The following is a 65,164-nucleotide window of genomic DNA, read 5'->3' on the forward strand; positions in this document are numbered from 1 at the left end:
GAATATAGCTACTGAAAAGCACCATCTAATGCATGACATACCTCAACCCTGTGTGTGCTCTGCCAAATTCCTTATGCATACAGAATATCTGATGCCTTTTCTTAAACTGCAATTTATATCTCAATAACCATTGAACTTTTACCAGTAAGGAAGCAGGACTTATTGTGGTGCAACCAGAGGTCAGAGAGGGGAAGTGGGTGAAGGTTATCAAAAGGTACAAGCATCCAGTTATAAAATAAGTCATGTAGATATAACGTGCACCAAAGCAACAATAGCTAACAATATTGTATTGCAAAGTTTCTAACAAAGTAAACCTTTTTTTTCAATGTTCCACTCAGAAGTTAATGATTCTTCTAAATCAGTCTTATCCATTGACAGTAATCACAGTGAGAGGCGCTCTCTCTCTCCCTCTCTCCTTCCTCCCTCTCTCTCTCTCTCTCTCTCTCTCTCTCTCTCTCTCTCTTTCTCTCTCTCCATACTCCCCAGATTAAGCAATCAGGAAATTTATTATATTACATATTGGGAACTTCTGAGGTCAAACAAACTTCAGCATTGGGCAATTCAGCTGATCAACAATGTCATCAAGGTCCATTTTTCTGCTCTGCCTTTCTGACTGGACTGGTGCCCCTTTTCAGGCTGCTGGATGGAGCCATTCCAACATTGCATCCAGAAATTGCAATGCCCAAAAAGAAAAGGGATGTCAGGGTTTTTTTCTTAGGAAGGAGGAATCTTACTAGAAGCCCCACAGCTTTTGGTCCTCATTGCAAGAATGGAGTCACCAATCCATTCTGAAACCAATCTCTGACTGGGGATGGGGCACCATAGCTGTTTATGGTCAAAGAGAATGTACCTTAGCAATGGGGGGAGGGGTGGTCATCATTCTGCATAACTGGAGCTCATGGACCTTGAGGACTAAGAAAATAAATGTGAGGGACATCAAAGAACACCTGCATGTGAGTTAATTTGCCTAATCCAGTTGAATTTTTTTGTTGAGTTAATATTAAATTGGCCAAAAAGTTGAAAGTTCCCATCACAAGCAAAAACAATTGGCAACTGTGTGGTGATGGATGTTAATGACTTATTTCGGTAATCATTTGGCAATATATACAAATATCAAATAATCCCGTTTCACATTTGAAACTAATATCGTGTTGTGTGCCCATTATAACACAATTTTTAAATGTCCACTAATAAGTAATAAATACATAATTCTGCTTACTCTGACCTAAGGGCCTCATAGGGGTAAAAAGTCCAGTATGATTATTCATGTTGGGGAGGTTTTCTTATACATAGTATCACACCTTCAGAGAGTGAAAAAGTTAGCTTAAAGCTCAGCATTCAGGAAACTAAGATCATGGCATCCGGTCCCATCACTTCATGGCACATAGATGGGGAAACAGTGGAAACAGTGGTTGACTTTATTTTTCTGGGCTCCAAAATCACTACAGATGGTGATTGCAGCCATGAAATTAAAAGACACTTGCTCCTTGGAAGGAAAGTTATGACCAACCTCGACAGCATGTTTAAAAGCAGAGACATTCCTTTGCCAAGAAAGGTCTGTCTAGTCAAGGTTATGGTTTTTCCAGTGGTCATGTATGAATGTGAGAGCTGGACTGTAAAAAAAAGCTGAGTGCAGAAGAATTGATGCTTTTGAACTGTGGTGTTGGAGAAGACTCTTGAGAGTCCCTTGGACTGCAAGGAGATCCAACCAGCCTATCCTAAAGGAGATCAATCCTGGGTATTCATTGGAAGGACTGATTTTGAAGCTGAAACCCCAATACTTTGGTCACCTGATGCGAAGAGCTGATTCATTGGACAAGACCCTGATGCTGGGAAAGATTGAGGGCAAGAGGAGAAGGGGACAACAGAGAATGAGATGGTTGGATGGCATCATCGACTCGCTGGACATGGGTTTGCGTGGACTCCAGGAGTTGGTGATGGACAGGGAGGCCTGGCGTGCTGCAGTTCGTGAGGTCGCAGAGAGTTGGACACTACTGAGTGACTGAACTGAACTGAACTGATACCAAAAATTTCAAAAACCACCTTCAGTGAGTATTTCAGTACAAATACTATGTGAAAGTTGCTCAGTCGTGTCCCACTCTTTGCGACCCCATGGACTATGCAGTTCATGGAATTCTCCAGGCCAGAAAACTGGAGTAGGTAGGCTTTCCCTTCTCCAGTGGATCTTCCCAACCCAAGAATCGAACCAGGGTCTCCTACATTGCAGGCAGATTCTTTACCAGCTGAACCACACTCAGTTCAGTTCAGTTCAGTCGCTCAGTTCAGTCGCTGAACCACAAGGGAAGCCCAAATACCAATTCAGTATAAATACCATGCACATAGTTTAAAAATAGAACTGCAGTTTCTAAGAAGTTAACTCAAGTGGGTTGCCATTTCCTTCTCCAGGGGATCTTCCCAACTCATGGATCGAACTGGGGTCTCCCATATTCCAGGCAGATGCTGTAACTTCTGAGCCACCAGGGAAGTCCCCAAAGTTAACCATAGGGCAGATTAAAAGGGAAGAAAGAATCCAGATCAGCATTTTCCTCAGTCAGCTTCTTCAAAGTGCAAGTGACACTTAAAACAAGAAGTCTTTTCAACACACACAGACCAAGATCAGATGTCTTCCGTGGCTGGGCTTGCTGGTCTCTACATCATGAAAAACGGCTATCTAAGGTTGCTTCCAGGTGTGTAGAATTATAACATGGGATATAGACAAATAAAGCTGTTTGGGGACTCTATCCAGTCTGTGAATATTCTCTTCTTTCTTTCATCCTTGATATTTAACTTGCTTTCCTGCTATCTCTATAAGGGATAGAGAAGTAGAAATTTTAAGGATATTAGCACATTGATAGTAAGTTCCAAAGGAGAAAACTGGTGAAACTTACTTTGAGGCAAATTGGGGACTTAAAGATTTCTCATTTTGCCACCTGTATTAGTCCAGGTTTTCCTGAGAAACAGAATTCACTGGAATGTTTATAGAGAAGGAAAGAGAAAGGGATTTATTGAAGGAACTGGTTCGTGGGACTGCGGAGGTTGGAAAGTTCAGAATCTACAGGACAGGGAGGCAGGCTGGAAACCCTGGGAAGACCTAATGCTGCTTCTCAAGTCCAAATGCAATTCCGGAAGAATTCTCTCTTCCTCAGTGAGGTCAGTCTTTCTACTCTAAGGTTTTCAACTGTATGAAAAAGGATCACATATATAATGGGGAGTAATCTGCTTTACTCAAAGTCTGTTGATTTAAATGGGTGTGTGCATGCATGTTTAGTCGCAAAGTCATCTCAGATTCTTTAGGACCCAATGGACTGTAATCCACCAGGCTTCTCTGTACATGGGATTTCCCAGACAAAAATACTGGAGCAAGTTGCTAATTTCTTCTCCAGGGGATCTTCCCAGCCCAGGGATTGAGCCTGCATCTCCTGCTAGGCAGGCAGATTCTTTATCACTAAGTGACCTGGGAAGCCCTGATTTAAATGTTAATCTCATTTTTAAAAAGCAAAACAAAACTCCACAGCAGCATCTAGACTAGTGTCTGACAAAATATATGGGTACTATGGCTGAGACAAGCCTGATAAACTTTCTTTTTCTGTTTCAGAAGAGTAGAAAACCAACCTATTTGAAAGTTCTAATGGCATAAGAAAAACACCATTACTTATTCTATAGGCTTTATGTGGGATGGAATGATTTGAAGGAAACCACTCCAGTATTCTTGCCTGGAAAATTCCATGGACAGAGGAGCCTAATGGGCTGCAGCCTATGGGGAGGCAAAGAATGAGACACAACTGAGCAACTAACACTTTCAATAGTGAATTGGTGAAAAATCAGTATCAGGAAGGTCAGCTTAATTCTGATGAATCTTTATTGTCTTCACTGTTTAGAATAATACCTGTTACCTAGTAAGTCAAGTGTTCCTTATATGTTGTCCTCATTGTTTGTAAATTGTTTCCTGGTGTTTATGAGAATGGCCATAGTTCTTATCTTCTGACATGTGGAACATGACTTTCTTAATGCTGGGCACATTTGGGGAAAATTCTGTGCAGACTCACAGATCATAAAAAATATTCATAGGGTTCACTGGCTCACATGGATAAGATGACAGACTCTAATACGTGGTCCATATACTGCCTATAAGAGTAAATTTTATCTTTGCACCCATAGTTATTTTCTTTTTTATTCATTTTTTAAAAACTTTTATTTTGTATTGGTGTGTAGCCAATTAGGGGCTTCCCAGGTAGCACAGATGGTAAAGAACCTGCCTACCAATGCAGGAGACATAATGAGATGTGGCTTCGATCTCTGGGTCAAGAAAATCCTCTGGAGAAGGTAATGGCAACCCACTCCTGTATCTTTGTCTGGAGAATTTCATGGACAAAGAAGCCTGGCAGGCTTCAGTCCATGGGGTTGCAAATAGTAAGACAGGACTGAGCAATGAACACACACACACACACACACATGTCCAATTAATAATGTTGTGATAGCTTCAGGTGAACACTGAAGGGACTCGGCCATGCATGCACATGTATCCATTCTCCCCCAAACTCCCTCCCATCCAGATTGCCACATAACATTGAGCAGAGTTCCCTGTGCTGTGCAGTAGGTCCTTGTTAATTATACATTTTAAATATAGCAGTGTGTACAGGTCCATCCCCAGCTCCCTAACTATCCCCTCCCTCCATTCTTCCCCCCTGGCAACCATAAGTTCATTCTCTATGTCTATGAGACTCTTTCTGTTTTGCAAGTAAGTTAATTTGTATTATTTCTGTTCAGATTCCACATATAAGGGTTCTTTTCATAACAGAAAACTTGATCAGTAACTCATTTTCTCAGGCCAAACTGGGAGATCAAGAAAAAAGGCTGTGCTCTTGATACACTATAGCAGGACCAGGAGTTCACTTGGAAGGAACCATAGAAGTCATTGGACTTCTCTCGTGGCTCAGATGGTAAAGAATCTGCTGAAATGCAGGAGACCCAGATTTGATCCCTGGGTGGGGAAGATCCCCTGGAGAAAGGAATGGCTACCTACTCCAGTCTTCTTGCCTGGAGAATTCCATGGACAGAAGAGTCACCTGGTGGGCTAAAGTCCTTGGGATCAAAAAGAGTCAGACATGACTGAGCCACTAACTCTTTCAGTTTCATAGAATTTATTGGTGCTATATGTGGAGAGGCCATTTAACAAGGTGATAGTGAGTCCACCTTAGTTCTTCTACCTTAGAAGTTGCCTTAGTTCTTACTTCTCACATGCTCTAAACTCCCTGTCTCCTGATTCAAGGGCTCCATGCCCTTCTGATGTAATTGTGAGCTAGGGTACCAACTCAGGGCTGTTTCACTTCTACTACCCAAACTCATCTGTGTCAGGTATGTTAAATGTGAAGACAGATCCTGAAAGAGAAATCTTCAGAGCAGATTTCTGCCATTATCAGAGAACCAAGAATCTAGGTACACCAATCTAAAGAACTTTCTCCTCCACAATTTAACACTTCCACTGGAAGAGGTTGGAATTTCAAAGATGTGTTGCTGACATCAGCTCTCAGTCTACGTATTGCCTGTCCTTTAACTGTAGCACCTGATTCTCCATGAGGACTGTGTCCATTGCTGACTGACTCCTCAGGGAGATCCAAGACTCGGAGGTGAAAGGCTGAGTTCTCAATTCTGAGTACAATAGCAGAGAATATGAGATGCCACTGGAAAGCTGAAGGATACAGGGCCCAGAAGCACATCCCCAGGAGGCAAAGGCTATGGGGACAGGGGGTGAAATTGAGTGTGACTCTACTCGGTCATCTTCCTGTTTCTCTGCCCCAGGATTCTTGATTCTGCTGTTTTTGCCATCAGAAGCCACATCCTTGAACAAGAAACGTAAGTGTGCTCAGCCAGCCCCATTAGTGACATAAGCTGTGGAGCACCTGCTGGGGTCTGTGTCCTCTTACCAACAAAGGAACAAGAAAGTAGGCTTACCCTGAATGTAAGGTTCAGACACAGTTTTCTGAATGTAAGAGAAGCTATTCCTCCCCACTCCAACATGCCCAGAAGTTTTTGTCTCTTCCTATTCCAAGAGAGGGCTTCCCAGGTGACTCAGTGGTAAAGAATGTGCCTGCCAAATCAAGAGACACAGGTTTAGTTCCTGGATCATGAAGATCCCCTGGAGGAGGAAAATGGCAATTCACTCCAGCATTCTTGCCTGGAGAATCCCCTGGAGCTTGGTGGGCTAAAGTCCACGGGGTCACAAATCGTCAGACATGACTTAGTGACTAAACAACAATAACTTCTAATGGAAGCCATCCCATCCATTCCTTCCCTTCCTCTACTCCTAGACCACCAGCTTGAAGCAGGCTTTGTTCCTCCTTGACCTTCTGACTGAGTCTCCATCCCCACTGCTTCTTCCCTCACAGCCTGTGCTTGGTGGTGCGATCCAAACCCCCCATGCATCAACATCGATGCCTGCCGCTGCATTCCTGGATTCAGTTCTGCAACTGAGGACAGCTCCACCAGCCCCTTGAAGAGTTGCCATGGTACAGAGCCTTGGGGTGGTGGAAATGCTCAGACAGATTTGGGGAGACACTGTGGTACATCTATAGCATTCAGCTCTGAATGCAGCTCAGAAGCACTTTGTTGAGAATAAGAAAGGAGACACTTTAAGAAAGCATGAAGGAAGTGGGCAGTCCCAGAGGGGCTGCAAATTTAATTGATACCAACATTGGAAAAAAGTCCTTTCCTCCACATCATCACTAACTCTTGTTCTTTCTTGTCTTTTTGATAATAGTTATTCTAACAAGTGTGAGGTGATATCTGATTCTGGTTTTGATTTCCATTTCATTGATTGGTGATGTTGAACACCTTTTAATGTACCTGTTGGCCATTTGGTAGTCTTCTATGGAAAAATGTCTATTCAGGTCATCTTCCCATTTTTTACTTAATCACTTTGTTTGGTTCTTTTTTTGCTATTGAGTCATATGAGTTCTTTATATATTTTGGATATTAACCCCTTATGTATGTATGATTTGTAAATATTATCTGATGTTGTAGATTTTCTTTTCATTTTTTTTTGATAGATTCCTTTGCTATACAGTCTTCCCTGTTAGCTCAGTTGGTAAAGAATCTGCCTGCAAATCAAGAGGCCCTGGTTCAGTTCCTGAATTGGGAAGATCCTCTGGAGAAGGGATAGGCTACCCACTCCAAAATTCTTGTGCTTCCCTTGTGACTCAGCTGGTAAAGAATCTGCCTGCAATGTGGGAGACCTGGATTCGATCCTTGGGTGGGGAACAGCTACCCACTCCAGTATTCTGGCCTGGAGATTTCCATGGGTTGTATAGTCCTGGGGGTGGGACACGACTGAGTGATTTCACCTCATTTTGCTGTACAGAGCTGTGTAGTTTGATGGAGTCCCACCTCTCTAGTCTGCTTTTGTTGCTTTGTTTTTGCTGTCAAATCCAAAAAAAAAAAAAAAGTTATTGCCAAGACCAATGTCAAGGAGCTTATACAGTATGGTTTTTTCTATGAATTTTATGATTTCAAGGTAGCCTGATTTTTGTAATTAGCAAATTCAGGCTCAAAGAGATTGAGTGATGTCCAAAGTTATATAAAGTAGTAGAAACAGACCATATCTAAAGTCAAGGAGTTTTTAGTCTTCAACAAAATAGAACCACAAAAGGAAATTATTAAACATAAAGTTAAGATGAAAACTTTTGTTATGGGCATTTTACTGCAATTTTTTTAAAATGAGAGGAAAGAAAATTATATGATTTTTCATCAAGAAATACTCTTCATCTACTCAAAATAGTCTGAGTTATTGGTAATAAAATAAATTATTCCTAGCATATTTGAAACAAGGAGTAAAAAATTTTAAAAACCCTACAATATTCTAGGATACTAGACTTCTGGATGATTCCCCCCCCCCCTTTTTTTTTAACTTTTTCTCTGTTTTCTATGTATCCATGTATTATTTAAAATTTGGGAGAAAGTAAATTTTATCAAAGAGAGGAAAAGATGCTGAGATTACTGCACAGCCCTTGCTTGACCCTGGAAGTATACAAAAGATTCCTTTGTGCACTTGCATATGTCTGTCTCAGGGAGATATGCAGACTCTTAAATGTAGAAAGGAAATCTGGCTGTTGTTGTAACTGGATTTCAGCTGCTTCCTTGGACCACACTAGTCAGGTTGAGGAATCTCCCATCCTCATGTCTTCCCCTTCCAGTACTCATTCCCACATGCACCCACTCCACACTTTCCTATCCCTCAGCCTTTAATATGGGTCTCCAGCTATTGCTGTCATCTGAGAGAAGGAAATCTCAGTGACCAGATAGGGGCTGAACAAGAATTCCTCAGCTGTGCATCCCTCCCCCTTCCATTCATATCCTTATGTTAATACTACTCACAGCCTGGACCTGGGGCCTTAGAAGGGAACATCAATAGTCTAGATGAGAAACTCTGACCTGGGAAAGACCAGTTGTCTACCCTGACTGATCATGACCCTGTGAGTCCTTCCAGGCTCTAAACATCTTTGGCCCCTGACTGGAAGGATCTCATACACGTGAAAGGGCCAAACATTCTATTCCTGCATTTTTACTAAGTTGCTGTTGTTCTTAGCATTGGTGTCCAGAACTTGCTCTATGGTTCCCTGACCTATTCTAAGGGGACCTAGCTCATGGGCAACTTCCTTCCTAAGTTTAGGAACAGGGAGAGGTAAAATGCCAGAGAACACCTGCAGTGACTCAGCTGTGAGCTGCTTCCTCTTTCCCATGCATAACAGACTCTGATAAAATGGGATTTCTACAGAAGTGGAGAGAGAAAATCTCCCCTAGAGACATCCTGGGGCATCTCGAGAAGTCTTAACATTGAGAGCTGGGGGAGTGCCTGATAAAGATTGTGGGGTGTACTAGGGCTGCTGTGACTAAAGTGGAGGTGGAGGGGATCAATGGGTAGGAGCCTGATCACCTAGCCCTAACCTCAGCTGTAAATGATGGATATCACTCTGGACAATCCTCCAGCCATGACTGCCTCCATTTCCTCAGCATCGTGGGAAGCCTTCAGTGTCACTGTCACTCACAGTTGGGAATGACTGGAGCTCACATGCATGTCTCTGATGATGCAAACAGCAACAAAGAGAATTGTCTGGAACCAAGTCATTTTTTCTGTCCACCCCAAAAGGCCTGCAGTGGGGATGCAGACCTCCTTCCAGTCCCCATATGACACAGCAGAGTGTTTTAATCAAGGTACGTGCAGATCCAGTCAGAGAGCAGGGGTGAGCAGAACACTAAGCCAGCTTTCGGGAGCAACTGGTGCTCGTTCGGCCTAACCCTACAAGAGCTAATGAGGAGCTGAGTCAGTTCAGTCCTTGTGTCAAGATCAGGATGGAGGTGAGGGCCATGTGAATTCACAATGGAATTCATACATTTCAGAGGTGACCTTTTGTCCTGTTGTATTCCAGACATCAACAAGTGTGAATCATCATGGAACGAGTCCTATGAAATATACGAAGACTGCCAGAACAACACAGTCCAATGCATAGGAATCACAACTCTTTCTCAAAAAGAATTTGAGAATGAGTGTACTAAGAAAATGACTGGTAAGAAGGAACCCATTTCTTTGATTTCCTCATTCATTAAGTTTGGCCACTTATTCCAGGCCACACAGGTCTGTTCTTAGCACCTACTGGTATCCCCTCTCTCTCCAAACCCCAAGGGTCAGAACCCCACACAGAGTGTCATTTCTGCAATATTTGATGCCCCCTTGACACTTGGCATCTTATCTTATTAAAGTAAAGAGAGGAGTGGTATTCAAGACATTTCAGGAGTTGACATCCAGTGCAAGGAGTCCCAGGGCACTATCTGTATTCTTCATCATTAATTGCCAAGATGAGACCTTTCTCACCTGGATCCCATACAGGTTTGGGCAAGCTAGGGGTCCTTTCAGACTCTCCTGAAATGATGGACCTGAGAACTCTGTCTAGAAATGTAGGAAGGGGGATATTCAAGGGTGGTCCCATCTTCCCCAGCCAGCCCTGCCCCTGGATAACCTTACCCAGTTCCTTGGCTACTCAGTCTTTGTCTGTTTCACTATGCAAGTATCCACCATGCCCCTAACCAATAATTTCGATTAACGAGCCTATGGGAAACTCAAATGCCTGGGACCTGGGAGGATGTTATGTCAGAATGGGTGGGTGACATGAACCACACCACATATACTCAAAGTGGCTCCCGTCTAGCACAGATGGAAAGGGAGAGTGTCACTGGACTTCATTGTCGTAGCCCGACTCTCTACTTAGGAAGTCAACAAAGGCCCCACATTGACTCAGACCACTTGAGCCTTGTGCAGAAGGAGCCCACAAGTTTGCATCCTTCATTGGATGCCCAGGGCCAAGAAGACAGAAACACCAGCAACTCCTCATCCATCACCACCTGCTTCCTTCTTCAGCCACCCAGCCCTCACACAAAGCTGGCCTCACTCAGATGATGAGTCTTATCATTTCATTTCAGTTTGGAAAATGCCTTCCAGGGGTACAGGAAATGGATCCTCACAGCACCAAGCCTGCATGGCTGGAAGTAGACCCCCGTTGTACCCCCAGTCTGGTCCGCAATGTCCAGGAGCCTCTGGCCTGTCTGGCATCATCTTTATACTCCTCACCCCTTCCTGAAAGCTTATTGTGGGTCCTGACTCAGGGATGGGTCTTGGACCAGCTTCATGGAGCTAGAGTATGAGCTAACATGGATGGGAGAGCACTATTCTTTCTACTAACATATAGTACATGAGGTTCCACAGGGGCTGTGTCTATCAGTGACTGATCCCTCGAGAGGCCTGAGAAATGGAGAGAATGTGTTGATTCCTTGATTCCAAGTAAAGTACAGGAGCCTCAGGAATGTTGCTGAGAGTGATGGGCTATAGAGCCAGAGCCATCCAATAAGAAGGCAAAGGCCGTGGGGATAGCGGTTGCAATTAGAGCTCAACTCTCCCCTCTTTGTCATCTCTGTCTTTCTGCCACAGAACTCGAACTACTACTGCTGGAGACAATAAACACTGCAGCCCAGAAGCTTAGAAGTGAGTCTCTGCCCCCAGCTCCATTGGTGACATAAGCTGGAGAGTGTTTGCCGTGGTCTGGGTCCTCTCACCAATAAAATGGGGAAAGGAGGTTTATTCTGCAAAAGTATCCTCTAAGGATACTAACAGCTGTTACTCTTCCCCACTATGTCCAGAGTTTTCTGAGGCTTTTCACTTCAGATGGCAGCCATTCAACATTTTCCTCCCCTCCTCTACTTATCGGGTCTCTAGCATGCAGCTGAGTTTCTCGGTTTCTTGGGTCTTCTGACCATGATCTTCATCCGCACAGCCTCTATCACAACAAGTTGTGCTCAGTGGTGCCCTCCAAACTCCAAATGTGTTGATGCCAACACCTGTCGCTGCATTCCAGGATTCACGTCTTCAACTGGGGAAGTCATCACCAGCCACTCAGAGACTTGTGATGGTACAGAGGCTTGGGGGTGGCATTAACTTGCGGGTGGCATATGCTGGGGGATGGTATATAGAGATTGTGGGAGGACACAATGGGACCTCCAGAGCCCTCAGCCATGCGAGCAGCACAGAAGTATTTTAACAAGCATAACATAGAAGTGACAGCACAGGAAAGTATGAGGGGAGTGGGTTATCTTGTTTTCATGATTAGTTGGGAGAGGGCTGAGAGCCGACACAGCAGAGCTAGGCTACCTGGTGCAAAGTGTAGCTCGGACACAGGCTCTTTGATATTTAGGAAGTTGTTTTTCCTCTCTGTGCATTATTTGCTTGTCTGTAAACCAGAAGTAGTCATCATACCTATCCCATATAAATGAACTTAGATTTAATATTTACCTTAGTGAAGAAAAGCTAAAGTTTCAGTTCAGTTCCGTTCAGTCACTCAGTTGTGTCCAACTCTTTGTGACCCCATGAACCGCAGCACACCAGGCCTCCCTGTCCATCACCAACTCCCAAAGTCCACCCAAACCCATGTCCACTGAGTCAGTGATGCCATCCAACCACCTCATCCTCTGTCATCCCCTTCTCTTCCTACCCTCAATCTTTCCCAGAATCAGGGTCTTTTCCAATGAGTCAGTTCTTCACATCAAGTGGCCAAAGTATTGGAGTTTCAGCTTCAGCATCAGTCCTTCCAATGAACACCCAGGACTGATCTCCTTTAGGATGGACTGGTTGGATCTCCTCACAGTCCAAGGGACTCAAGAGTCTTCTCCAACACCACAGTTCAAAAGCATCAATTCTGCACTCAACTTCCTTTATAGTCCAACTCTCACATCAATACATGACTACTGGAAAAACCATAACCTTGACTAGACGGACCTTAGTGCAGAGAAAATTGTCAACATGTGAGAGCTATTATCGTCATTCACAATGTTACACTATTGTTATTTTTATGGCAAAAAGAAAGGTGGGAAATGAATGAACCAACAGAAGGAAAGAAACTCCCAGGAGGAAGCTCAGGCTCTCTCACTATCTCAAGCTCACCAGGAACTCCTCCTCATTGACCATTGTGGTTTCCCACATCAATCCTCACAGCAGACCCAGGATGCTAGCACACTTAGATTTTTTTTCCCCACCTTCTCCCAGTTTGCCCAACTATCATATTTTATTCTAGGAGTTTTACTTTTTCAGGGCAGAATCTATTTTTCAATAATCATATTTGGGCCCAAAGAGCTTAAGTTATGTATCCAAAGTCACACATTTAGTAGGGTCATAGAACCAAGATACAGATCTAAAACTTAGAGTTTATTTTCAACAATATAAGATCTTGAGGGAAGTTACATTGCTTAAAAAGTTAATAAGATGGTAAATTTTATGTTTTATGAATTTTACCACAATACTAAAAAGTAGGGGAGAATTATATGGTTTTTACAAGAAATAGTCCTTGTCTACTGATAAAAGATTTGATGGACATTTATTGCTACTAAAGAAAAGTATCCCTAATATGTGCAATATGATGAGAAAAAAAATTTGAAGAAATTTCCAGGGATCTGTGTAATGTCCATATGAGTTTTTTTCTTTCTTTCTTTTTGTTTTTCATGTTTTAAATTATCTTGTTTTCCAAGTATCCATGGGTTACTTAATATTGTTTATAAAAGTAGATTTTATCAGATTTTGTCATCAAGGAAGGTCTTTGACTGACATTTAGTCTTTCTGTCACTCTAGAGGTATTCCCAGAGTTTCCTTCATGCATTTGTATGTGTGTCTCATGAAGATTTGTAAACTGCTGAACACAGGGAAGAGATCAGGCTTCTAGTCCCAGCTCCTTCCTAGGAGCACACTTGTCAGGTTGAGGAATTCCCAACCCTCATATCCTCCCCTCCTCACACCCCATTTCCACTATCCTGCACTCAATTCCATCTCATCTCATCAACCTTTAAGACAGGTCTCCAGTGACTGCCACCATCTAAGAAGGCAGGAAGATGTCTCAATGCCCAGTTAGAGGTTGAACTTGAATCCCTCAGTTGTGCATCCCTCCTACATCTTATTCTGTCTTACTACAGACCCTCCACCTGGGTCTGAGGCCTTAGAAAGGAAACTCTTAGGTCCAGAGATGAGGACCCTTATCTGGAGGGACTAGATGGCTGCCCTGACTCATCATGATGTCATGAGTCCTCTGAAGCCATAAAGTCTTTGGTTCCCTACTTGGAATATACAGATCAAGCATTCTGTTCCTTCTTTTTGATTCATTCTTATGTTCATGGTTCTTCTCAAACTGTTACTCTGAGTAACCAAATATCCAAGGATTAATGTCTGGGATGGTACCTGGCCTGACCTGACCCCAGATCCTACTCACAACACACACACACACACAAATGCTGTCACCCCTAATGATCCATTGTACTCTTCCCTGCAGAGATCTCCATCCACACCTGGACCGCACCCTCAAGTATCAACAGCTCGGTGAGTGGCCCAGCAGACAACACATGAAAACCCTCCATATAGCCCACCTATCTCCCCCAAGTTCTAACCTCCTCATATTCCTCCTCCCAGACGCTCTCCTGCTTCTTCGACAGAGTCCAGAATCTTCTTGAAAGCATGGAGTCAGTCCCTGTCCAGGACACTATCCAGGTAAGGGTAGGACCCAGGGAGGCAGGTGGAGGCTTCCCACAGGTGCTGTGGGAAAATCTGGTCTGGGAGGAGATACCTCAACATAAGGGTGCACTGCTCTGAGGCCCTGCCTCTCCCAGGGTGGGTGGGAAGTGTAGACATATGTAGTCACTGTTAGACTCCCACGTGCACCTTCTAAAAACCTTTAATCTTGCAGCCCCTGAATATTGGGTTCATGTCATCCTTGGCATTCATGTACACGTTTGACCTCTGAATGGCTGGATTCCAGGGGCAAAGACCACCCAAAGGATCCCACCTGGCCCTGCCTTTATCACTCAAACAGTTTCCAAGCTCTGTTCTCTGTGAGTGAGTGGGTAATGTCTTCATACAACCTCTCAGGTGTGTGAGCTACTGGCTCTGTGTCCTTATCTCTGCAGAACCTCATACAGGGGGTGGATGAAATGCTGGAGGCCCCCCGGGACCTGGAAACCCTGCCCAGCTCAGAGCAGCACCTTGTGGCCTCTAACCTGCTCACTGGACTGGAAACGGTCTTGAGAGGACTGAGCAGGTCCCTGGACAATGAGTCACTGCACTTCAGTTCACCTTCAGGCACAGGTAATTACCTGGAACAGCCTCCAGGCTCCTGCTCTGCTCATTTCTGGTTCATTTCTTTTCCAACCTCACTAGAGCCCAGTGACCAGGGTTGTATTTCATGTTGATCTCATAAATAAAAACAAATTTTAAAAAATAAATAAATTATTGTGCTAAGCAAAACAATAAGACAGAGGAAGACAAATACCCTGGCTTCAGGTTCAGGTTGTGGAGTAGGCAATGGTAGGCAATGTAGGCAATGGTTCAGATGGTAGAGTCAGCCTGCAATGCAGGAGACCTGGGCTCAATCACTGAGTCAGGAAGATCCCCTGGAGAAGGGAATGGCAACCCACTCCAGTACTGTCGTCTGGAGAATCCCATGGATAGAGGAGCCTCACAGTCTACAGTCCATGGGTTGCAGAGTCAGACATGACTGAGCCACTAACACTTTCAAAAAACAATACAAACACCAAGGTCATCAACATAGAGAACAGATTGGTGATTGCCAGAGACCAGGATAGCAGTACAGAAAATGGTGCAAAGAAGTCAAAAGGTATAAGCTTCCAGTTAAAAATAAATAATGGGAATGTACAACATGGTAACTATAGTTAATAGTACTGTACTGTGTATTTTAAATTGCTATGATAGTACATCTTAAAAGGACTTACCACAGAAAAATTTGGAACTCGGTATGATGACAGATTTTAGCTAGCTTTTGTGGTGATCATTTTGCAATATATTCAAGTATGGAGTCACTATACCTGTCAATTATACCTCAATAAGAAAAACATAAATGAATAAAATTATATATAATATACACTTTCATTGTAAATAAATTATGAGCATAAAAACAATGCTAATGAAAAGTTTAAGACAAAATACAAATGTTTACAAAACAGAAATGTTTTAATTTGGAATAACATAATTTTCTCATGTTATCTGTCATGTAGGTATGATCTGTTTCAATTGAGTATTTGTTTTGCTTAGCACAATTATTTATTTATTTTTAAATTTTTATTCTTATTTATAGTAGTTTCAGGAGTAGAGCATAGTAATTTGGTATTTTTACAGAATACACTCCATTACAAGTTCTTACAGGACAATGGCTATATTCCTTATTCTAAACAATATATCCCTGTTGCTTATCTATTTTAAACATAGCGGTTTGCACTTATTAATCCCATAACTCTAACTTGCCCTTCCACCCTACCATCTTCCTTTTGGTAACCACTAGTTTCTTTTCAATATCAATAAATCTGTTTCTGTTTTGCATATCTTGGTTTATATTATTTTTATATTTCACATAGAAATTATATACAGTGTTTGTCTTTCTCTATCTGGCTTATTTCACTCAGCATAATACTCTCTAGGTCCATCTACAATGTTGCAAATGGCAGAATTTCATTCTTTGCTGTGGTAGATTAATATTCTATTCTACTTAATCACCACATCTTTTTATCCCATTCCTCCACTGACTGACACTAAGGTTCACAATTTTAATCAAAGTGTAAAATCTAGTAGCATTCAGTTCATCATAAGGTTGTGATCATCACCTCTATTTATAAAATAACTTCAAAATAAAATAAAATAAAATAAAAATAATAAAATAACTTCACCTCTCCAAAAGTAAAAACTGTAGCCACTGAACAAACACTCCTCAATCCTCTGTTCCCCTGGTCCCTGGCAACCACTGATTTGTTTTCTGTCTCTATGAATTTGCCCTGCTGGAAATTTTGTATAAATAGAATTAAAAGTATATGACCTGAATGTCTAGCTTCTCTCACCTAGCATAATGTTTCCAAGGTTTATCGATGTTGTAGCATGTATCAGTATTTCATTCTTTTATGGCTGAATAATAATGTATTGTACATGGATGTACCTCCTTTTGTTTATCCATTCATCCATTGGACATTTGGCTGGCTGCCACCTTTTGACTCTTGTGAACAATGCTACTATGAATGTGGTGTTTCGTTTCTGCCTGCACCTCACAGCATATGGGAAGTAGGATCTTAATTCCTTGACCAGAGACCAAAACTGTGTCTCTTGCATTGGAAGCACGGAGTTTTGGAAACACTGTACCCCCCGCGAAGTCCCTGTAGCACAAGTTTTGGTTTGAATAACTGTTGAATAAAGTTCTTTTGGGCACATAATAGGGTGTAAAATTGCTTGGTGATGTGGTAGTTCTATTTTCAATTTTTTGAGGAACCACCAAACTAGTTTTCCAAAGTGGCTATATCTTCATTTTACATTATCAACAGCAATGTGTGAGGGTTCCAATTTCCTCACCTTCAGCAACACAGTACTTCCATTTTGCTTTCTTTTTCTTGTAGCCATTCTAGTGTGTGTCAAGTGATATCTCATCATGGTTCTATCCGCATTTCCCTAGTGACTAAGATGTTGAACATCTATCTGTTCATGTCATTGTTGAATTTGTTGATATTTTATTGGAGAAACATCTACTTGAGTATTTTTCTTTCTTTTCAATTTCAATTTTTTACATTTGGTTGTTAAGCTGTAAGAGATCTTCATAGATCTTAATTTAGATCCTATGAGATATGTCTTTTCAAATATATTCTCCCATTCTGTAAATTACCTTTTCACATTTTTGTTGTCTTTTCACTTTAATGAATAAATATTTCCATTTTGATGAAGTCCATATAATCTTTTGGCACCATTTTGAATACTGTAGGTTGGCAGTAAGTTTTGAAATCAGAAATTGTAATGCCTCCAAATTTGTTTTTCACCTTTAAGATTGCTTTGTTTATCCAGGTCACTTGCAATCCATTATGGATTTTAGGATGAGCTTTCCATTTCTGCTGAAAATTAATTTAATGATGTCAGAATTTTGATACAGATTGCATTGAATCCATAGATCATTTTGGGGACTATAGAGATCTTAATAAGATGGTTCTTATCCATGGGCACAGGATGTCTTTTTTTTTTTTTTTTAATTGTTTATTCTCCTGCAAGGCTGTTGCTTCACTGTATAAAAATAGCACCAGCAAACACAGTATATTGCAAAATTAAGACAGTAATATTCTTCACTGGACACTATACAACTAACAAACTCTTCTCCACTGGCAGTTATTTCTAGTGGGAAGATTATTTTGACCCAAATCCAAGGATAGCTGTAAGCAAGTTACAATGTCATATAAGGTATAAGATAACCATGTTATCCTTGAATTACATAATTTTTATAATTAGTTTTATCAGAGATAATTTCAGGAATTCTGAATATTATAACTGGAGCCTAGCCTAAAAATCACAGGATGCTATGGAAAAGATACACAGTGTTTATCTGAAGGCATTAGAAAGTTAAGGGGTATTTACTTCAGGAAACATTGTTACAAGTAGTTTCTTTTGCTAAAAGTTGCTTTTTAAATATCTATCCACCACTAATTTAAGACAACTATGCTAGATTAAGTTGTTTCAAAGTAGTTTATTTAGGGGTTCCATTTTCATTCCTCAATAGATTTTATGTATTTTTCATATGCTTCTTCACTCATTAGTTCATCTAGTTCTGAAGGGTTACTGAATGTCATCTTGATCAGCCAACCATCTTCATAACAAGACTTGTTGACAAGTCCTGGATTTTCTGCTAGAGCTGTATTAATTTCAGTTACTTCTCCTGATAGAGGGGAATAGAGTTCACTAGCAGCTTTCACACTTTCCAAAGCACCAAATTCCTATTGTTTGTTCAACTTTGTCCCAACTTCAGGCAGACTACAGTAAACAACATCTCCCAAAGCTTCCTGTGCAAAATTGCTGATTCCCACTGTTCCAACACCGTTTTCTGTTGTTACCCACTCGTGTTTTTCTGTGAATTTCCGCACCGACAGCAGGGCAGGGCCGGTGCGCAGTGCCCGACGGCACCTGCCCGCAGTCCCCTCGGCCGCGGCGAGCAGGGCGCGCAGGCTGCCGACCGAGGCCCGCACGCTCCGCACCGCTTGCAGCGCCAGGTTCGCCCGGGTGCAGAGGGTCTCGGCGCGGCACCTAGGGCACCCCACACAGGATGTCTTATGATTTATTTAGAGTTTCTAATTTCTTTCAACAGTCTTTTGTAGTGTTCAATATACAAATCTTGAGTTTCCTTGGATAAAATTTTTCCTTGTATCTTGCTGACTATTTGTGTATCTATGTTCAAATTGACATTGGTTTATTGGGATTGCTATGCTGCATTATCTTGTTTTGTTCTTGGGATAATGATGGTCTCATAGAACTATTTAGGTAGAGCTATTTCTCTTCTATTCTATAGAAAAGTTTACAAGGGATTAGTGTTAATTCTTCCAGAATGCCTGGGAGCATTCACTGTAGAAGCCATCTGTTCTGGTCTTTTCATTTTGGAAAGTTTTGGATACTGATTCAATCTACTTATCTGTTAATGGATTGCTCTGATATTCCATTTTCTTAAGTCAATTTTTTGTATTTTGTGTCTCTAGGAATTTCTCCATTTTATTTAGGTTGCACTTCATGTTGTTGAATAATTGCTCTTATATTCTCTTACAATCCTTTGTAAATTTAAATGATATATGCATATACCACTATTATGTGTACCAAATGATATTGCTTATAATAATAATATCATTATTTATAATATACATTATTATAAAATTGTTATTTATATATCATTGATAAAATGATATATGATCATTTATGTGATTATGCAATCACATAAATATTGCACATATGATTGCATAATCACATAAATGATTATACATATAAACCATATGATATGTCATATGATTTAGATATTTTGACATCATATTTAGATAGCATGTAAATCAATGATAAAAATATATCATTATTTTCTGATCTACCATGGAAGCCCATATAATATACATTATGTAATATATAAAGTACATATTTATGTGATATATTAAGGGGCTTCTCTGCTAGCTCAGCTGGTAAAGAATCTTCCTGCAATACAGGAGACCCTGGTTTGATTCCTGCATCAGGAAGATCCTTTGGAGAAGGGTTGGGCTACCAAGACTAGTATTATTGAGTTTCCCTGGGGGATCAACAGTAAAGGTTCCAATATTAATCCAAAGTTTACAATGCAGGATACCTGGGCTCAATCCCTGGATTGGGAAGATCTCCTAGAGGAGGGCATGGTATCCCACTCCAGTATTCTGTCTGGAGAATCCCCATGGACAGAGGAGCTTGCAACCCCTGGAATTGCAGAGATTTGGACATGATTGACCAAATAAGGGCAGCACACAGCACATAATATATTAAAATATTTATTTTTGTGCATGCAAATAATGGTAGTATGTGTACCATGATAGGCACAATTACTAATCTAACTCCCTTCTATAACCCTCACAACTCTTAGAAATGTCACTGAAGGCACTGGATAAAGAAGATAAGAATGTCACCTTGATTCAGAATAACATAAAGATGATACTGATCTGGGATACAGTGCATGAATCTAATGACTCAGGTAATGGTTGTGGCAGGGTACAGGTCCCTAGGGATCCAAAGTGAGATGCGATACTCAAAGGGGCAATAAACAGAAATGTATACTTTCAAGGAAACTATGGGTAATGGTGGGGCCACAGGGACATAGTTCATTAAAGGAGGAGTCATGTTGGATACCCCAAGATATCAACCTTGCCCTTGTCCTGCAGGTCCCATGGTGGTGGGCCTTGTCTCCATGCCTGGGATTGAAAAGTTGCTGGATAGAGTCTCCCTGATTGTGGATACTGAGGAACAGGCAGTTCCACATGAGACACACAGGGAATTGCTGCAGGAAAAGCCCCCTATCCTGCTGTCAGATGTCATATCCGTTTTCATCAGCAACAGTAACACACAGAACCTCAGTTCTTCAGTCAAATTTGTCTTCAAACATGTGAGTCCTGGGGGGATGAAGCTGTGGTTGTGAGAAAGACCTTAGTCCTGGGCACAGCCTTTGTGCTTCAGGGATGTCCATCACGGGTGCATCATATCCCAAGGAAAGTCCATCATGAGCTAGATTTGGGTCAGCATTTCTAAGCAACAGAACCACCAGCTCAAACCTACTTCCTGTTTCTACAGTCAAGGACCCCTGAAACAAAGGGGGAGGTGCACTGTGTCTTCTGGGAGCAGGGCCAGAATGGAAGTGGCCACTGGGCAACCAGAGGCTGCAGGACGATGGACAGCAGAGACGACAGCACCACCTGCCAATGCACCCACTTCAGCAGCTTTGCTGTCCTCATGGCCTACTACAATGAGCAGGTGACACCCCTCAGAGGGGCTACATTCAATATCTTGATGTGGAACAAATTCTCACACATGTAAAACCTGAAAAAAGTACTGTCTCCCAGTTATCGCAGGTCAGTGATCTGGCATGGTATAGCGGGGATGTCTGCTCAGGTTCTTCCAAGGCTGAGTCATTCTGTCAGCCTAGACTGCATTCTGATCTGAGGTTTGCTGTCCTCCTCTAACCCTCTAATTTTTGCCACAATTCAGTTCCTTGTGATAGTAGGACTGAGGTCTCCTTGACTTTCCATCTGTCAGCAGGTGTCCATGTTTAGCTCTTAGGGGCTACCTGCATTTCTTCCCATGTGGACCTCTCTTGGGAACTTTAATACAGTACAAAAATTAGTTTTATGCAATAAGCCAAATAGTCTCAAAAGTTAAAGTGTGTCAGAATCATCTGGAGGGTGGGTTATTTATTTTTAAACATTTCATTCCTAAACAAAATCATATGTAGAAACATGCTGCAAAAATAAATTTGGTGCTATCATACTCAATTGCTTTTTATCAAAAAGCACCTAATTTGCATGTTTTACAATTCATTTTCTTCATCCTTTGTGCACCTCCCTCTTTCTTATTCCCTCTCTCTCTTCACCCAGACTTATACTAAAAGGAAATTGGCAGATATTTTTTCCTTGTCCTCAGGTATTCAGGATGATTTCCAAAAAGAGGCAAGCTTCCCAGGTGGCTCGGTAGTAAAGAATCCACTTGCCAGTTCAGAAAAGGCAGGAGACTAAGGTTCAATGCCTGGGTTGGGAAGACCCCCTGGAGAAGGAAATAGCAACCCAGTCCTCTATTTTTGCCTGGAAAATTCCAGGGACAGAGGTGCTTCACGGGTTACAGTCCTTGAGGTCACAAAGAGTCAGACACACCTGAGTGACTGAGAACACATGCACACCAAAAAAGAGGCAGACATTATCAATTTTAAGCTACAGCCAACATCCAAGTATAGTAGTGTTTCTCTTTTACCCAAGAATTTAGTTCTAAATCTGTAAGGAGTAGTGGCCATCATGAAGAAATAGTACAGGGATAAACTGTGCAGAATTCAGAGTTGGAAGTTGATACCTGGACATCATGAAAATGGGTAGAGATTTTGTCATACATCATTACATTATGGGGATGGACGATGGTGCTCAAAATGTAGCTTCTCACCTCTGTGAACTTATCGTGGTAACTGGGAAGCTTAGTCATGCTCAAAAGTCTAGCGGGAAATAAACCCTTGTGATAATCAGGGCTTGGTATTCATTCAGTTCAGTTCAGTTCGGTTGCTCAGTCGTGTCCGACTCCTTCAGACCCCGTGAACCGCAGCACGCCAGGCCTCCCTGTCCATCACCAACTCTCGGAGTCCACCCAAACCTATGTCCAACCAGTCTGTGATGCCATCCAGCCATCTCATTCTCTGTCGTCCCCTTCTCCTCCTGCCCCCAAACCTTCCCAGCATTAGGGTCTTTTCCAGTGAGTCAACTCTTCACACGAGGTGGCCAAGTATTGGAGTTTCAGCTTCAACATCAGTCCTTCCAATGAACACCCAGGACTGACCTCCTTTAGGATGAACTGGTTGGATCTTCTTGCAGTCCAAGGGACTCTCAAGAGTCTTCTCCAACACCACAGTTCAAAAGCATCAATTCTTCGGCGCTCAGCATTCTTCACAGTCCAACTCTCACATCCATACATGACCACTGGAAAAACCATAGCCTTGACTAGATGGACCTTTGTTGGAAAAGTAATGTCTCTGCTTTTAAATATGCTATCTAGGTTGGTCACAACTTTCCATCCAAGGAGTAAGTTTCTTTTAATTTTATGGCTGAAATCACCATCTGCAGTGATTTTGGAGCCCAGAAAAATAAAGTCTGACACTGTTTCCACTGTTTCCCCATCTATTTGCCATGAAGTGATGGAATCGGATGCCATGATCTTAGTTTTCTGAATGTTAAGCTTTAAGCCAACTTTTTCACTCTCCTCCTTCACTTTCATCAAGAGGCTTTTTAGTTCCTCTTCACTTTCTGCCATAAGGGTGGTGACATCTGCATATCTGAGGTTATTGATATTTCTCCCAACAATCTTGAATCCAGCTTCTGCTTCTTTCTCTTGATGTACTCCAGCCCAACATTTCTCTTGATGTACTCCTCATATAAGTTAAATAAGCAGGGTGACAGTATACAGCCTTAATGTACTCCTTTTCCTATTTGGAACCAGTCTGTTGTTCCATGTCCAGTTCTAACTTGCTTCTTGATGTGCATACAGGTTTCTCAAGAGACAGGTCAGATAGTCTAGAATTCCCATCTTTTAAAAATTTTCCACACTTTATTGTGATCCACACAGTCAAAGGTTTTGGCATAGTCAATAAAGCAGAAATAGATGTTTTTCTGGAACTCTCTTGCTTTTTCGATGATCCAGTGGATATTGGCAATTTGATCTCTCATTCCTCTGCCTTTTCTAAAACCAGCTTGAACATCTAAAATCAGCTTGAACAGCTGAAGTCTGGCTTGGAGAATCTCACACTAGCGTGTGAGATGAGTGCAATTGTGCAGTAGTTTGAGCATTCTTTGGCATTGCCTTTCTTTGGGGTTGGAATGAAAACTGACCTTTTCCAGTCCTGTGGCCACTGCTGAGTTTTCCAAATTTGCTGGCATAGTAAGTGCAATACTTTCACAGCATCATCTTTCAGGATTTGAAATAGCTCCACTGGAATTCCATAACCTTCACTAGCATTTTTCATAGTGATGTTTCTAAGGCCCACTTAACTTCACATTCCAGGATGTTTGGCTCAGGTGAGTGATTATACCATTATGATTATCTCGGTCATGAAGACGTTTCTTGTACAGTTCTTCTGTGTATTCTTGCCACCTCTTCTTAAGATCTTCTGCTTCTCTTAGGTCCATATCATTTCCGTCCTTTATTGAGCCCATCTTTGCATGAAATGTTGCCTTGGGGTCTGTAATTTTCTTGAAGAGATCTCTAGTCTTTCCCATTCTGTTGTTTTCCTCTATTTCTTTGCATTAATCACTGAGGAAGGTTGTTGTTTTGTTTTGTTTTGTTTTTAATCTCTCCTTGTTATTCTTTGGAACTCTGCATTCAAATCTCCTTTGCTTTTCACTTCTCTTCTTTTCACAGCTATTTGTAAGACCTCTTCAGACAGCCATTTTGCTTTTTTGCATTTCTTTTCCATGGGGATGGTCTTAATCCCTGTTTCCTGTACAATGTCACAAACCTCTGTCCATAGTTCATTAAGCACTCTGTCTATCAGATCTAGCCCCTTAAATCTATTTCTCACTTCCACTGTATAATCATCAGTTCAGTTCAGTTCACTTGAGTCGCTCAGTCGTGTCCGACTCTGCGACCCCATGAATCGCAGCACACCAGGCCTCCCTGTCCATCACCAACTCCCAGAGTTTACTCAAACTCATGTCCATAGAGTCGGTGGTTCCATCCAGCCACCGCATCCTCTGTCATCCCTTTCTCCTCCTGCCCCCAATCCCTCCCAGGATCAGGGTCTTTTCCAATGAGTCAACTCTTCGCATGAGGTGGCCAAAGTATTGGAATTTCAGCTTCAGCATCAGTCCTTCCAATGAACACCCAGGACTGATCTCCTTTAGAATGGACTGGTTGGATCTCCTTGCAGTCCAAGGGACTCTCAAGAGTCTTCTCCAACACCACAGTTCAAAAGCATCAATGTTTTGGTGCTCAGCTTTCTTCACAGTCCAACTCTCACATCCATACATGACCACTGGAAAATCCATAGCCTTGACTAGGCGGACCTTTGTTGGCAAAGTAATGTCTCTGCTTTTAAATATGCTATCTAGGTTGGTCATAAATTTCCTTCCAAGGAGTAAGAGTCTTTTAATTTCATGGCTGCAGTCACCATCTGCAGTTATTTTGGAGCCCAAAAAAATAAAGACTGACACTATTTCTACTGTCTCCCCATCTATGTATAATCATAAGGGATTTGAATATAGGCCATACCTGAATGGTCTAGTGGTTTTCCCTACTTTCTTCAATTTAAGTCTGAATTTTGCAATAAGGAGTTCATGATCTGAGCCACAGTCAGCTCCTGGTCTTGTTTTTGCTGACTGTATAGAGCTTCTGTATCTTTGGCTGCAAAGAATATAATCAATCTGATTTCAGTGTTGACCATCTGGTGATGTCCATGTGTAGAGTCTTCTCTTGTGTTGTTGGAAGAGGGTGTTTGCTATGACCAGTGTGTTCTCTTCGGAAAACTCTATTAGCCTTTGCCCTTCTTCATTCTGTACTCCAAGACCAAGTTTGCCTGTTACTCCAGGTGTTTCCTGACTTCCTAGTTTTACATTCCAGTCCTCTATAATGAAAAGGACATCTTTTTTGAGTGTTAGTTCTAAAAGGACTTGTAGGTCTTCATAGAACCGTTCATCTTCAGCTTCTTCAGCGTTACTGGTTGGGGCATAAACTTGGATTACCGTGATATTGAATGGTTTGCCTTGGAAAAGAACAGAGATCATTCTGTCATTTTTGAGATTACCTCCAAGTGCTGCATTTTGGGCTGTTTTGTTGACCATGATGGCTACTCCATTTCTTCTAAGGGATTCCTGCCCACAGTAGTAGATATAATGGTCATCTGCATTAAATTCACCTTTTTCAGTCCATCTTAGTTCACTGATTCCTGGAATGTCAACGTTCACTCTTGCCGTCTCCTGTTTGACCACTTCCAATTTGCCTTGATTCTTGGACCTAACATTCCAGGTTCCTATGCAATATTGCTCTTTACAGCATCAGACCTTGCTTCTATCACCAGTCATATCCACAACCGGGTATTGTTTTTGCTCTGTCTTCATCCCTTCATTCTTTCTAGAGTTATTTCTCCACTGGTCTCCAGTAGCATATTGGGCACCTACCGATCTGGTGAGTTCATCTTTCAGTGTCCTATCTTTTTGCCTTCTCATACTGTTCATGGGATTCTCAAAGCAAGAATACTGAAGTGGTTTGCCATTCCCTTCTCCAGTGGACCACGTTCTGTCAGACCTCTCCACCATGACCCGCCCATCTTGGGTGGCCCCACACGGCATGGCTTAGTTTCACTGAGTTAGACAAGCTGTGGCCCGTGTGATCAGATTGGCTAGTTTTCTGTGATTATGGTTTCAGTGTGTCTTCACTCTGATGTCCTCTCGCAACACCTACTGTCTTATTTGGGTTTCTCTTACCTTGGACGTGGGATATCTCATCACGGCCGCCTCTCCTGACCTTGAATGTGCAGTAACTCCTCTCGGCCCTCCTGCGCCCATGCAGCCACTGCTCCTTGGACGTGGGGTTGCTCCTCTCGGCTGCCGCCCCTGGCCTCGGAGTTGGGGTAACTCCTAATGGTCTTCATTAGGACTCTCTTATTCCTCAGTCCTTCCATGCACAGATTTTATCATTCAGATCCCATAAATTTCTAAATTTCTGAACCGGGAGAAAGTTATCCATTAACATAACATAAACATAACATATCCATAAACATATCCATAACATAATCTACTCAGCACCTCCATTCCTGATTTCTCTATGTCTAAAAATAAAATTGGCGGAAGGGTCATTACCCCACAGCAGGAAAGCATGACTGATCTTCTCTCTTCCGGGTCCCAGGAGGAGGATCCCACACTGACTGTGATCACCTACGTGGGACTGAGCCTTTCTCTGCTGTGCCTCCTCCTGGCGGCCCTCACCTTCCTGCTATGCAAAGCCATCCAGAACACCAGCACCTCGCTACACTTGCAACTCTCACTCTGCCTCTTCCTGGCCCACCTGCTCTTCCTGACAGCCATCGACAGAACTGAGAACAAGGTACATATACTGTCCCAGAATACCACTGCCCCAGGGATGCTGAGTTCATGGGGCCATACTGCATTGGACTCCTTAATATAATGGGATTCCAGGTAATGTTAGATGGATAAGTAGCCAATTCACATGGACTGACACAACTAGAAAGCAAACATTCAATTGATAATTCATTCATTTACATCAGAGTTATCCCCAGTGGCAAGTCATAGAAGCCCTGGGGCCATGCTCCATCCTGACAAACCATCCTGGTGACATCTTCCTCTTCCTCCAGGTGCTGTGTACCATCATCGCAGGTGCCTTACACTATCTCTACCTGGCCTCCTTCACCTGGATGCTGCTGGAGGGTCTGCAGCTCTTCCTCACTGCCCGCAACCTGACGGTGGTCAACTACTCCAGTGTCAACAGGTTCATGAAGAAACTCACGTTCCCAGTGGGCTACGGAGTCCCGGCTGTGATTGTGGCCATTTCTTCTGCATCCAGGCCTCATCTTTACGGAACACCCAAACGGTGAAAGCAAATTCGCGCCATCCTAATTTCTAATGCATGACTATGGCTATCATAGAACCAACATAGCACTTTCATTTTATCTTTCTCAATTTATTCATTTTAATTTAAGGATAATTACTTTACAATATTGTGGTGGCTTTGCCATACATCAACCTGAATCAGCCACAGGTGTACATGTGTACCCCCATCCTTAACACCCCTGCTTCATCCCTCCCCACCCTATCCCTCTGGGTTGTACCAGAGCATCGGCTTTGTGTGCCTTGCTCTTTGCATTGAACTTGCCCTGGTCATCTATTTTACATGTAGTAATATACATATTTCAATGCTATTCCTTCAAGTCATTCCACTGTCCCCTTCTCCTGCAGAGTCCAAAAAATCTATTCTTTACACCTGTGTCTCTTTTGCTGCCCTGCATATAAGATCTTCATTACCATCTTTCTAAATTTCATATTTAGGCATTAATACACAGTATTTGTCTTTCTCTTTCTGACTTCTTCACTCTGTATAATAGGCTCCAGTTTCATCCACCTCACTAGAATTGACTCAAATGAGTTTTTTTTACAGCTGAGTGATATTCCACTCTGTATATGTACCACACCTTCCTTATCTATTCATCTGCTGGTGGACATCTAAGTTGCTTCCATGTGCGGGCAATTGTAAATAATGCTGCAGTGAACATCGGGGTATATGAGTCTCTTTCAATTCTGGTTTCCTTGGGGAGTATACCCAACAGTGGGATTGCTGGGTCATATGACAGGTCTATTCCCAGTTTTAAAGGAATCTCCACACTGTTCTCCTTAATGGTTGTACCAGTTTGCATTTCCACCAACAGTGTAAAAGTGTTCACTTTTCTCTACACACTCTCCAGCATTTATTGTTTCCAGACTTTTTGATAATGGCCATTCTGACCAGGGTGAAATCATACCTCATAGTGATTTGATTTGCATTTCTCTAATAATGAGATGTTCAGCATCTTTTCATGTGTTTGTTAGCCATCTGTATGTCTTCTATGGAGAAATGTCTGTTTAGTTCTTTGGCCTACTTTTTGATTGAGTTGTTCATTTTTCTGGTACTGAGCTGCATGAACTGCTTATATATTTTGGAGATTAATTCTTTGTAAATTGTTTTATTTGCTATTATTTTCTCCCATTCTGAAAGCTGTCTTTTCACCTTGCTTATAGCTTCCTTCATAGGGCACAAGCTTTTAAGTTTAATCAGGTGACATTGGTTTATTTCTGCTTTATCTCCATTATGCTGGGAGGTGGGTCTTAGAGGATCTTGCTGTGATTTATGTCAGAGACTGTTATGCCTATGCTTTCCTCTAATAGTTTTATAGTCTCTGATCTTAACATTTAGTTCGTTAATCCATTTTGAGTTTATTTTTGTGTATGGTGTTAGAGAGTGTTCTAGTTTCATTTTTTTTTACAGGTGGCTGACCAGTTTTCCCAGCACCACTTGTTGAAGAGACTATCTTTCCTCCATTGTATATATCTGCTTCCTTTGTCAAAAATAAGGTGTCTATATGTGCATGGATTTATCTCCAGATTTTCAATTTTGTTCCAGTGATCTATATTTCTTTATTCCAGTACCATACTGTCTCGATGACTGTAGCTTTGTAGTATAGTCTGAAGTCAGGAATGTTGTTTCCTCCAGTTCCATTCTTCTTTCTCAAGGTTCCTTTGGCTATTTGAGGTTTTTTGTGTTTCCATGCAAATTGTGAAATTATTTGTTCTAGTTCTGTGAAAAATAGCATTGGACTTTCATAGGGATTGCACTGAATCTATAGATTGCTTTGGGTAGTATACTCATTTTCACTGTATTGATTCTTCCAATCCATGAACATGGTATATTTCTCCAACTATTTGTGTCATCTTTGATTTCTTTCATAAGTGTTTTATAGTTTTCTATATACAGGTCTTCTGTTTCTTTAGGTAAGTTTTTTCCTAAGTATTTTGTTCTTAATGTTGCAATAGTGTATAGGATTGTTTCCTTGATTTCTCTTTCTGATTTTTCATTGTTTGTGTATAGGAATGCAAGGTATTTCTGTGTATTAATTTTATATCCTGCAACATTTCTATATTCATTGATTAACTCTAGTAATTTTCTTGTGGTATCTTTATGGTTTTCTATGTAGAGTATCATGTCATCTGCAAACAGTGACAGTTTTACTTCTTTTCCAATCTGGATTCCTTTTATTTCTTTTTCCTCTCTGATTGCTGTGGCTAGGGCTTCCAAAATTATGTTGAATAGTAGTGGTAAGAGTGAGCATCCTTGCCTTGTTCCTGATTTAGAGGAAATGTTTTCAATTTTTTGCCATTGAGAATAATGTTTGCTGTGAATTTGTCATATATAGTTTTTGTTATGTTGAGGTATATTCCTTCTATGCCTACTTTCTTGAGTTTTTATCATAAATTGTTGTTGAATTTTGTCAAAGGCATTATCTCCATCTATTGAAATAATCATACCATTTTTATCTTTCAATTTGTTAAGATGGTGTATCACATTGTTTGATTTGAGAATATCTTGCATCCCTGGAATAAAATCCACTTGATCATGATCTATGATCTCTTTAATATTCTGTTGGATTCTGTTTGCTAGAATTTTGTTGAGTATTTTTACATCTATGTTCATCAGTGATATTGCCCTGCAGTTTTCTTTTTTGTGGTTTTCGTCTGGTTTTGGTATCAGGATGATGGTGGTCTCCATAAGGTTCTGACCCAGGTGTGCTGTGCATTTTGTGCCCTTCCCAGATCCAAGCAACGCAGGCGACCAGATGCTTGGCGAGTGCACTGTCCTAGGTGGGCCATGCATCTTATGCACCTCCCCAGTCCAAGCTGCTCAATTTATCTGTTGCACATCTATGCCAGGTGTGCTGTGTGTCTCCTTTGGGGAGCTGGTCTCAGGCTGTGACACTCCTGGCCAATGTGAACTGTCCAGGATCCAAGGAAGATGTGGTTATCGACTGACGGCCTGCTCACAGTTTGGTGGGAAATGCAGTCTTGGGGCCAAGATTGCAGCAGCCCCTTGCATTCCAGCTCTGGCTGTCACACCATTACCTCTCTGCCTCCAGGGAAGGAGGGTCGTAAATGGCAGCAGCTTAGTCTCCTTTGGTTTTCACTAGGGCACAATATTTGTTCTGTGAGCTCACTAGGTGTCACCATGGAGCACTTGAGCCTACCTGCAGGAAAGGTCCTTTGGCTTTCTTTGTCTCTCTGGTGTTCACATGGTTTGGGTTACTGTGTTACATTAGCCCCCTCTGATTGTCCACAGGGCATTCAAACCCGGTCCTTACCCTAAGAACCAGCCATGCAGCCCAAACCTCTGTACCCAGCCCCCACTAGCTGCCAGTGGACTTGAGCATCTGAGCTGCTTCTCCACTAGTAATTGAGGCTCAGCACGTATTCTGTGGTGATTTTTTGTTGTTGTTGTTATGTTGCCCCGTGAGATTCCTCTATCTCCCAGAGTTTGCTTAAGTTTATATCAGTTGCGTCAGTGATGCTATCTAACCATTTCATCGTCTGCCACTCCCTCCTCCTTTTGCCTTCAATCTTTCCCAGCATCAGGATATTTTCCAATGAGTCAGCTTTTCACATCAGGTAGTCAAGGTAATGGAGCTTCAGCCTTAGTCCTTCCAGTTAATATTCAGGGTTGATTTCCTTTAGGATTGATCAGTTTGATCTCCTTGCAATTCAAGGGACTCTCAAGAGTCTTCTCCTGCACCACAGTTTGAAAGTATCAATTCTTTGGCACTCAGCCTTCTTTATGATCCAACTCTCATACCCATGCATGACTACTGGAAAAACTATAGCTTTAACTATATGAACCTTTGACAGCAAAATGCTGTTTCTGTTTTTCAATATGCTGTCTAGGTTTGCCACAGCTTTCCTTCCAAGGAGCAAGCGCCTTTTAATTTCATGGCTGTAGTCACCATCCACAGTGGTTTGGGAGCCCAAGAAAATCTGTCACTGAAAATCTGTTTCTGCTTCTATTTGCCACCACGTGATGGGACAGGATGCCATGGTGTTAGTATTTTTTAATGTTGAGTTTCAAGCCAGCTTTTTCACTCTCCTCTTTCACTCTCATCAAGAGACTCTTTAGTTTCTCTTCACTTTCTGCCATTAGAGTGGTGTCATCTGCATATCTGAGGTTGTTGATATTTCTCCCTGCAGGCTTGATTCCAGCTTATGATTCATCCAGCCTGGTATCTTGCATGATGTATTCTCAGCCTTAATGTAGTCGTTCCCCAATTTTGAACCATTCAGTTGTTCCATGTCCAGTTCTATCTATTGCTTCTTACCTATATACACATGTCTCAGGAGACAGGTATGGTATAGGTGTGGTGGTCTGGTACCCCCATCTCATTAAGAATTTTCCACAATATGTTGTGATGTACACAGACAAAGGCTTCAGTGTAGTCAATGAAGCAGGAGTAGATGTTATTCTGGAATTCCCTTGCTTCCCCATGATCCAGCGGGTGTTGGCAATTTGATCTCTGGTTCCTCTACTTCTTTGAAACCCAGTTTGTACATCTGGAACTTCTTGGTTCACATACTGCTGAAGCCTAGCTTGAAGGATTTTGAGCATAACATTGCTAGCTTGTGAAATGAGCACAATTGTACAGTAGTTTGAACACTCTTTGGCATTTCCCTTCTTTGGGATTGGAATGAAATATATTATGCTATCTGTCTTTCTCTGTCTGCCTTACTTCATTCAGTATGACAATCTCTAGATCCATCCATGTTGTCACAAATGGCACTGATTCACTCTTCTCTAGCTGAATAGCATTCCATTGTATACATGTACCACTTCTTCTTTATCCATTCCTCTATTGATGGAGATTTAGATTGCTTCCATGTTCTGGCTATTACAAATAGTACTGCAAAGAACATTGGGGTGCAATTATCTTTTTAAGCCATGTGTTTCTCCAGATATATGCCAGAGTGGGAGTCCTAGATTATATGGTAGCTCTATTTGTTTTTTAAGGAATGTCCATATTGTTCTCCATAGTGACTGTACCAATGTACATTCCCAGGATTAGTGTGGCAGGATTACCTTTTCTCCACTCCCTCCCCAACATTTATTTTCTGCAGACTTTTTGATGATGGCCATTCTGGCTGGTGTGAGGTGGTACCTCATTGTGGTTTTTATATCCATTTCTCTAATAATTAGTGATGTTGAGCATCTTTTCATGTGTGTTTTTCACTATGTATTTTTTTTTTGAAGAAATGTCTCTTTAGGTCTTTCTCCCATTTGTTACTGGTTTATATATATATATATATATATATATATATATATATATATATATGGAGAGAGAGCAGGAGAGAGAGAGCTGTGTACATGAACCCTGTACACTTTGGAGATTAGTCCTTTGTCAGTTGTTTCATTTGCATCATTTGCAAATATCTCCTCCCATTATGAGGGCTGTCTTTTCATCTTGTTTATGGTTTCCTTTGCTATGCAAAAGCTTTTAAGTTTAATTAGGTCCCATTTTTTATTTTAATTTTATTTTCATTACTCTAGGAGAAGAATGGGATAAAAAGATCTTGCTGTAATTTATGTGAAAGAGAGTTCTACTTATGTTTTCCTCTAAGAGTTTTATAATGTCTGGCCTTACATTTAGGTCTTTAATACATTTTGAGTTTATTTTTGTATATGATGTTAGGGAGTGTTTAATATCATTCCTTTACAAGTAGCTGTCTAGTTTTCCCAGAATCACTTACTGAAAAGATTGTCTTTTCTCCATTGATATATTCCTTCAATTGTGTCAATATTGTTCTGCAATGCTCTACATGTTTTACGTGTATGACACATTTCTATGTTTTATACTCTACAATCTGTTTACCACTGATAATTGGATTTCCATCCATCACCATACAGTCGAACCACTTTGCCCATTTCACCTCTCCCCAAGCTCATCTTTTCTCCTCTGTCAGGACTCTATTATCTTCATCTATGGGGAGAGGGCATTTGTTTGGTTTAGGTAGTTCATTTATTTTTGTTTGTTTATTGGTTTGTTATATTCCACATGCGAATGAAATCAGACTGTATTTGTCTTTCTCCATCTGACTTCTTTCACTTAGCATGATAAACCCAGCATCCATTCATGTTGTAACAAATAGCAAGATTTCCTCATTTTTACGGCTAGGTAGTACTGCATGGCTGGTGTGTATGTGTGTGTATCACATCCTCTTTATCCTTTGATAGGCACTTAGTATCCCTCCATATCTTTGCCGTTGCAAATAATGCTGCAGTGAACATAAAAGTCTGCACATCATTTTGAGTTAGTGTTTTTGTAGTCTTTATAATTACCCAGGCACGGGATAGCTGGATCACATAGTAGCTCTATTCTTAATGTTTCTGAAGGTCTCAATACTGTCTTCCATAGTGATTGCATCAGTTTACATTCCTAGCAACAGTGTATAAGAGTTCCTTTTTCTCCACGTTCTCACTGACAGTGATTATTACATGTGTGTTTGATAAGAGCCATTCTAACAAGTGTGCTGGAATGTCTCGCTGTGGTTTTGATTTACATTTCCCTAACTTTAAAGATATTGAACATTTTTCATGTGCCTGCTGATCATCTCAATGATTTCTTTAGAGAATGTCTGTTTAGTCCTGTGCCATTTTAAAATTAGGCTGTTGGTGGCAGAGATGTGATCAAATGCACACTGGTACTCACAATAAATTCCTATGCTGGACCATAAAAAAATCTGAATGCCAAAAATTGATGCTTTCGAATTGTGGTGCTGTAGAAGACTCTTGAGACTGCCTTGGATAGCAAGGAGATCAAACCAGTCAATCTTAAAGGAAACCAACCCTGAACATTCACTGGGAGGATGATGCTGAAGCTCCAATACTTTGGCCACCTGGTGCAAAGAGCTGACTCCTTGGAAAAGACTGTTTCTGGGAAAGATTGAGGGCAGGAGAAGTGGGTGACAAGGGCAAAATGGTTGGATAGCATCACCAACTAGGTGACATGAGTTTGAGCAAACTCAGGGAGATAGTGAAGGACTGGGAACCCTGGCACACTGCAGTTCTAGGGGTCACAAGTAGTTTGATACGACTTAGCAACTGAACAACTCACAACAAATTCTTATGCTGGTTAAAATTGATGTCAACCTGCATCAGATGGTTTCTGGATCACTGGCCTTTCTAGATAGTTTAGCCAAAAAGTCAGAAAACTTTCCCTATAAAATGCAAGATAGTAGATACTTTGGTTTTGTGGGTCAAACAGTCTCAGTTGCAGTTTTTCACCTCTGTCCTTGTAGTTCAAAAGCAGCCACAGAAAAGATATAAGAAAATGAGTGTAACTCTGACCCGGTAAAACACATTTCCAAAATCAGACAGCAGCCCAGTGTGGACCACAGGCTGCAGTAAACCAACCCCTGTCTGTGTAGCTCTCTCTTTGGTACTTCCTGGTGGATCCAACTAACATGATCCTAACACCTCCCAAATCTCACACAATTTCTAATTGGGATCAAGTAACAATTCTATCATTTCTACCAATGTGAACTTCAGTTACTGACTCTGTATCCTTGTGCCTCAGATGCCTGATCTGTAATCATTTGATTACCTATGTTGTCATGAGGAATAAATTGTATAACGCACATGAGCCCAGCCATAGCAGTGTCAGGCTTACTGTTGTTCTCTCTCTCTGTCAATCACCCTCTCTCCCTCTCTCTCTTCTTGTCTGTCCCCAACTTTTTCATCCTATCTACACCTACTCATCCTTCACCTCTCATCATAAACACAACAGAATTCTCTCAGGGAACCCTTCCCAGTATCAGAACCTCCTACAGGTCTAACTAGGTTATAGATCCACATACATGTTCCTAAAACTCCTCATATTTGATCGTAAGTTTCATCACTTTAATTGTTTCTATTGTCTAACTATCAACAAGCCTACAGAGCTAGAAACTCCTTGAAGAAAGAGATCACTCTTTTAATCATAACTAGATCTTCAGAGCCACGTACTGACCCTGATAGAGAAAGGGAGACTCTATATTTGTCTCATAAACCATAAGTTAATTTTTATTGATTTTTTCTTTAAAACATGTACATTTTTTATCTACCAGCATATGAGGGCCAAGACTTAAAAGGGCTTTTTAAAATAAATTTATATTCATTTAAAACCACTTTTTTACTTTGTGATTTACATGGGGAAAACTGCACATGATTAATGTGTATAACCTGACAAATTGGAAATACGTATACACCCATGGCCTTTACTAATATCAAGGACATACATAAGCTTTCAGTTATACAAAATAATAAGTTCAGGAAGTCTCCTACAGAGCATAGTGCCTATAGCTAATATTGTGTTGTGTATTGAAATGTGCCAAGTGTGATCTTATGTGAAATATTCTGACCAGAAAAATAAACAATAATAACTATGATTAATAATAATAAAGGAGTCAGGAAAGACTTTGAGGAATGAGAGATATGTTCATCTATCAATTCTTTATCCACAAAGGCTAATATACTCTTGATTCTCAACCACCTCTCTTAGATGCTGGCTCAGCACAGAAAAAGGATTTGTATGGACATTTCTTGGCCCTGTCTGCACCATCTTCTTTGTGAGTAATGGATGACATCAGAGGATCTTTCCTCCCTGGCTGAGGGTAAATTAAAAGCACAAGCAAAAAGAAGGCTACGGACAGGGTGACCAATTATTCTTGTTAGCTCAGGAGTGAGAGGGTCCCAGGATGCAGAAATTTCCATTTTAAAACCAGGAAGGAGCATTTCCTTAGACATGGCACTCTCCGTGTTTAAACATGTAAATCCCCATGCAAACTGAGTTACTGGGTGTCCGGTCTGGTTTTCTATGACTGTTACGAAATACAAACCCTTCCTACCTGCTGATTTAGATGTTGGATGAGCCACAAGGAAGGATTAGCAGATGTGGATGCACTTAATACCACTTGTGATGTTTCTGCAGATTAATTTAGTTTTCTTCCTGATAACATTCTGGATTGTGAAAAAGAAGCTCTCCTCACTCAACAGTGATGTGTCTACTCTCCGGAAGACTAGGTGAGATACATCAGAGGTACACATTGCCACCCTATCCGACCGCAACCCCTCAACCCCGCACCATTAAAAAACATGGTCCAGGAGCAAGGACATAGAGTTCCAAGCTCCTGATGTCCCTTCACAGGGTATCAAGGGGACTTGAGAGGAGGAGTTCAGCCACCCTTCTTGGAAGCTCGAATACTGTTTTGTTGCTGATAGCCAAGTCAAAAATATTCCATTCATCTTTAACCCAAGAATGGAACTATCTTAGCTACTGAGGAAATTGATTTTGTTCTGAAAAACAGTATTACCACCATGACCCTATGAGAAAAGTCCTGAGAATATGTATATCCTTATAAATCGCTTACATACCTGACACAGGCCCCAGCATGCCCTTTCATGCCCATGTCTTTACTCATGTTTGTCCCGCTACCCTCATCTGCCCTGCTCTTCCTGGTGAATTCAGGTTGATCATCCACATATCATATCTTCTAAGAAGCCAAGGATATCCTTTTCTTTCTTTTCACTTACACAGAATGAATTGTCTGACAAAGCTTGCTCTGGGTCAATTCATGGAGATGAAAAACGATAGGGGCATCATTGGAGGGACCAGGGCAGAGGGACCTTCAATTTCACAACTATAATTGACCATTTGTATTTCTCTTCCCACTAGGTGGTAAGGTTTGTGAAATCAGAAATCTTGCCTTTGTTATTTTTAATGCACAGGACCAGCACAAAGCCATGTGCACAGAGCATCCACAGTAATATTAGTTGATTGAAACTGGGAATATTCATCCTATTACTGAAAGCCACATTGTGAAGTTTCACTACCAACTTCAGTCTAAGATAATATGCCATTCCAGAACCAAAAAAAAAAAGAAAAATTCTTTTAGATAATCGTTCACAGTAAAGGTCAGGATGGCCACAACTTAGTCACAGGCATTCTTTGAGTTGAAAAGAGATGGACTTGACTGTGTTGATCAGGGTGCATTGTGAACCTTTTTTGTCCTCCTACTCAGGATGCTAACATTCAAAGCCACAGCTCAGCTCTTTATCTTGGGATGTACATGGTGTCTGGGAATCCTGCAGGTGGGACCAGCTCCACAAGTCATGGCCTACCTCTTCACCATCATCAACAGTCTGCAGGGTTTCTTCATCTTCCTGGTGTACTGCCTCCTCAGCCAGCAGGTACCACTGTCTAACTCCTGCTTAGACTCTTCTCATCCTCATTTGTCTCTGTGAGCTGATTCAGAGCATGCTTTGTCTCTATAGGTGCAAGAGCAATACAAGATATGGTTCAAAGGGATCAAGAAAAAGAAAACTGAGTCTGAGGAGTACACACTCTCCAGCAGGGCCATGTCGGAACCCTCTAAACACAGTGAGGTAAGAGCATGCATTGCCTCAGAGCACTTCACTGATTGATTCATTGAGCAGTACATGCCTATCATACTGGACAATTGGGTGTAAAGCAGGTGATAACTTACGATGACTCACACTGGTTTACATCTAAACTCACTCAGGACGTTCCTCTGTCATGAAAGAATGTCTTCCTCTTACTTCTGCTCATTGCATTTCTTTTTTTTTTTTTTCCCATTTATTTTTATTAGTTGGAGGCTAATTACTTTACAATATTGTAGTTGTTTTTCTCATACATTGACATGAATTAGCCATGGGTTTACATGTATTCCCCATTCCGATCCCCCCTCTCACCTCCCTCTCCACCCGATTCCTCTGGGTCTTCCCAGTGTACCAGCCCTGAGCACTTCCTCATGCATCCAACCTGGGCTGGTCATCTGTTTCACTCTAGATAGTATACATGTTTCGATGCTGTTCTCTTGAAACATCCCACCCTCACCTTCTCCCACAGAGTCCAAAAGTCTGTTCTGTACATCTGTGTCTCTTTTTCTGTTTTGCATATAGGGTTATCATAACCATCTTTCTAAATTCCATATATATGTGTTAGTATCCTGTAATGGTCTTTACCTTTCTGGTTTACTTCACTCTGTATAATGGGCTCCAGTTTCATCCATCTCATTAGAACTGATTCAAATGAATTCTTTTTAATGGCTGAGTAATATTCCATAGTGCATATGGACCACAGCTTCCTTATCCATTCATCTGCTGATGGGCATCTAGGTTGCTTCCATGTCCTGGCTATTATAAACAGGGCTGTGATGAACATTGGGGTGCACGTGTCTCTTTCAGATCTGGTTTCCTCAGTGTATATGCCCAGAAGTGGGATTGCTGGGTCATATGGCAGCTCTATTTCCAGTTTTTTAAGAAATCTCCACACTCTTTTCCATAGCGGCTGTACTAGTTTGCATACTTGCCTCTAACTGATGAAATTCTCAGCATAGAGAAAAGAATCTTAGAGTAAAAGAAAAGGGTACTAGTGAATGAAATAAAACTCACCAGACCAGATGCAAAATACAGCACTAGGTGATTTAAAAAATTGTCAGAACAGGTATGTTGAAGCACCTGATTGCTTTCTCTGAAAAAGTGGGGGATTATCATGTCAGCACAGAAGGAGAGCTGAAACACAAGAAAACCATTTAACAAAGAGTCCAGAACACTTAATAACCAGCATACCAGAAGCAGGAGGCCACAGAGCTGGGGGATCATGATGACTGTGTAATCCAAGAGCTGACAGATGGCTACAAACCAGTCATGGGCCACTGCATTTAGGAGAAAGTAATCCAAAGCTTAAAGAGCACCAAAGAGTATAACTGGCAGAGGCAGTCTTGATAGGTTTGGCTTTGCTCTTTATCTGGACATTCCACAGCATCTTTGGAATGGACGTGGAGATGAAACAGATGTCTACAAAGAATAGGTTGGAGAGGAAGAAATACATGGGTGTGTGGAGGTGGGAGCCAGCAACAATGGTCAGGATAATGAGAAGGTTCCCAAAGAAGGTGATCAGGTACAAGAACAGGAACAGCCCAAAAAGGAGAGGCTGCAGCTCTGTCTCTTCTGAGGATCCAAACAGAAAAAAAATTCTGCAACCTGTGTATGGTTTCCTGGTTCCATGTTGCTTATGAGATTTCCAGTGACTCAGATGGTAAAGAATCTGCCTGTGATGAAGGATACCTGGGTTCAATCCCTGGATAGGGAAGATCCCCCGGAGATGGTAATGGCTACCCAGTCCAGTATTCTTTCCTGGAGAATCCCATGGACAGAGGAGCCTGGCTGGGCTATAGTCCATGGGGTTGCAAAAAGTAGGACATGACTGAGCAATCAACATACATGTTCAGAAGAATGTAATTGGCCCGCCTTCTCCTGGGTACAGCCAACTGTGTGTCAGCATTGTACCTAATTTCATCCTTTTCCTTAATCTGTCTTTCCTCCAAAAATTCTTTCCTCCAAAAAATCAAGAATCTTTCTTAGAAAGTCTCTTGATCATTAAACTTTTCTTATATTGTTTTCCCCACTGATTCCCCTAAAATTCACAAATGAAAATAGCCCATTGTGCTCTTCCATATCCCCCAGCACCTATGAAGATGCGGTGGCTCACCCAAATAATGTCATGGAAACATCCACGTTCTCCCGTCCAATTACTTCCTTGAATGGTAGACAAAATTGGAAGCTCTCCCTAAAAAAGCAAGGAGATGGAATCACTCACGAAGCCTCCATGAGATGATTGTGGTTTCTCATCCGCTTTGATGAGACAGACTTGAATATATTGAGGAAAAGCATTTGTAACTTTTTGTGACTTATGAATGTGAATTCCCATAGGATCTCATTGAGTGAAATGTTCCTTGGTGTTTTTTCTCTGATGGATGTGATTCTTACTTGCTAGGATATTAAAAGAAAGCAAATACTTGTGCCAGATTTTCCCCTTTAGGGTGTACATGGGAGCTCGAGTCATGTCTCCTATCTCACTGGACTTCTCAGAGTAGCTTACAAGATGCAGGATATCATTAAAAGTTGACTTATGTGGCTATGACATGTAATTTCTTCTTCTAAGACTTGAAGGACACAATCGAACACCTTGACTTGACACTATAGGAGCCTCACCCAAACAGATGAGAAATGTCCTTGATCTCACCTGATCCAAGAGAGAATTACTGTGTGTATTTATCATGAGGACCCTTTTAACTAACTGACAGTGCACATTAATAAAAGGGAACACCATCCACTGAGTGGGTCCATGGTGCAACAATCATTGGATGTTTGCCATGGAAAGTTTCATGGGGTCGTCACAGGTAAATCTGGTAATTTCAGTAAGATGAGGGCAAGTGAACATTAACAATCTATTATGCCACCAAGAAAGACTGAAGGTGACAAAAACCACTACAATATTGTAAAGTAATTAGCCTCCAACTAATAAAAATAAATGGAAAAAAAAAAAGATTTAAGGTGAGAGGAGAAGGGGACAACAGAGGATGAGATGGTTAGATGACATCACCGACTCAATGGGACATGAGTTTTAGTAAACTCCGGGAGTTGGTGATGGACAGGGAGGCCTGGTGTGCTGCAGTCCATGAGGTCACAAACAGTTAGACACAACTGAGCAACTGAACTGAACTCATGCCATTGAGTCATTCATGAGGCTTACAGTTAATCATATGACATTCAAGGAATTATAGTAATATTTTTAATAATAATAACATGAAAATCTAAGTCAATGACAAAGTCCAAGTTCGGAGTCAAGCAAAGGTGTTCATTTGGTAGAATACTGCCAACAACCCCCACCCACCCATCCAAATCACTGTGCTGTTTTTCTACACTATGATGGAAAATAAGTGATCAGTGTGAAAACATATCACAGAGGGATGGAATTCAGTTGGGGATAACAAAAGATGAGGAAAAACCTTTCTAAGGAGGGAATATTTAGGATATATTAGAGAACAAAAGTGATAATATAGGGTGATGACTAGTTGAAAGGGAAGAGGGAAGAGGTACACACTGGGAAGAAGCTCTGCTGGATCTTTTTTCTGTTTCTTCTCCTATTTTCTTCAGCACAGTTTAAAGAGACAAGGTAGAAACTTGTCAGTCTGACATGTCAATGTATGGGAAAAACCACTACAATATTGTAAAGTAATTAACCTCCAACTAATAAAAATAAATGGGAAAAAATAAAATAAAAATAAAAACTCCCTTGAAGCAAAAGGGAAGAATCCAAAATGTTTGGATAGAGATAAGTGACTGTGATCTATCTATTGTATTAAAAGCCATTCCCTAACCCAGTCTGGGATTCCCATGTGGCTCAGTGGTAAAGTATCCACCTGCCAATACCAGAGACACAGGTTCAATCTGTGGGTTGGGAAGATCCTCTGGAGAAGAAAATGGCAACCTATTCCAGTATTCTTGCCTGGGAAATCCCATGGATACAGGAGCCTAGCAGGCTATGGTCCATGGGGTCAGAAAAGAGTCTAACATGGTTTAGCAACTAAACAACGACAACCCAGTCTACCTTGATAAAGCACTGATTCTTTCCTTTCCTTTTTATGTTAATAAAAGTCAAGGTATATTGTTAAGATTCTAAACCAGAGTGATCTGGTGTCTATGAACTTTTAAGTGAGGGAAATAGATTGTCACCTGAGAGTCAAATGGTATAATAAATAATTATAGTGTGATTATTGTAAATTCTATGTACCCTCACTCAACCGAAAGTGCACAATTTTTATTCCTCCATTCCTAACACAGTGCCTGTCACACTTGAGATATGTGCTACAGACTGAATTGTGTCCCCTCAAAATTCATGTGTTCAAATTCAAGTCCCCAAAGTGACATGACTATATTTGGAGATAGAGCTTCTAGGAGTTGATACAGCTTTTGGGAAAATTAAATTGGAGGAAGTCTTATTCAGGCTTCAGAAGCAGGAAAGCAGGTCTCTAACCTTGCTTCTGACCTCCCTGGACACTGCTCGGACCCCATGCCTACCCACAGGCACAGCTAGTCAGTCAGCACTTTTGATAAGAAAGAGAGTGGGATGTGAGATTTTTGAGCCCCTGGAGGTCAAATCAACCACTCAAGGTTTAATGAAATCTTATGACTCACAAGAAAACAAAATTTCAAAATGGTTAAAGTAAAACCAAGGCTGCATTTTGTGTACAAACTGATGATAGTATCAGTTTGCAGCCTGGGATTATAAGTGAGAACCTCCAAAACTACAATCATAAAACTCACCATGGAGTGGATGAACCGCCCAGGAGAGGTTCCCCACTGGGGCTCCAGATTTCATTTAATGAGGGACTTTTCTTTACCAGCTGAGCCACAGGGGAAGCCCAAGGGACTTTTCAGCCCTGTTTAGTTCTGGATGTCAGTTGACCCAATTTGGTGATGTATATGCTGTTGCTTCAACCCACTCCAGTGTTTTTGCCTGGAGAATCCCAGGGACGGGGGAGCCTGGTGGGCTGTCGTCTATGGGGTCACACAGGGTCGGACATGACTGAAGCGACTTAGCAGCAGCAGCAGCATGATGTTACTTATCTCTATTGTTTCTATTTTTTTTTTCTTTAAATGACTGCATATTGAAATCAAATAATCTTCTTTAAAAATTGAAATTGTTTACTTGTGTGTAGTGAGCAGTTTATTTTGTTATCAAATCCTTTGAACCTAAAACAAAAGTAACTTACAGCAAAACAACAGGTTAAATGAAGTCATAACTGTGGTGTCATAATTTAATACACTTGGTAGCCTTATAAGAAGAGAAAGAGCTTCCTCTTTCTCTTTGCTTATCACTCTCCCTCTCTCTCTCTCTCTCTCTCTGTGTTTCCACTCTCATGAAAAGGCCATTTGAAGGCACGGTGAGGATGCAACCACGTGAAAGCCAGAAAGAGTGCTCTCACCAAAACCCAACTGTTTTGGCACCTGATCTCAGGCTTCCATCCTCCAGAAATGTGAGAAATAAATTTCTGTTAATTAGGCTGCCCAATCTCTTATATTTTGTTACAGCATCCCAAGCTGACTAATGCAATATGTAGCAACCGCTTGATGAATGACTGAGCAACATCCCTTAGACAAATTCCCCAAGGGTTCTTCAATTCCAAAGCAATGTATATTTCCATATTAGTCTCTGCCCTTAGATGAGGAGATAATATATGGTGTAAGGCAATAATATTATGTGTGCCCTGATTCTGATTTGACCCCTGGGAGAGGTTTCTTTGTTTTCTCAGAGCTATGCTTCAGGAAGAATTGTCTCCTGTAGTAGAATGTCACCCATGTAAATCATCTCTCCCCAGCTAGTCAGGGGAGCTGAAGGCATGTGTACAGAGTTGGTTTTACCTAGAGTCCAAGTTTACGCTTCCTCCAGACTTTAGGCCAACCCTGAAAAGATAAGATGTCTTCCATTATGTGCTAGAAATTGCTATCAAGAGGAAACAAAAGCTACTCTAGTGAAAATGGTTTAAGACACAGGTAGACTGGCCACTCAGAGAAGACCTTTCAGGATGTCCATTGTTTTCACTTGTCATCCTTCAAAGTCTTTCAAAACTCTTTTTAAGGCAATGTCCTCACAAATATTTGCATAAAAGATATATGATATCTCCCTCTCCTCTGAAGAATCCCTCGTGCTTCATATTCAGTATATCCTAAGCCCCTTCTTTGGCACAGGCACAACTGATCTGATTAGAATCACCTTAGCATTGGTTTTGACTATGGTATAACTTCATAGAAATTGCTTCTATTATGGGAACTTTCTGGCATTATCCATTCATAATAGATTTTTGGAATTCATTTAAATTTTCATTTGTATCTGTGGTTGGTTTCTTTTTATTGCTTAGTAGATTTCATTGTATGAATATACTACAACTTTTTTATAATTATGTATCAGTGGATATTTCAGTTTTTCCTCCATTTTGTCTACTATGAATAAACTTGTTATAAATGTTTGTGACTAAGTCTTTGTGTGGACATATGCTTTCATTTTCTTCAAAAAAACCAAGCAGAATTTCTGAGTCTTACTGTAAACATGTTAGCTTCCCAGGGGGCTCAGTGGTAAAGAATTCACCTGCCATTAGAGGAGATGCAACAGACTTGAGTTCAGTCCCTGGAGAAGAAAATGGCCACTGGCTCCAGTATTCTTGCCTGGAAAATTCTGTGGAATGGGGAGCCTGGAGGATTTAAGTCCATGGGGCTAGAATGAGTGAGATATGACTGAATGACTAAGCAGGCACACATACCCTGTAAATATGTATATATATTTTTACAAGAGATAATCAAGTTTTTTCAAAGTCTTGGGTCATTTTGTCATCCTGTGTAAATATACAAGAATTATACTAGTTTTCTATACCCCTGTATTACTTATCCATATTTTAGTGTCACAAATTCTCCCATAAAACTTAGACAATGTACACATATCAATTATCTCAAAGTTTCTGAGATTCAGGAATCTGGACATGACTAAGCTGGGTTCCCTGAGCCCTGGTCTCTCACAAGGGTACAATCTACCTGTCAGTCATTGGAGGAGAGCAGATGCAGATTATTGTAAATACATCAGTTGGTGACTCCAGTTGCTTCTCCTATTGTGGATGATATCTAGTTAAATTGGATTAACCCAAACCCTGGCCACTAGTGTACAGACTCTGATATGTCAGATGACTTGTCAACAGAAGATCATATGAAGTACAGTTACTTTCATCTGGTAGAGAAAGCATTACACAATTTCTTCATCAATCATGTATTATTTTAAGCATTACATTTCCTGTATTACATATTATACATCTGAAAACTTATGCAGTAAGTTCTATTTCCCACACTAAACCCAGAGAATATGTTAAGACATCAAAATTTTAAAGAAAATATAGGAAGAAACCATTGCTTATAATATATGAAAAATGAAAGAAACTGAACTCTGTAAATAACTTAAATTTCATATTGTCTTTCTGGTCACTGATAATATTAATCATGATTAGGATCTTTTAGGGTTTTGAGAACTGTTACTCATGAAAAAGTCTCTATCTTCAGACAAATACTTCCCTTATACTGATAATGTTTCTTTGCTGAAGAGTGTTTTAAGGGCTTGCTTTATGTCTTTGTTTTTAAGACTGTAGATAAAAGGGTTCAGCATGGGTGTGACCACAGTGTACATCACTGAGGCTACTGCAGTTGCCCTGGAGTTTTGTGTGCTAGCAGAGCTAAGATACACCCCAAGGCTTGTACCATAGAACAAGGAGACAGTTGAGAGGTGAGACACACATGTGGAAAATGCTTTATACCTGCCCCTTGTGGATAAAATTTTCAAAATGGAGGATACAATCTTAGAGTAAGAGAAAAGGATACCAGTGAGTGGAACAATAACCAGAACTCCACTTGCAAAATATATCATCAGGTCATTGAGGAAAGTATCAGAACAAGCAAGCTGAACCACCTCATAAAGTTCACAAAAAAAGTGATGAATTTCCAATTTTGTGCAAAAAGAGAGTCGCAAAATCATTAAGCCATGTAACAGAGAGTCGAGGACACTCACTAACCAGGATGTCAGAAGCAGGAGGTCACAAAACTTAGGGTTCATGATGATCATGTACTGCAGTGGGTGACAGATGGCTGCAAACCGGTCAAAAGCCATCACAGTCAAGAGGATGTTGTCTAATATCCCAAAAAGCATGAAAAAATACATCTGTACAATGCAGCCTTCATAGGTGATAACTTGACTCTGAGTCTGGATGTTCCACAGCATCTTTGGGATGGTGGTAGAGGTGAAACACATGTCTGAAAAAGATAGGTTGAAGAGAAAGAAATACATGGGTGTGTGGAGGTGGGAGTCAGTGATAATGGCCAGGATGATGAGAAGGTTCCCAATGAAGGTGACCAGGTACATGAACAGGAAGCTCCAAAAGAGGAGAGGCTGCAATAATACCTCTTCTGAGAGTCCCAGGAGGATAAATTCTGAAATACTGGTTTGGTTTCCTGGTTCCATGTAGTCAGTGAAACTGCAGAAATGGAAACAGGAACAGTGCAAATTTAGCTAAAAGAAGCCATCAAGAAATTAACGGAGAAGGAAGCAAGACGTTCTGCAGTAGGTGAATGGATAAGTAAACTTAGGCACATCCAAACAATGCACGCGACTTTATTTTTCTGGACTCCAAAATCACTGCAGATGGTGATTGCAGCCATGAAATTAAAAGACGCTTACTCCTTGGAAGGAAAGTTATGACCAACCTAGATAGCAGAGACATTACATTACATTAAAAAGCAGAGACATTACTTTGCCAACAAAGGTCCGTCTACTCAAGGCTATGGTTTTTCCAGTGGTCGCGTATGGATGTGAGAGTTGGACTATAACGAAAGCTGAGCACCGAAGAATTGATGCTTTTGAACTGTGGTGTTGGAGAAGACTCTTGAGAGTCCCTTGGACTGCAAGGGGATCCAACCAGTCCATCCTAAAGGAGATCAGTCCTGGGTGTTCATTGGTAGGACTGTTGTTGAAGCTGCAACTCCAATACTTTGCCCGCCTATTGCAAGGAAGAGCTGACTCATTGGAAAAGACCCTGACGATGGGAAACATTGAGGGCAGGAGGAGAAGGGGAGGACAGAGCATGGGATCTCAAGAATGAGCCAGACATGAAGCAGGGAACTTTACAAGTCTTCTATGTGCATGAAAAGAGAAAGAAAATACAGAGAAGGAAAGAGAAATGAAATTGACAAAAAGGGAGGAAAAGAAACAAAAGACTGTATTCCACTGAAAGAAGAAGTGATGGGGAATCACCTTCTTTGGGTAATAGCAGTATTATACATCTATCTTATAGCTCCCTGAATGCCCTCAATATGTGCTCAGGGCTGGTGCACTGGGAAGACTCAGAGGGATGAGGTGGGGAGGGAGGAGGGATGGGGGATCAGGATGGGGAACACATGTAAATCCATGGCTGATTCATGTCAATGTATGGCAAAAACCACTACAATATTGTAAAGTAATTAGCCTCCAACTAATAAAAATAAATGAAAAATAATAATAATAATATGAATATCCAACTAGATAAATATTTTCAATCTTTATGACCTACAATGATTCATAGCCTCACACTACCATTTATTCTCACACTACTTTTATCTGTTTAAATAAAGATCAATAAATAATTTTAAATACATATAATAAAATTGATAGAATTAAAGCAAAACATTTTAAAGTTTTTTTCTCCCGAAATTCAGTGACCTGGGAAAATGTTTTGATAGGTGAAATAGTTATTTTTAAATTATTGCTGAAATGAGAGTGAATTTTAGCAATAATTTCAGAAAGAAATTATTTCAATTCCCTACAAAGTTTCCAGAACGTAGAAGCAGTTAGGATACTTCCTAATTCATTCTGGAAAGCCAACCTTAACTAACAGAAAGCTAGGTAGACATATTACAAGAAAAGAAAAGTGCAGATCAATATAACTCGCAAATATAGGTACAAAAGTCCTCAACAAAATATTAGCAAGTCAAAACAAACAATAGAGGGAATTTTATAACAAGACCAAGTTTATTCCAGGTATGCAGGATGGGTGCAAAATTTGAAAATAAATGTAATCTATTCCTTCTTTCAGTTACCAATAGTGTTAACTTTAAATTTTGTTAACAATCTCATGTCAATTTTTAAAATACTAATGAGAAAATCAATTTAATATACCATGTCAACTAGCTAATAAAGAGAAATCATATCAATTGATGCAGAAAGAGCAGATGACAATACCCAAAACACATTAATAATAGTAATAATAAAGCCTATACTCAGTAGATTGAGTATAGGAACTTCCTCTGTTTTATAGAGAACGTGTGACATAAAGCCAACAACTAAAAATCCTACTTGATGGTGAGAAAGTGGGACAGAGCCCTCTCACAAAAGTTACCTCAGGATGCATCATATACTTAAAACACAAAACCATAAGTCATCTAGAAGAAAACACTGAGGGAAATCTAGAGTGTCTTTGATTTGATAATTAGCTTTTAGACACAGCACCAAAAGAATAATTCATGAAAAAATAACTTGTCTTTCATTTTTTTTAATCTGCTTTGTAAAAGTCACTAAGAGTGACAATAGACAAGCAACAATCTTAGAAAAAGTACTTGAAAAACCTGTGTCTAATAAAGGACTTGAATCCAAATTATACATAGAAATCATAAACTCAACAGTAAGAAAACAAGTAACCCAGTTTAAAATGACACCACTGCAGTGACTTAGCAAGAAGAAAGGCAAAGACATCTCACCAAAGAAGAAACACTGATAGCAAGAAAGCTTCTGGAAAAATGCACAGCATCTTTTATCATTAGATAATTAGAACAACAACCGATATACACCAATTAGAATGGCTGAAAACAAACAAACAAACAACAAAAACTCAACAATACCAATAGACAAGCATGTGAAGCAATACAAACTCTCATTCATTGCCAGTGGGATTAAAAAATAGCATAGCCACTTAGGAAGACACTTTGGTAGATTCTTCTGAAGTTAAATATAATCTTACCTTACAATCCAGTAGTTTAACTACTAGGTATGTGCATGCCTACATAGTCATTTGTCATTTCCTACTATTTGTGACCCCATGGACTGTAGCCTGGCAGGTCCTCTGTCCATGGGATTTTTCAGGCAAGAATAATAGAGTGGATTGCCATTTCCTCCTCCAAGGTATCTTCCTGACACAGGGATCAAACCCACATCTCCTGCATTGGCAGGCAAATCCTTTACCACTGTGAAACCTGGGATGTACAACTAAGGTATATACCCAACTAATTCAAAAACTTATGTCCACACACAAATCTGCTTTCAAATGATTATATCAGCTTTATTCGTGGTCTCTAAAGTTGAAAGCAACCAAGGTGCCCTTCAATTAAGTAAATGTATAAACACACATTGGTACATCTGTACAAATGAATAAAAATAAATTAGTGATAAAAAACTAGTGATGAAAATAAATTAGCAAGCCATAAAATGGCATGGATAAATCTTCTATGCTTGTTTGTAAATGAATGAAGTCAGATTGAAAAGTTAAGATTGTATGACTCTGAGGAAGAACTGGTTGAAAAATTAAAAGACAAAGGATTTTTCACAGCAGTGAAACTATTCCATAAGATACTGTCATTGTGAACATGTGACAGTATGTATTTGTCAAAATGCATTAAACTTAACTCTCCAAAGAGTAAATATCAATGTATACAGATAAACACATCAGTTAGAAGGTTAAGGGAATTCCAGGATGGAACACAGATTGTGGAGAAAAAAATCTAATTGTATTCAAACAAATGAAACACCTTCTCTGAAGGAAGAAGGGGAAACAGCGGTGAACTTAGTATTACTGGAAATGAGTAGAGATTATAAAATTAAAGGCAAAAATTGTACATAATTACTGTACTCAAATTGATAAAGTTGCATTCCACCATAATATGAATTAACAATCATGATGCTCCTATCGGTGTATACTGGAATGGAGCAGTTAGGTAAATGGATGATAGATGTGGAAGCCCAGAATCTCACTACTGCAGTGGTTTTTGCACATAAGAAAGGGGAAGGATGGTAATAAATTTGAGACATAAATACACAGGTTATATATATGTATATATAAGCAGGTATGTATATATACATACATACACAGATTGGTATAGGGCTTCCCTGGTGGTTCAGAGGTAAAGAATCTGCCTGCCAATGCAGGAGACCTGAGTTTAATCCCCAGGTCAGGAAGGTACCCTGGAGGAGGGCATGGCAACACACTCCAGCATTCTTGCCTGAAGAGTCCCATGGACAAGAAACCAACCAGGCTACAGTCCATGGGGACCCAGAGTTGGACACAACTGAATGACTAACCATACATGCATACACACAGATTAGTATACACACATGTGTTGTTGTTGTTGCTTAGTCACTAAGTCATGACCAAATCTTTTGTGACTCCATGGACTATAACCCCCCAGGCTCCTCTGTCCATAGGATTCTCCAGGAAAGAAGACTGGAATGGGCTGCCAGTTCCTTTTCCAGGGGATCTTCTCTGCCTAGGGATCAAACTTGCATTACCTACATTGCAGGCAGATTCTTTACCACTGAGCCACCAGGGAAGCCAAACACACATACATTTATCTCCTTATCAACCGAGAGGGCTAATGACTCTTGTATAAACAGACAACTGGAATCCAGATCTTGTTTTGTTTGTGTTTTGCCTGTGTTGTGTAAGATGTGGGATCTTAGTTCCCTAACCAGAGTCTTCGCTCCTCAACCAATGATCAAACCTGTGCTCCCTGCATAGGAAGCTCAGAGTCTCAACCATTAAACCACCAGGGACATCCCAATTATTGATTTCTAACACCATTCTCCAATAGAAGGAACCAGGGCTCCTTGGAGGAGTAACTATTTCTAGACCTGGAGCTGGAAAGACGAGATGAGCCAGGAGCATCTGATGGTTCCATAAAGTAAGGGAGTATTAAAAACAAAACAAAACAAAACAAAAAAAAACCTCTACCATGATGGGGATATATTATATCAGAGGGACATAGGTGCCACCTGAAAGAACTCCCAATACCCAAAGCTAGAAAATTTTGAGCAACAAGTTAAATAAAGTGGTATTGGATTATAATTAAGCATTTAAAATAAATATCCTTAAGTTCACACTGATAAAGTAAATGATAAATAATATTAATAGAGACAAATCCCTAATGCAAAAGCAATTATGTAGACACTGCACTCTCAAAGAGGTGGAATGTAAATTGTCATTCTTGAAATGGAAGGTATATGAAACAACCCTCTTACAAAGAATACAGTTTGAGAGGAGGAAAAACAGTAAATTGACAGCGAAGAAACCTGACAGTCAGCCAGGTAACCAACGTCACAGTGAACAGTGATCACTTGTGCTGATAGGACATGTACCCTTGATATGGTATGATGAATAAAGCATTTCACTTGGGTAGTCTTCCTCTTCAAAACCATAAACCACTCCAAACATGAGAAAAACATCAGACTACTTCCAATCAAGGAATGTTTTATAAAATATCTGATCAGTACTCCTCAAAATTTAAGTTCATTGAAAACAAGGGAAATATGAGAAACCGTCACTGCCAAGAACAATCAAGAAGAAAGAAATGTCTAAATGTAATGTGGTATCCTAGACAGAGGCTATAAATTAGGGAAACTGGGTATGGAGTTTACGAAAACTCTGCACACTATCTTTACAATTTTTTTTAACTCTAAAGCTGTTTCACAAATAATGTTTATTTAAAAATTTAAATTTTAGTGAAAGGTAAGCATCTTGGAAACAGCAGGTTCTGAATTCGACTCCAGAGTCTAATACTTGCTTTGTACAAGCAAGTGACTCACTGCAGTGAGTCTCACATTCTTTACCCATAAAATTGGAACAATGACATCCAATTGTATAATGTTACTGCAAGAAAAGGGCTTCCCGGGTGGCTCAGTGGGTAAAGAATCTGCCTGCCAAGGCAGGAGATGCAGGAGACATGGGATCCATCCCTTGGTCAAGAAGACCCTCTAGAGGAGGGCATGGCAACCCACTCCAGTATGCTTGCCTGGAGAATACCATGAACAGAGGAACCCGGGGGGCAACAGTCCATAGAGTTGCAAAGAGTTGCACAGGACTGAAGCAACTGATCACTGCAAGATATAAATAAAACAACTAATATAAATGCCCTTGTATACCTACTGTCGATCAGTGAATTTTCAGATGTACTGTTTCAATCACTCACAGATCTGTTTCCCACCTCACAATCCTACCTCCATTTTTCTATTTCCACTCATCATCTATATATGGCTTTGACAGCTTTAATACTCTGTTGCTCACATTGACCTGAGTGTTCTTTACACAGAGTGAGCTGATCATGAGCACCATCCACTATAAATCTTGCCCTGACTCCCCTAACTTCAGAATTATCAGGACTGGCTTCCCAGGTGGCTCTAGGGGTGAAAAAAAAAAAAAAAAAAACCCACCTACTAATGCAGGAGACATAAGAGATACAGGTTCAATCTCTGACTCAGGAAGATTCCCCTGGAGAAGGGCATGACAACCCACTCCAATATTCTTGCCTGAGAAATCCCATGGACAGAGAAGCCTGACAAAGTGTCAGACATGACTAAAGCAACTTAGCATGCCCTGGTGGCACAGTGGTTAAGATTCTGGGCTTCCACTGCAGGGGCATGGAGTTCCATCCCTGGCTAGGGACCTAAGATCTCACAAGCCATCCAGTCAGAACAAAAAAATTTTTTTAATTAAAAAAAGAATTAAGTATCAATTCAATAATGAAAATATAAGGTCTCTATTATCGGCCTGCTGCTTTGCTGGCCCAACTCATGCTTTCAGCTTTCTTCCCCGGCCCTCATTATTGGTCCAATATTAAGAACTACTTGTAATTTCCTAAAACACTTAACAATTTAATTAATCTCCACATTTTCCCCCTGCCACCTCACACCCTTTCCCCACTGGAAGAACCCAAATCCTACTTTAAGTTCAGTAAAAGTATGTGCTTCCTTGTAAAACCTTCACTAATCTCCTCAAAAAAAAAGTCTAACACTTTCACATCCACTTCACCAGGATTGCAGCACTGGCTTAGGGTATAACTTTGTTCTCATGTCTCTTACCCCTGTTTAAGCTGTAAGCTCCTTGAGAGAAGAAGCAATGTTTTCATTGTTTCCTTCAACTCTAGAATACAGCTTGGTGCCTAATATACAGTAACTACTAAATAAAAATTTGTTGAACATCTGAAAGGACAAACAGTGGAAAGAGATTAGATGTATATTTCCTACAGAGAGGGAGAAGAAGAAGCAGTGAAGCCAGAGGAAATGTGCTGAGGGAGAACCAGCAACCAGAGGAGACAGGTTGAAGAAAAAAGTTATTTTAGTGCATGTGGAATCTCTATCCAGAATCAGGGCCAGTAGCACCACAGGGCTTTCTATCATCAAGGTTTGTCTTGTCTCTGTGGATTACCCCCAAGGTTACTACCAAGGAAAGGAGTCCCATATGCTATGCCACACCCCCAACACCTGTGAAAATTCTGTACCTCACCCAGAGATTATCAGGTAACAGCCTGAATTCAGTGATCCAGTTTCTCTCTTGGATGATGGCTGGTGTTGGTGCCTCTACACTCAGCAAGGGCAGCAAGATGGACCCACTCATAAGCTCCTGGAAGACACTGTTGCATTTTCTCACCAGCTGATATTAGTAGAGTAGTCCTAAGGGAATGTAGCAGAAACATTTACAGTTTCTGTAACTTTAGGGGATGAATTCTCAAGAGTTTCAATAATTAGGTGTTATTATGGGTTTTTTTTTTTCTTTCTTTTTTTTACTCTCTGAGAGACCTGGTTCTCTGGAGGAAATAACTATAGAATACATACTTGTGACAGTTTTGAACCTTGGCATATATCTTTGGAACACATTTGCATTTCTTATCCCATTGGACTTTTCCCTCCCAGGAGGAAGTTACTTTGCTTTAGGTGTGATCTCTAATAAGCAGAGTACTCCATGATTGCCCTATCCATCTCTGAGGTGTATTTCCTTCTCCAAAGATCTAAAGAATAAGGTTGGACATCTGAATGTTGTGGAAAATATCCACTGACAAAAGAATGTCCATCCAAATATCTAGCCAAATATCTACCAGTTAATACATCACTAAAGAAAATTTGGTATATCCATGTGGTGAAATATTATCAACAGTAAACAATAAAGTGCTGATAACATGCTGTTCTTCAGTTGCTAAGTTGTGTCTGACTCTGTGACTGCATGTAAGGCTTCCCTGTCCTTCTTTATCTCCTGGAGTTTTAGTCACATTCATGTCTATTAAATTAATGATGCTATTTAACCATCTCATCCTCTGACATCCCCTTCTGTTTTTGCCTCCAATCTTTCCCAGCATTAGGGTCTTTTCCAGTGAGTCGTCTATTCACATCAGGTGGCCAGAGTATTGGAGCTTCAGCTTCAGCATCAGTCCTTCCAATGAATATTCAGGGTTTATTTCCTTTAGCATTGACGTCTTTGATCTCCTTGCTGTTCAAGGGACTCTTAAGAGTCTTCTCCAGCATCACAGCTCGAAAGCATCAATTCTTTGGTGCTCAGGCTTCTTTATGGTCCAGCTCTCACATCCATACATGACTACTGGAAAAACCATATGTGCCACAACATGGGCAAATCTCAAATACATCATGTTAAGTGAAAAAGCCAGAAATGAACATAATATTGTGTGATTACACTTACATGAAATACCCCGAAGAGGCAAGTCCATAGTAACAAAAAGAAAATTAGTTATTTTCAGAGGCTGGGAGAATGTGAAAATGAAAAGGGAAAGCTAGTGTGTACTGAGTTTCCTTGAGGGTGTTAAAAATGTTTTGGAACTAGATAGACATCAGGTTAAACATTATGAATGTACTGTCACTGGATTGTATACTTTTAAATGCTTAATTTTATATGATTCAGAAAATTGTTTTGTTTTTCACTTATAGTTTCAAGATGTATCTATACTCTTATAGTTAACTGTAGATCATAGGTTGGAACACTGCAGTCTATGGGTCAAATTGAGCCCAGTGCCATCCCCACCCCACCCCCGCCTTTGGTAACATTCTCTAAAAGAACATTGATGGATTATTGGAATCAGACTCTCTAGGTGGGCTTTTGGTTGTTTAAAAATTAGAACAGAACATAGAGGTCAAGTGATTTAGTGATTTACATCTTGTGTGGAAAATATTATTTAATTGCCACTAAAATAAGACTTGTCATTTTTAGCAGAATCAGAATTATTTAAATGTACCTCCAGTAGATTGAGGTTTTCATCTTCTTTTTAATCTGAAGACACTGGACTACTAGAAGCACAGAGGTGATGAAACTTGGCTGTCTTAACTTTATCTTTAAGGAAGTATTAAAGAAAAAATTCCACCATAATGGGGATATATCAAAGAGACATAGGAGCAGTCTTAACTTTAACTTAACTTTATCTTTAAAGTTGACAGGAGTGACTCACTGATAGAATAAAGTCCAGAAATATAGTCTAGCCAAACCTAGGTGTAATAATTTCATCAGAGTTAGAATAGCAGGATTTGCAGTTAGACTGTTGTTATTGTTGTTTAGTCACTAAGTCTTCTCTGACTCTTTGTGACCCCATGGACTACAATCCCTTAGGCTCCTCTGTCCATGAGATTTTCCAGGCAAGAATACTGGACTGGGTTGCCACTTCTTCCTTCAGGAAATCTCCACCCATGGATCCCTAGTCTCCACCCTAGTCTCCTGCATCTTCTGCATTGGCAGGCAGATTCTTTACCACTGAGCCACCAGGGGACTGTTTTCTCTGGAAAGGTCAAATTATCAAAGGACATGGCTTCCCAAATGACATATTGGTAAAGAATCCACCCACAAAGCAGGGGATGCAGGAGACCCAGGTTCGATCCCTCTGTCAGTAAGATCCCCTGGAGGTGGAAATGACAATCCCCTCCAGTTTTCTTGCTTGAAAAATCCCACGGACAGAGGAGCTTGCTTGGCTATAGTCCATAGGGTCACAAAGAGTCAGGCACGACTGAGAAATTAAGCAGGAGCACATGGATAAAGTAAAGAACTTGATGTTGCCTCAGAAACAGAATCATATTAGTACTCTTTCTGTTGCTCTTTCTTCATTTTTGATGTTCCAAGATCCCTCCATTTCAAAATCAAAATGCTATTATTTTTATTCCTTCTTACTGAATAGCTTTTCCATTCCAAAAATCTACCAACAATTCATTGAAATAGAAGTCGTGATACTTAAAGACACATACTTGAATGCCTGTGTTGGTGTGTGTGTGTGTACAAATGCTTGGAAGCATTTCAGCAATACCCTGAAACTTCAGTTAATGATGTTCAATTATTTTCTTTAATCCTTTGCAAAAGGAGATGCATCCAAGAGAGAGATATGGCAGTACATCACAGATACTTTGCACTCTAGAGATCATATTTAAAAAGAGATGGGCTCTTCCTGAGAGAAAAGAGTCTAATGAGATGGAGGAAATATATGGAGATTCATAACTGCTTCCAAAGAATCAAAATTGACAAAATAATTTACACATTTTTTTTCTCTCTTACTCTCTACAGAACCAAATCTCTCATGATTCTGGAAGGCAATAAGATATTTAATTAGGCTCTGTGAGAATTCAGCCCTTGAAGATGAACACCAAAAATGTGAACTGTTTCCTTACATTTACATGAGAATACAAGACCAACCTTATGTGACGATGAAACACAAATGCATCTTTCAGAACCACCATGATAGGCTCCATCTCCCTACACTTTCTGGGTCAGAGATTCTGACATCATCTATTATCCAAGGAAGAAACTGGATCACTGAAATGAGGACTCCTCCCTGATAATTTCTGGGTGAGCCACATCTTCACAGGTGTATGTGGATATGATATGGCCTTTTAAATGTAGCAACTTGATAAAATGGTGGAAATAAATGAAGCAGAGAGGAAAAAAGAAAAAAGGATCAAAAGAAATGAGGACAACCTCAGGGACCTCTGGGACACTGTGAAACGCCCCAACATTCGAATGATAGGAGTTCCAGAAGAAGAAGACAAAAAGAAAGGCCATGAGAAAATACTCGAGGAGATAATAGCTGAAAACTTCCCTAAAATGGGGAAGGAAATAGCCGCCCAAATCCAAGAAACCCAGAGAGTCCCAAACAGGATAAACCCAAGGCGAAACACCCCAAGACACATATTAATCAAATTAACAAAGATCAAACACAAAGAACAAATATTAAAAGCAGCAAGGGAGAAACAACAAATAACACACAAAGGGATTCCCATAAGGATAACAGCTGATCTATCAATAGAAACCCTCCAGGCCAGAAGGGAATGGCAGGACGTACTGAAAGTAATGAAAGAGAATAACCTACAACCTAGATTACTGTATCCAGCAAGGATCTCATTCAGATATGAAGGAGAATTCAAAAGCTTTACAGATAAGCAAAAGCTGAGAGAATTCAGCACCACCAAACCAGCTCTTCAACAAATGCTAAAGGATCTTCTCTAGACAGGAAATGCAGAAAGATTGTATAAACGTGAACCCAAAACAACAAAGTAAATGGCAACTGAACCACACCTATCAATAATTACCCTAAATGTAAATGGGTTGAATGCCCCAACCAAAAGACAAAGATTGGCTGAATGGATACAAAAACAAGACCCCTATATATGCTGTCTACAAAAGACCCACCTCAAAACAAGAGACACATACAGACTAAAAGTGAAGGGCTGGAAAAAAATATTTCATGCAAACGGAGACCAAAAGAAAGCAGGAGTCGCAATACTCATATCAGATAAAATAGACTTTCAAATAAAGGAAGTGAAAAGAGACAAAGAAGGACACTACATAATGATCAAAGGATCAATCAAAAAAGAAGATATAACAATTATAAATATATATGCACCCAACATAGGAGCAACGCAATATGTACGGCAAACGCTAACGAGCATGAAAGAGGAAATTAATAGTAACACAATAATAGTGGGAGACTTTAATACCCCACTCACAACTATGGATAGATCAACTAAACAGAAAATTAACAAGGAAACACAAACCTTAAATGACACAATGGACCAGCTAGACCTAATTGATATCTATAGGACATTTCACCCCAAAACAATCAACTTCATCTTTTTCTCAATTGCACACGGAACATTCTCCAGAATAGATCACATCCTGGGCCATAAATCTGGTCTTGGAAAATTCAAAAAAATTGAAATCATTCCAGTCATCTTTTCTGACCACAGTGCAGTAAGATTAGATCTCAATTACAGGGAAAAAATTGTTAAAACTTCAAACATATGGAGGCTAAATAACACGCTTCTGAATAACCAACAAATCATAGAAGAAATAAAAAAAGAAATCAAAATATGTATAGAAATGAATGAAAATGAAAACACAACAACCCAAAACCTATGGGACACTGTAAAAGCAGTGCTAAGGGGAAGGTTCATAGCATTACAGGCTTACATCAAGAAACAGGAAAAAAACCAAATAAATAACCTAACTCTACACCTAAAGCAATTAGAGAAGGAAGAAATGAAGAACCCCAGAGTTAGCAGAAGGAAAGAAATCTTAAAAATCAGGGCAGAAATAAATGCAATAGAAACTAAAGAGACCATAGCAAAAATCAACAAAGCTAAAAGCTGGTTTTTTGAAAAAATAAACAAAATTGACAAACCATTAGCAAGACTCATTAAGAAACAAAGAGAAAAGAACCAAATTAACAAAATTAGAAATGAAAATGGAGAGATCACAACAGACAACACTGAAATACAAAGGATCATAAGAGACTACTACCAGCAGCTCTATGCCAATAAAATGGACAACTAGGATGAAATGGACAAATTCTTAGAAAAGTATAACTTTCCAAAACTGAACCAGGAAGAAATAGAAGATCTTAACAGACCCATCACAAGCAAGGAAATCGAAACTGTCATCAAAAATCTTCCAGCAAACAAAAGCCCAGGACCAGATGGCTTCACAGCTGAATTCTACCAAAAATTTAGAGAAGAGCTAACACCTATCTTACTCAAACTCTCCCAGAAAATTGCAGATGAAGGTAAGCTTCCAAACTCATTCTATGAGGCCACCATCACCCTAATTCCAAAACCAGACAAAGATGCCACAAAAAAAGAAAACTACAGGCCAATATCACTGATGAACATAGATGCAAAAATCCTTAACAAAATTCTAGCAAACAGAATCCAACAACATATTAAAAAAATCATACACCACGACCAAGTGGGCTTTATCCCAGGAATGCAAGGATTCTTTAATATCCACAAATTAATCAATGTAATACACCACATTAACAAATTGAAAGATAAAAACCATATGATTATCTCAATAGATGCAGAGAAAGCCTTTGACAAAATTCAACACTCATTTATGATTAAAACTCTCCAAAAAGCAGGAATAGAAGGAACATACCTCAACATAATAAAAGCTATACATGACAAACCCACAGCAAGCATCACCCTCAATGGTGAAAAATTGAAGGCATTTCCCCTGAAATCAGGAACAAGACAAGGGTGCCCACTCTCACCACTACTATTCAACATAGTGTTGGAAGTTCTGGCCACAGCAATCAGAGCAGAAAAAGAAGTAAAAGGAATCCAGATAGGAAAAGAAGAAGTAAAACTCTCACTGTTTGCAGATGACATGATCCTCTACATAGAAAACCCTAAAGACTCTACCAGAAAATTACTAGAGCTAATCAATGAATATAGTAAAATTGCAGGATATAAAATTAACACACAGAAATCCCTTGCATTCCTATATACTAACAATTAAATGTAGCAACTTTAAGAATGTCAGCAGGGGTAAGAAGAAAAGTTTGACCCACAATACTGAACAATTCAGTTCACTTCAGTTCAGTCCCTCAGTCGCGTCCAACTCTTTGCAACCCATGGACTGCAGCACGCCAGGCCTTCCTGTCCATCACCAACTCGCGGTGTTCACTCAAATGCATGTCCATTGAGTCGGTGATGCCATCCAACCATCTCATCCTTGTCATCCGCTTCTTCTCCCGCATTCAATCTTTCCCAGCATCATGGCCCTTTCGAATGAGTCAGCTCTTCTTCGCATCAGGCAGCCAAAGTATTGGAGTTTCAGTCTCAACATCAGTCCTTCCAATGAACACCCAGAACTGATCTCTTTTAGGATGGACTGGTTGGATCTCCTTGCAGTCCAAGGGACTCTCAAGAGTCTTCTCCAACATCACAGTTCAAAAGCATCAATTCTTCAGTGCTCAGCTTTTGTTATAGTCCAACTCTCACATCCATGCATGACCACCAGAAAACCAAAGCTTTGACTAGACAGACCTTTGTTGTCAAAGCAGTGTCTCTGCTTTTTAATATGCTGTCTAGGTTGGCCATAACTTTTCTTCCAAGGAGTAAGTGTTTTTTTAATTTCATGGCTACAATCACCATCTGCAATGATTTTAGAGCCGAAAAAATAAAGTCAGCTACTGTCCCCACTGTGTCCCCATCTATTTGCCATGAAGTGATGGGACCAGATGCCATGATCTTTGTTTTCTGAATGTTGAGCTTTAAGCCAACATTTTCATTCTCCTCTTTCACCTTCATCAAGAGGTTCTTTAGTTCTTCTTCACTTACTGCCATAAGGGTGGTGTCACCTGCATTTCTGAGGTTATTGATATTTCTCCCAGCAATCTTGATTCCAGTTTGTGCTTCATCCAGCCCAGTATTTCTCATGATGTACTCTGCATATAAGTTAATTAAGCAGGGTGACAATATACAACCTTGACGTACTCCTTTCCTTATTTGGAACCAGTCTGTTTTTCCATGTCCAGTTCTAACTGTCGCTTCCTGACCTGCATACAAATTTCTCAAGCGGCAGGTCAGGTGGTCTGGTATTTCCATCTCTTTCAAAATTTTTCACAGTTTATTGTGATACACACAGTCAAAGGCTTTGGCACAGTCAATAAATCAGAAGCAGATCTTTTTCTAGAACTCTCTTGCTTTTTCAATGATCCAACAGATGTTAATAGTTTGATCTCTGGCTCCTCTGCCTTTTCTAAAACCAGCTTGAATATTTGGAAGTTCACAGTTCATGTACTGTTGAAGGCTGACTTGGAGAATTTTGAACATTACTTTACTAGCATGTGAGATTAGTGCAATTGTGCAGTAGTTTCAACATTCTTTGGCACTGCCTTTCTTTGGGATTGGAATGAAAACTGACATCTTTCAGTCCCATGGCCACTGCTGAGTTTTCCAAATTTGCTGGCATATTGAGTGCAGCACTTTCACAGCATCATCTTTCAGGATTTGGAATAGATTAACTGGAATTCCATCACCTCCACTAGCTTTGTTCATAGTGATGCTTCCTAAGGTCCACTTGACTTCCCATTCCAGGATGTCTGGCTCTAGGTTAGTGATCATACCATCGTGATTATCTGGGTCGCAAAGATCGTTTTTGTACAGTTCTTCTGTGTATTCTTGCCACCTCTTAATATCCTCTGCTTCTGTTAAGTCCTTACCTTTTCTGTCTTTTATTAAGCCCATCTTTGCATGAAATGTTCCCTTGGTATCTCTAATTCCTGAAGAGATCTCTAGTCTTTCCCATTCTATTGTTTTCCTCTATTTCTCTGCACTGATCACTGAGGAAGGCTTTTTTTATCTCTCCTTGTTATTCTTTGGAACTCTACATTCAAATGGGGATATCTTTCCTTTTCTCCTTTGCTTTTTGCATCTCTTCTTTTCACAGCTATCTGTAAGGCCTCCTCAGAGAGCCATTTTGCTTTTTTGCATCTTTTTCTTGGGGATGGTCTTAATCCCTGTCTCCTGTACAATGTCACGAACCTCCGTCCATAGTTCATCAGGCACTCTGTCTATCAGAGCAACTTACCTGACAACTTACCTTCTGTGATTCTAAAGGAAAATAATGGTTATTCTTAAATATCTTTTATCTTCACTTTGTCTTCTCCGCTCTTGATTTTCAATTACAAGGACACTCTCCCTCAACAGTATTCCCTCTTGTTTCACTGCTTTTCCACTCTTCTCCAATGATGGAAATAACTGTATAACCTTATTCCACTCTTTGTCCTTTTAGTCACTCAAGTAGTTATCCACTAATTGCTGTATGATAGCTACAAAACAATAATTTAGGGTTGTAAGAAAGAGTCAGACATTGTTCCTTCTCTTGAGGAACTCTTAGTCTAAACAGGGGAAGAAGTATTAAAATAAATAAAAGACCCTGACATGGTACTATAATCCTGGTAGAGTGGAGCTATTAATAAAAGCAGTCAACTCTTCCTGGCAAGGCTAGTGAAGGCTTTTCAGAAAAGCTTATCATTGTATTGAACCCTGAAACAGAGTTCTTCAACACAGAGAAGGGGATAAGTGTATAACAGGAAAAGAGCCTTGGAAGAGTATATGTAAAGACTGAATAATTGAGAGGTTGTATTTAACAATTACAAATAGTTCTTTTTTCCATGAACCAGAATCTACATTTAGCAAAACCACCAGATTTGTGTACATTAAATATTGAGAAGTGCTGTGCCCTCCTCAATTTTTTCACACACAGACGCTAAATATACACACTTAATCTCTTTTAAATACCAGGTATGGATCACTCATTGATAAGAGCATGGCAGGGAACTATTTTCCCTGTATGGTTACTATGGTTAACACTGTGGTCCTTCAGAAGCCCATAGGGACTGAGGAAAGGGTTACTCTTACTCCTGTCTGAGTAAAGAGTTCTAAATCCTTGAATCTGGTTATCCAGTAGTCCAAGGGATGCACAGCAACAATATACAACTGATCACCATGGTCACCTTCCTAGCCTATCTAAAGGCACCCTTTTCTCTTTATCTCTTGTTTCTGGTAAATACCCACAGGGCCATTTTACAGAAGAAGCAGAGGTCCAAAGAGACCAAAAGGAAGTTCCACAACCAGTGACTGACTATACCCTAGAGCCCTGAATACAAGGATCTTTTTAGTGGGTTGAATAGGGACTCCCAAAAGATATATCCATGCCCTATGTCCTGTAACTGTTAATATGACCTTATTTGGATTTTAAAAAAAAATAGTGTTTGAAGATGTAATTAATGGTGAGAGATGAGATTATCCTGACTTTAGGGTGGTTCCTAAATCCAGTGAAGTAAGTATCCTTCAGTTCAGTTCAGTCACTCAGTCATGTGCGACTCTTTGCGACCCCATGAATCACAGCACACCAGGCCTCCCTGTCCACCACCAACTCCTGGAGTTTACTCAAACTCATGTCCATTGAGTCGGTGATGCCAACCAACCATCACATCCTCTGTCGTGCCCTTCTCCTCCTGCCCTCAATCTTTCCTAGCATCAGGGTCTTTTCAAATGAGTCAGCTCTTCACATAAAGTGGCCAAAGTATTGGAGTTTCAGCTTCAACATCAGTCCTTCCAATGAACACTCAGGACTGATCTCCTTTAGGATGGACTGGTTGGATCTCCTTGCAGTCCAAGGGACTCTCAAGAGTCTTCTCCAACACCACAGTTCAAAAGCATCAATTCTTCAGCACTCAGCTTTCTTTATAGTCCAACTCTTATTAGACATCAACAAATGAGAACAATTCCAATATGGAGCACTCCAAAAATCTTAAACATGGGAGCTTGAAGGATCTATACCTGTATGCCTCCGAAATGTCAATGCTGGTTTCACAAAGTCAGATAAGTAGGAGTACAAAAGAGATGATTCCATGGGATCCTGAGATAAGATTAGTTACCCTAAGGTAAGTTCATTTGTATCATTTTTTCTTAGATTCCTCAAAACTTCACTCAGTAGGATAATCTCTATGCCTATCCAGGTTGCTGCAAATAGCATTATTTCATTCTTCTTAATGACCAAATAATATTCCATTATATATAAGTACCACATCTTCTCTATCCATTCCTCTGTTGATGGACATTTGGGTTGCTTCCATGTCTTGGTTGTTGTCAACAATGCTGCAATGATGAACAATGGGGTCCATGTATCCTTTTAAAGCATGTTTTTCTCTGGGTATATGCCCAAGAGTGGGATTGTGGGATCTTATGGTAGCTCTATTTTTAGTTTTTTAAGGAACCTCCATACTATTCTCCATAGTGGCCATAACAATCTACATTCCCACCAACAGTGTAGAAGAGTTCCATTTTCTTCAATCGTCTCCAGTATTTATTATTTATAGATTTTTTTATGATGGCCATTCTGACTGATGTGAGGTGATATCTCATTGCAGTTTTCATTTTCTATGGAAAAATGTCTATTTAGATATTCTCATTTTCTTACTTGGTTGTTTGTTTGCATATTAAGTCACATGGACTATAAATTTTGGAGACTAATCCTTTGTTTGTCACTGCATTTGCAACATTTTCTCCCATTCTGCAGGTTGTCTTTTAATTTACTTTGTGGTTTCCTTTACTGTGTGAAACGTCTTCAATTTAATTTGGTACCTTTTTTTTTTTTTTTTTTTTAATTTTCATTACTCAGGGAGACAGAAAAAGTTATTGCTGTTATTTGTGTTAGAGAGTGTTCCACCTATGTTTTCCTCTAAAAATTTTATAGTATCAGATCTTACATTTAGGTCTTTAATGCATTTTGTGTTTATTTTTGTGCATGGTGTTAAGGAGTGTTCTAAATTTCACTTTTTATGTGTGGCTGTCCAGTTTTCACAGGAACGTTTATTGAAGATACTGTCTTTGCTCTATTGTATAATATTGCCTTCTTTGTTGTAGATTAATTGGTTACAGGTGTGTATGTTTATTTCTGAGCTTCTTTTCTGTGCTCTTGATATTTATTTCTGTTTTTGTACCAGTACCATACTGTTTTGATGACTGTAGCTTTGCAGTACAGTATGAAGTCAGGGAACCTGATTTCTCCAGGTCTATTTTTCTTTCTCAAGATTGCTTTAGCTATTCATGGCCATTTGTGTCTCCATACAAATTAAAATTTTTCTTTGTTCTAGACCTCTAGAAAATGCCATTGGCAATCTGACAGGTACTGCATTGAATATGTTGATTGCTTTGGTAGTATAGTCATTTTGACAATATTGATTCTCCAATCAAAGAACATGGTATACCTTTCCACCTGTTTGCATCATCTTCAATTTCTTTCACCAGTGTCTTATAGTTTTTGGAGTTCAGGTCTTTTATCTCCTTAGGTAGATTTATTTTGAAATGTCTTACTCTTTTTGATATGATGGTAAATGAGGTTGTTTTTTTAAATTCTCTTTCTGATCTTTCATTGTTAGTGTATAGAAATGCAACAGATTTTTGTGTATTAATTTTGTATCCTACAACTTTTCTGAATTCATTGATGAGATCTAGTAAATTTTTGGTAGCATCTTTAGGACTTTCTATGTATCTACAAACAGTCATCTACAAATATCTACAAACAGTTTCCATGTCATCTACCAACAGTTTTACTTCTTTGCCGATTTGAAATCCTTTTATTTCTTTTTCTTTTCAGATTGCCATCTCTAGGACTTCCAAATCTTTAGAGCCATGGTGAAGTTTTAGAATGTCACGTGACAGACTGAGAGTGCTTGTGTCCTCTGCAGTTGTTTTTGGTTTGTTTGTGTGTGTGTGTGTGTCTGTGTGTGTGTGTGTGTGTGTGT

General features: G+C 40.2%; 2 protein-coding genes and 1 pseudogene across 6 annotated transcripts; 1 reads left to right on the plus strand and 2 right to left on the minus strand.

Moving 5' to 3' along the window:
- Positions 1–2,573: 2,573 nt before the first annotated feature.
- On the plus strand, positions 2,574–44,020 carry LOC133061815 (adhesion G protein-coupled receptor E2-like). 5 transcript variants are annotated; one of them, XM_061150041.1, is made up of 19 exons: positions 2,574–2,687; positions 5,800–5,853; positions 6,387–6,506; positions 9,423–9,560; positions 10,976–11,029; positions 11,319–11,453; positions 13,854–13,900; positions 13,991–14,068; positions 14,485–14,662; positions 19,971–20,078; positions 20,266–20,486; positions 20,672–20,851; positions 26,468–26,665; positions 26,934–27,169; positions 35,679–35,745; positions 36,108–36,199; positions 37,198–37,366; positions 37,451–37,561; positions 42,912–44,020. In XM_061150041.1, the coding sequence occupies exons 1-19, from the start codon at positions 2,621–2,623 to the stop codon at positions 42,918–42,920; spliced, it is 2,262 nt and encodes a 753-aa protein (XP_061006024.1). In that variant the 5' UTR covers positions 2,574–2,620; the 3' UTR covers positions 42,921–44,020. The 5 variants fall into 5 exon arrangements, with proteins under 5 accessions (XP_061006024.1, XP_061006025.1, XP_061006023.1 ...); XM_061150042.1 differs by lacking the exon at positions 42,912–44,020 and adding an exon at positions 39,665–39,995; XM_061150040.1 differs by lacking the exon at positions 42,912–44,020 and having other exon boundaries at positions 37,451–37,600.
- LOC133061519 (glycine cleavage system H protein, mitochondrial-like) lies at positions 18,054–18,959 on the minus strand (annotated as a pseudogene).
- A 1,078-nt stretch (positions 44,021–45,098) lies between the features above and the next one.
- Positions 45,099–46,037, minus strand: LOC133061632 (olfactory receptor 7A17-like). Its single transcript, XM_061149604.1, has one exon. The coding sequence runs from the start codon at positions 46,035–46,037 to the stop codon at positions 45,099–45,101; it is 939 nt and encodes a 312-aa protein (XP_061005587.1).
- Between the last annotated feature and the right edge of the window lie 19,127 nt (positions 46,038–65,164).

The sequence above is a fragment of the Dama dama genome, chromosome 9, assembly GCF_033118175.1.
Source record: "Dama dama isolate Ldn47 chromosome 9, ASM3311817v1, whole genome shotgun sequence".
In the NCBI taxonomy this organism is placed as follows: domain Eukaryota; kingdom Metazoa; phylum Chordata; class Mammalia; order Artiodactyla; family Cervidae; genus Dama; species Dama dama.

What these genes read in the sequence shown, in the direction of transcription:
- LOC133061815 (XM_061150040.1), top strand. Translation starts at nt 2,621, where the DNA reads ATGTCTTCCGTGGCTGGGCTTGCTGGTCTCTACATCATGAAAAACGGC. An exon ending in CACATCCTTGAACAAGAAAC is followed by an intron (nt 5,854 to 6,386) that starts GTAAGTGTGCTC and finishes CTTCCCTCACAG; the next exon opens with CCTGTGCTTGGTGGTGCGAT. An exon ending in CTTTACGGAACACCCAAACG is followed by an intron (nt 27,170 to 35,678) that starts GTGAAAGCAAAT and finishes CACCTCTCTTAG; the next exon opens with ATGCTGGCTCAGCACAGAAA.
- LOC133061632 (XM_061149604.1), bottom strand. Translation starts at nt 46,037, where the DNA reads ATGGAACCAGGAAACCAAACCAGTATTTCAGAATTTATCCTCCTGGGA.